Genomic DNA, 72089 nt, shown 5'->3' on the forward strand with positions numbered 1-72089 from the left:
AACAGTCATTGAATCTCGATCAACGCAAGCAGCAATGTCGCGATACCATAATTCACAATCGCGATAGTGTACAATCCGACCTTTATCAAAGTCGGAAACGTGATGGTACGCATTTCTCCTCCATACACGAGGCATCACAACAACGTTTCACCAGGCAACGCCGGTCAACTGCTGGCTGTGTATGAGAAATCTGTTGGAAACTTTCCTCATGTCAGCACTTTGTAGGGTTCGCCACCGGCGCCAACCTTGTGTGAATGCTCCGAAAAGCTAATAATTTGCATAACACAGCATCGTCTTCCTGTCGGTTAAATTTCGCGTCTGTAGCACGTCATCTTCGTGGTGTAGCAATTTTAATGGCCAGTAGTGTAGTTTCCGGTTAGCCGGTGTGCGACAGTCATTTGGTTGGTGTGCATCAGCCAGGAAGTCTCCATGCGGCGCAGTGGACCGGGCCCGCTGGCGGTCTCTAAGCAGTGTCGGAGTTCATGGGAGCTGTTCCGATTGCTACGAGGTTCGTGGCTCACTGATCCAGGACATCAAAGTTAAGTGGTGATTTACCTACCGAAGCCAGTCTGCTCACATTGTTCCGTTGGTTTTCATTGTTGGCTGTTGGGCGTATTCCCGTGAGCAACAGCGAGTATTCGAATTGGCGAAAGTTTGGCCACCACCCGGTGGAGTTTAGCTGTATTTTGGTTATTTGAAGTTAAAGCGCACCCGCGGAATTTTCTAACTTGTGGCCGTTAACGTTCCGGTTACCTGCCCTGGCCGCTGACGTAATACTCAGGCAGTGTCCTTTCCTCACTGTGTTGTCGCTGTCCAACACTTGTGTGTAGTTTTGACAGCTTATGCATAGTTGGTTGTGGGCGGCTACACCTTTTACGTTTTGGCGTTGGAGCTACTTGTGTACTGGTCGGGTGGAAAGTAAGTCGCCTTGTCGGTGGATCCGTTGACTGTCTCTTGGTTCGGTTGCCGGCGGATCGGATATAGTGGGGCAGACTACCTGTCTCCCCTAAGCGAACATTATTATTTCAAGTGCAGACGGACCCCCGGAAACTTCTGAGCGCCGTTGGCTGTATTGCCTTTCCTTATTGGTGTTTGATTGTGTATTTTAATGGCTCACAGCCGATGGTTTGAATTTGTATGCTTTTAGTTGGGTTTTAAATGATACGCCTTCAGCCGTTGTAAAATTGAAAGTTCCTTACTTGTCAAGTCTTGCATTCTTTGGGCCTTCAGCCTCATTTAAAATATCTTTAGATAAAGCTTTGGGCCTTCTGCCTTTTGAAAATTTATTGTAGTTGTGTTTTCCAATCATGAACCTTCAGCCGTCTTAAAATTTAAATTCCTTACTTGTTAAATCTTAAGTTGTTTGGGCCTTCAGCTTCATTTAAAAAAATTATTTAAGGATAAAGCCTTGGACTTTTCCCCGTAAAAATTTACTGTAGTTGTGTTTTGAATCATGGGCTTTCAGCCGTTTTAAAAGTAAAATTCCTTATTGTTACGTCATAGATTGTTTGGGCCTTCTGCCTTTGAAAATTTTTTGTAGTTGTGTTTTTAAATAATGGCCTTCAGCCGTGTTAAAATTAAAATTCCTTACTTGTCAAGTCTTAGATTGTTTGGGCCTTCAGCCTCATTTGAAATATTATTTAAGGATAAAACCTAGCGCTTTCTGCCTTTTGAAAATTTATTGTAGTTGTGTTTTAAATCATGGGCCTTCAGCCGTTTTAAAAATTGAAAAGGGTGTGCCCTTAATCCATAAGATTGTGTGACATATTCAGTAGAAAGTTAACCTCAGAATTTGCACTGTAATGCTTGGGCAACTAAATGAAGTTATAGATGTTCGATTGTAACTGACAGCCGCTCATTTTTGGCCCCTTTCCACGATTCCAACTACCTGTTCTGTCCTGCGGATTTAACTGGGCGTTTCACTAAGGAATATGAGTAGACCCAAAATTGAACATTTTTCTACCTCTGCTCCTACGTAACCAGAGGTGGGACATGGGGGCTGGTCATAACGAAGCCGAACTAATGTACTATAAACACCCTCCACCCAGACCCATCAGACCTATGTCGAAATGTGCGTCTTGGCTTTACAGTGCGTTTTCTAAAATTAGGGCAATATAACATTGAAATAATTCCTGTTGCTAGTTTGGCTATACAGGGTTATACTATTTTGTATTTAATTGTTTTAACTAAAAATGTTTTTGAAAAATAGTAATTTCTAATGACAATGTAACAAGGAATAGTTCCTACATCAGGCACACTGTGAATACTACGTCTACTTCTCCTGTAATAGATAGCGTCAGTTCGGTCCACCTAAACACACGTTGCTCGTAATAGCGACCCATCAGAATAGTTTATGCTGGCACCGTATGTGCTTTTGCTGTCTGTGGATTTGTACGACTTTCAAGCTCTATTATTTCCGTCTGTCGAAGTTAAGACTTACCGTGCTATCTGTGTTTCTATCTTGATGACGAACGGTGAGACTTGGCTCAGGTGAACCACTCTGCTGCGCGACGGCTGTGAGCACACACTTCTCACAGAATATATTGCGCTCTAAGATAGTACACATCTATTCTCAAGCCATTTTAATTCTGTAATGTCATAATTTGATGTACAGATCAGCTGAAGATCCATCTCTATTGAAGTGAAACCGCTAGTGACTTTAAAAAATAATAATAATATTTATATCAAATAGGCAGTGCGGATGACTTCAGTCACCACGCTAGTGGAGCATTTCTGTTTCCACGGTCGCCAAGAAACTGCTGGTACACACTCAGTGTCCTGCACGCCAACTTGAACCGACCAGCTGCCTATGAGACTACATCATAGGTTTCTTATCACAATGCTGCATTTGCAACTTTTAAATGTGTTTTTCATTATCATATACAGCATTAGCGACTACACAATTCATCACTCAAGAAGAGAAGCGTTTATTAGGATTAGAAACTAAATTATAAGGAAATGGTACAAGCAACATAACTTTTTATATTTGTTATAGACAACTGCTCATCATTAATAACTAAATAACAATATTGTACATGCTAGCTTACCAAACAGTCTCTTTATGCCCCATAAATTTGACCAGTTTTATTATTTACTTGTTCCTAGATTTATGAGAAAGTCTCGTAAATACCGCCGCCCACCAGAAGTTAAGACTTCTGAGGAGCAACAGTTCTTCCTCACTTGGAGGAAGAGCAGCCGGCGAACATCGGGTAGTCGCACACTTTGTTCTCCGCGTCGAACTCGAGACCGGCGGGGCAGCGCCTAAGCGCCGCTACCCCCTTACCTATGCACTGCAGGAAGCTGGCGCAGTTTCCAGGCACGCGGAACGGCTCTCCCGCCTCGGTGCACTCCGAAATCAGTATCAGCACCTTAAAACGGAAAATCACCATTTGGAATCCGGTATCCGTCAACCAACGAGAATAAAATAATTATTTTTACCAGTGCGAAGTTCTTATTTTCTAGGACGGAAATGGCAATCATGCGTTAGATTAACTGAGTGATAGTATGAAATTCTCCTAGATCTTACACACGAGGTGCGACAATAAAGTAATGAGACTGATTTTCTTTGCAAGATGTGGCAACCCTGCAGGCTTGCGTAGGCACAGTATCTTTGACCTTATCTTTAAGCTGCTTCTAGTCCAAGTGGCACATCGATGCAACTGCTCAGTCGTGAGTTGTCTTGTAATAAGTTAACACGTGTTTGTGTCTCTCGTTACGGAAATGGAACTGCATAATATTGCGCAACGGTATGCCATTTTTTTAGGTTAAATTGGGTGAAAAAGCGACGACAACTTACAGTAAGCTTCAGAAGGCTTTTGGAGAGGAGGTTTTGTCAAGAGCTCTAGTTTTTCGTTGGCATAAAATGTTTAGTGAAGGTAGAACGAATGTTGAAGATGAAGTCCGCAGTAGACGACCATCCTTAGGGATGGATGTCAACTTAGCCAGGGTGCGTGAACTCGTCCAACCTGATCGAAGATCATCCTTAAAAATGATTGCAGAAGAACTAAACATCAATCGAGTAACGGTTCGTCTAATAATAACTGAAGATATTGGTATGAGAAAGATTTGTGCAAAAATGGTCCCCAAAAATCTCACACCACAACAGCGAGAACAAGGAAAAATGTGGCAGCCGACCTGTTAGAGCAAACGGAAATCAATCCAGAATTGTTGAGCCGTGTTATCACTGGTGATGAAAGTTGGTTTTTTCGGTACGATCCATAGACAAAACGCCAAAGTTCGCGATGGTGCTCAAAGGGCTCACCCAGACCAAAATATGCCTCATGTCAATGTCAAAAGTGAAATGCATGCTTGTGTGCTTCTTTGATTCCAAGGGAATTGTTCATAAAGCGTGGGTGCATCCTGGACAAACAGTTAACCATTATTACTACAAAGAAAATTTAGAAAGACTTCGTAAAAGAGTTCTTCGTGCCCGTGCCAACATTGCTGATAATTGGCTTCTGCATTACAATAATGCTCCATCCCATTCTGCTCTGTCAGTACAGCAATTCTTAACCTCAAAACAAATTATAGTACTACCACAGCCACATTATTCACCAGATATCGTCCCGTGCGACTTTTTTCTATTACCAAGAGTCAAAAGGCGGTCAAGGAACACCGTTTTCAAACAACACAAGATGTCCAAAAAGCTGTGAATAGGCTATGGAGGATATTACAGAAGTAGAGTTCCAGAAATGTTACCATCTATGGCAGATGCGCTGGAAAAAGTGTGTGCAATCAGAAGGAAACTACTTTGAAGGAAATAACACTAAACTTGACTAAAACGGTAAGCAACATTTTTTTCACATCAATCTCATTACTTTACTGTCGCACCTCGTATGAAGCGAAAAAGACCATGAAATAAGTCCATGACTTCGAAAGAAAAAGAACGTCCTTCGTACATTTCAGAATATGCGCTGACGGTTACGTTGCTTTGGCCCAGACACTTTAAATGATAATGGAAATGGCTTTATGCCATGGAATTTGAGAAATTTAGAACACAGTCCGCAACGGTCACCACCTGTTGTCCCTTCCAACCTTCATGGCATCTTAAGATATTTGTGGCAAGGATGCGTTTTGAGCTCCAAAAAGCTGTTATGGTAACCATAGATTACTATCTTCATGGTCTAGCTGTATCGCTCTTCTGGGCCGTAGTCTACTTGCGGCGTAGGCGTTACACTCATGATGTACCAGTACATAAATGTACTTTCTTATCCTGGGAGGCACGATCCAGCGTATAACCGAACATTGTCATTCATTAACTTAGATGAATTCACAAGTACTGTTTGTAATATGGGAGCGTATCGGAGACTGCACTTGGACTGAACTTCGTGAATCGATTGTCCTATCTCGGAGGCAGGTTTGGTTTCAAGCGAAAGCAATATTTTAGCTGCACAAAAAGGTTACTTCCGAATTAGGGCTAACAGAAACTGTGTGAAAGAATTCGACAATTCAGTAAGAGTACACACAATTTCTATTGCGGTATAGCTTTCTAAGAACACAACCGACACTGGTGCATCGATAAATGTAGGGTGTCCCAGCAGATATGTCAATTATCAGGGATATGACAGGAGGAATTACTCGAAGTAGAAATGTCTAATAATCCTCAGGAGGTACGAGCACTTCTTCATCTTCAATTTTGTTAAACAAATCTTTTCTATTGCTAGATCTCTGCTTTCCATACTTTGAAACGTGGTATTATGGACCACACAAGGAATAAAGCTCTAGGAAACATGAGCTCAAAAGTGAGTACTTCAAAAGCTATGAACACCTGTTCATCTTCGCTAATGTGGAGCACATCTCACAGTTCTTTAGGTATAGATTTTAGAGGCCCATGTTTGCTAGACAAATTTTTCTTGTTTTGGTGCATACTACCTCTTCGCAAAATATGGAAAGCAAAGAGCTTGCCATAGAAGAGTTTTGTTTCACGACATTGAATATGAAGTACTGCTCATACTTCTCCAGTTGTGCATTTTACAGCCCATCTTTAGTGGACGTTTTTGGTTCGAATGATCCTTCCTGCTGGATCACTGAATATTCAGCATTGCTTATGGGACACCCTGTGTAAATATCAACTTACCGCAACATACAAAGCTTTTCCCAGCCGCCTCGATCTTGGTGGTGTGTGAGCCCCCTATTTAATAGGATTTCCGTTGGAAAAATCTCATTTCTAATCTATTCTGTGTCTGTTGAAAGATGTGGGTTGTTTGAAGCACTGCTGACTCATTGCTGGACACGAAAAGTTACAATTACTGATCCGGTCTCACGAAACATACATATATTTAAAATATAGCAACAGTGTAAGACACCAAGGATTTCTATGGGAGCAGATTTCGTTTCTGGAAGAAATCCCAAATGTCCTTACTCAGTCCGCTTTCAGAAAAGGTGAGACACCTAGTAATATTTTTAATACTCGGAGGGACCTGGAGGAATAACATTCTTCGCTCTAAAACATTTGAAACAATGGATGCAACGAGATAAGGCTGATAACTCAACTGCTGTGGAAAAAATTTCTTACCACATCGTCACGTTTAAGGGGCGCTGCATGGCTAACAACCAACAGCGAAGTGAGCACGCAGCTCAAAGTCAGGAGAACACCTGCAAAGAAAACGTAATTTGCAATATAATTTCTCACATGTAAACGTAATATTAAAATGTTAATTCCAAATACGCCTCTTTCTAAGTAGATATCTCAGTCGGATAGTCAATCTTTTTATGCTCATGGCAGTCAAATAAGTGAATTACTGAATTATCAACCTGTTTACGAGTGGCCTTGGTACTTTGAGAATGACTTAGATATTAAACCCACAATAGCTTGACAAATGTGCATAAATGACAAACGCTTACCTTAATGAAATCTATAAATTACTTTAAAGATATTCATTATTTTATTGATAATTGTAATCGCAGTATACTGCAAACAGAATGGAACTGAACGGAATGTTCTCTCATATTTAGAATAACAGCCGAGACCACTCAAAAAATGGAGTGATCTGCGTTGGCGTCTCTTTCATCTTTAGTCGTTATTTGGTTCACAGACGAACCCTTTTGTCATATCTAACACAGTGTGATAGAAGCCAAGGTATTGCTCATTAATAAAACCCTAAACATCGCTGAAATCTGGCAATCGGCGGCAGATGTACAAACTTAAATGGGTTGGGGAAGTACATGAACTTTATCGTCAATCAGATATCTTGACTGACTGTTTTGTATTAATTGCGTTGGGCTCTGCCTTACAATTTTGCGTTTGCAATGCAATCCCGTTGGTTACTTCACACAGTCAGTTTATGGTACAGGTTGGATTAGAAGCTACAATCTGAAATTGTCGTCCAACAACTGAAATCGGTGTGTTTGCTACTTCCTTATGTTGGGATCAAAACAAATAGATTAATAGCAAACTAGTGTTGATTTCAAGTCTCCTTAACATACTCTTTACCCGGTGTTACAATATTCCTTTGCCAAAATTTTAAAACCGGCTTGAAGTGTCAATTTTGTGAAACACAAAGATCGTATAGGGAAAATGCTACCGCCACCGTCAATATTCACTAAACTTATCGTTATTCTTTATAATGGATAAGTTTAGAACACGCTACGCTGGCAAGAGTTCTATTGCTTATTATTGTATTACAGCCTCGCTCAGGAGTCTGAGTGTGAGAATCAGTGGCAAGAGAACACAAGGCATATTCCACAGTCTCATGAAAATTTCTAAGAAGCGTTGGAACCCTGCACCAGTAAAGTCTTGGTTATAAAATTTCGAATAACCAAACATGCGTTAAATACTTCACTGGTGTGACGGTTAGTTACAGTTTATTAAGACAGCGGCTTGCAGCTGGCCTGCTCCGAGAACTTACCCCTCATGGTGATTGTTTTCTGCATTCCATATGGTTGACTCTCTCTTTCGATTTTGGCGAGCTTAAATATCCATTTTCTGCATCACGCGTTCTGACCGATTTGAACAGAAGCACAGATACCGAAAGATAAGACTTGCGGTTTTATACCGACCGATACAGTTATCTTTACTGTTAGAACACGTCAAAAGCTACTTAATGCTTCATAACACTTGAATGTGTCTTAACTTGTACCTGAGAGAGCGAAACAGCCCTATCGCGAAAGTGTTGCGCAAATGGCCGTGGCATTGAGTGTATTCGTGATGTATTCTTGGCGACACTGACGCACTCGTTCATTCCTGTACAGTGCTCTGTTCATAGTTGAGCAGTTACACGAAGCGTAAAGAAGTAAAAGTTCCTGCGAAAAGACCTACCGTATTTCAAAAGCCAGTTACATGCAAAAAATGCTCTCGAGAAAATGCTTTTATTTGTGAACTACAAACTCTCTGCCATTTTACATTAGTTGGTTGTAAAGTGAAGTCCTCCATTGCTGACCCATTGACGAAGATTTCCCGGAATAAAAAAAAAATCACAAGGTGCTAAATCGGGTGACTTTATTGGCCAGGTGATGTCTCCTCACTACGAGAGAAGACATCCGGAAACAACTCTCTCAAAGTTTCTAACGGACGCCGAGAGGCATGAGCTGTGGCTCGGTATTGTTGGGTCCAGACCTCTCTGTTTTTATGGTCCTCAACACACTGGTTTAATTTTCGTCTCTATTATGTGACAGAGGCAGGTGGAATTAGCCCTTACTGTTACTCCATCGTCTTCGAAAAAACGTAGACCCCACACACCTAACTCGGCAACGGTACGCCAAACGGTCACACAATGGCTGTCAAGTGATCGTTCTTGAAGTTCCTGAGGGTTTTCTTCAGCCAGCAGATCAAATTTTCCAATGTTGTCCCAATGTCGGCCAGTGAATTCCCTTTCCGGTGCACAGCCTGACGATCTAAACTTTGATACCCAACTGAGCATCATAGTACAGGTTAAAAATACCGCTTCAGATGTAAGGCTCTTTTTATTTAAAACACGACCGGTCATGGTCTCTTATATGCCCATTAGCAAGTGGTATAGCTTTGTGCTGTGACCCCGAGCCTCGCTGTGGAAGAGTACAGGATGCGGTGTGTCACCAGCGAGTGCAGACCACACAGTCATTTCGAACAGTTTTATATACATTAACAGAATCACGTTGACTAAGTTTCAACCGAATGTGAATCACTCGCTGAATAGTAATCACAGAACCACCATCAAGATTTCTCCTCCACAACAAACTCACGATGCTCACCTAGCCAAGCCATTGCAGCTAATGGAAACTGCACGTACACCGCTATCGATTGATACCTCTTCCACATTTGTAATTACACTATAACTCACACAACGGTCTCCGAATACAGAAGGTCTTATTTGCCGGACCCTGCATAACATGAGTATAATAATACAGAATTTCATTTGGGACTGAAAATTGCATTAACTTCAAGGACGTAGGAAGATCAATCCTATGAAGCTCACATATTAAAAAAAATTAATGTCTGAATAACGACAAGATCAGTAGAGAAGCATATCCTGATGTGGGTGGACATGTTTGCAAGATAATATGAGTTGCAACATTGTTCATGAGGGGCTGTAATAGACCTTTACTTACTACCTCGAAAAAATTACGCTGCAAACTTGGAACTTGGTGACGGCATCAGACCTTCTCTCCATACTCACCCTGCAGTGCGCCACATTCTTACCAACGATGAATGAATTTGACGAAATCTACGTTGTCGGAGGTTTGCTTTTGTTTGTTAAAGAAACGTTCCATTTATAAAATAACCTAAACCGTCTTTCTAGAAATGCCTACTACGCAATGATTTCTTCATCCGATGGAAGAGGAAGAATACATTGGAGCTATGTCAGGAGAAAACTGGAGGTGAGTCAAAATTTGACAGCCCAGAGAAGCAACTTGTGTGACTGTGTCCTGTGCGACATTAACAGAGGTGGTATCCCGGAGCGAAATCACCCCCTGTGACAGCTTTGCCCACCAGCTCACCAGGGCAGCCTTTGGCGTTTTCTTCAGGAGGTTTCGGCAGTGTGTTCCTGTGAAAATATTCTGCAGCACCACAACATGGCAGCTTCACCTTGTCCGATGTTGGATATGTCTTCACCGCTTTCGCTGGTGGTGAATCATGGTTTCACAGGTTTCTTCCAGCCTTTGTCAATGGGTCAAAGTGATACAAAAATGCAATCGTCGATGGTTACTAGTGGCCCAAATAAATAATCTTTGGCGTGTCACAGCTGCTACATTTTGGCAGTTGCATCGCTTCGGCAGGCCTTGTGAATGGATTTGAGAAGTCGCGGAACCCAGCAGGTAGAGACCTTAGTCATGTTCAGAATGTCATACAAGAAGTATATATTCCTGACACTGCCAGAATGGTGGCGGTCAGTAACATATTGAACTCTGGAAAGACCCCAGACATCCAAGATCGCTAGTAAAGTATTTATCTAGATGACCGATTTCGATAAGAATATGACAACACAGTCTTACAGAATACAGACATCTAGATAAATACTTTACTAGCGATCCTGACTGTTTAGAGTTTATCCGGAGTTCATTGTATAAGATGCTGAAAACTTATTCATGGTTGAGTCGCAGCTTTCCCGCCACTGTCTCGATTGTGACACACCGGTCTTGGAGCAGCAGGGCCTCCACTTTTATTGCTATAACCGATTCGCCACAAAGATTTTCTGCAATCTTGATTTAGAATTGTTTTACCGTTCCGACAACTTCTGCGACATATAATCACTGTGTCACATGATGAATTGTTGCAGAGTTTATCCCTTACAAAGTCAGACACAAAATAATCGCAAGACACTCCATGTTGTCAATGTTCGGCCTCATTTCGTTTTGGTTCCTCTAGCGGTAGGCTAAGGTACTTTGATACAAGGATTTCTGTTTGTATGTGGATTGCAGGTGTGTGGGGAACATTTTTGTGACTCGGAACACTGTTCAGACTTCCGCAGTCAGTCCTGTAATTAAAGTTTAATATGTCCTCTTACTCCGTTTTTTTTAAAGATGGCATACAAATGTGTTTGCAAACTTTTTCTGAATTACTCCTGAAAAGGATGGATTTTACAAATATGAAAACAATGTTCGAAGGTACAACATGGTCATATAGGCCAACCTAAGAACGTATGTTCTGTCGAAATTTAGAAGTGTTGCAATTCAAAAAGATTGTCAATACTGGATTTAACTCTGTTCCCACACTACTACAAACAAACAATCAGTAATTGTCATCAGATTAAGTAGAAGTACTGACTACGTTCAATAAGTAATGCAACACATTTTTCTCGTCCGATTTTGGTTGAAAAATCGTGGAATTTGTTGTGGAACATTGTGAAATGTTCACGTTTCAGCCCCTATACTTTCATGAAGACCTGACGGGTGGCGGAGCCATTCGTAGATTTCAAAATGGCATCTGCATTGGAAGTGCGTTCCAAGCAGAGATGTGTCATTGATTTTCTTTTGGCAAGCAATCAGAGCCTCGCAGACATTCATAGGCCCTTGCAGAATGACTACAGAGACGCGGCAGATGACAAAAGCATGTCGAATCTGTCATCATCATGACAAAGTCGCGCAAACCTGTCCGATCTCCTGTGTACCGACGGGCCGGACACAGCTGTGACTCCTGCAATGATGGAACGTGCGGACACTCTCATTCGAGCTAACCGACTGATCATGTTAAACACCTCGCTGCACAACTGGGCGTCTCGGCTGACACACTCGTCCACCTGTCGGGGTATTCAAAGTCGTGTGCCGTATTCCCTCTGCCTAACAGAAGACTCTATAGAGCAACAAACGATCATCTGTGCCGATTTGTGTTAGCGTTACGAGGCTGATCGTGACAACTTTTTGTAGAACTTTGTCAGATGATGAAAGACGAGTGCATCACTTCGAATCGGAAGTGGAGGAGTGGCGCCACACCACCTTCCCTCCGAAGAAAAAGTTCAAAGCTGTACCCTCAGCCGCTAAAATCACGCCGACTGTCTTCTGGGACTCTGAAGGGGCCACTCTCTCAAGGCGCAAAGAACAACTTTGAAGTGTATTGTGCTACTCTCTCGAAACAGATGAAACGAAGTCGACGTGTTCGTCACCATGAAAATGTAAACGAACTTTTCCTTTTCCGCGACAACGCAAGTCCTCACACAAATCTGCACGCCCGAGACCAGTTCACAAAACTTCATTGGATTGCCCTCATCCACTCTACAACCTGAATCTCACACCTTCCTACTTCCATCTTTTTGGCCCAATGATGAATGCTCTCCTCGGGAAGCTGAACGTGGATAATGGGAAGGTTATTGATTCAGGAAGACGTTGGCTCCAACATCGACAAGTGGGTAGTGAATTGTAGACTGTGGAAAGACATGAAAGGAAGGGAACCGAAGCGTTTGAGATGTGTCGCTGTAGATGGATAATGAAAATTGCGTCAACTGTTAAGATAAGGACTGAAGATGTTCTAAACAGACTCAGTCAACAACGGAACATACTAATTACACCGACAAGAAGAAGGGACAGGATGATGGGACATATAGTAAAACGTCAGGGACTAACTTCAGTAGTACTAGAGGGAGCTGTCCAGGGTAGAAACTGTAGGAGAAGGCAGGGATTGCAGTATACTTAACACACAATTGAGGGCGTAGTGTCCAAATGCTAACCTGAGATGAAGAGGTGGTCGCAAGAGAACGAACTCATGGTGGTCCGCATGAAACCACTACAGTACTGATGACTAATAAAACAGATATATTGGGTGCCCACCTCACCAAGGGGTGGATAGGGGATAGCCTCGCAGATATGGGTGGTACTGGGGAAATGAAATACCCAGAGTGAACCAAATACTAACATAGGCCGAAACACACCAGTATCTGTTCTAGTGTCCAGGACTAATGGTCAGCGTCTAGTCACCAAGTTGGTGTGGCTGCTACAAATTCGTCTTGATCTCAACAGTCAAGTCTTTAACAATTGTGATCTCCAACTGAGATCACCAGAACTACCTTTAACTTGAAAAAATCGTGATGGAACTACAGGAAAAATATCCGCTACCCCAGGCCCGAGTAAATATACTGGAATTTCCTGGTCATCGGATTCTGGGCGACCAGGAACATCATGAAATAGACAAGAGTCAGAGTTTCTCGAAACCTCTTCGCGAACACTATACTGGCACATTCAACACAAATACGCTTCTCAAGACAGGCAAATTCAGTTAGATTACGGATATTCTACAAAAATTTTACAGACAAATCCTCGCAATACAAGAGACGCATTTCACAGACGAAAACCTCTTCGGCACAGAAAACTGATATACAAAGGAAATCCTGCTCTGAGAAGTGCAACATCCACAATGTTTGGCACAGGATTTGCGTTTCACAAATCAATCATAGACCACATCCTACATTTAAACTCAGGATTTGAAAAGATCTCTACAGTACATTCAAATGAGGAAAGAATAGAAGTCGAGGACTTCTCGAGCGACATGGAAGAATTAACAAATAAAATTTTAGAAAGACATGTTAAGATTGTATCAGGGAAGAAGTACAAACAAATCACAGGCCCATACACAACACACACAGGCATCAAGAGGTATGGCAGAGGAAATACGCACCGAAACCGCCAGGATACTGCGCCGAGTTAAACCACCAGCTTGCAACCTGAAGAAAGAAGAGGTACAAGCTATTAAGAATCTTAAGGCCGACAAGAGTATACTGCTACTGCCTGCCGATAAGGGGAATGCGACCGTCGTAATGAAGACCGAAGATTATGAGCAAAATATCCGAGACCTATTAGATCTGATGTACCGAAAACTACGCTCAGATCAGTCGCAACGTATCACACGCAATACGAATCGGTTAATCAAGGCGTCTTCTCTGCCGGCGGACATACAGAGAAACCTGCGCAACACGGAAGCCCTACGACCTCGGCTGTTTGGATTACCTAAGATCCATAAGAACAACGTTCCACTAAGACCGATTGTTAGCGCTCCTGGCTCACCGACGTATAAACTGGCAAAACACTTGGCCTCTCGGCTCCACCCACACGTGGGGAAGACCGACAAACACATAAAGGACTCAGAACATTTAATTGAGAAGCTGAAGAAACTAAAACTTGCACCAAACGACATCGTAGTCAGCTTTGATATTGTTTCTTTGTTTACGAAAGTGCCACTCAGTGACGCTCTGGAGCACATCGGTTCCATTTTACCGAAAGACATCACAAAGCTCTTCCATGCATGTCTCACCACGAGCTATTTCACGTGGAATGGCAATTTCTACGAACAGCTGGAAGGTGTTGCCATGGGTAGTCCCCTTAGTCCAGTGGTGGCCAACTTCTTCATGGAGCATTTCGAAGCACAGGCACTGGACTCGGCGACTTGTAAACCTATGATGTGGTACAGGTACGTCGACGATACTTTCGTTGTGTGGAGTCATGGCGAAGAACAGCTCGGTGACTTCCTAAGACACTTGAACAACCTCCACACCAACACAAGATTTACCATGGAATTAGAAAAGGACAATAAACTACCATTTCTAGATGTGCTGGTCACAAGGGACGGCGAAAACCTGGGACATAGCGTCTACCGGAAACAGACACACCCGGACCGATACCTGCACAAACTATCAAACCATCACCCGAGCCAGAAAAGGAGCATGATTCACACGCTCGTACCGCGAGCAGGGCGAATATGTGAGCCGCAGCACCTCAAACGCGAAATGCAACTTCTAGAAAGTGTTCTGAGGAGAAATGGGTACTCTACAAATTATATGAGAAGTGTAACAGAGCCAAGCACTCGACGATGTAAGAAATAAGGAATAGAAATATCGGGTACGGCCTATATGCCATACATTCCCAGAGTGATGGACAGAATCGGCCGTATATTGCACAAGCATGGCGTAAAGACAAGTTTCAAACCGACAAGGAAGATCAAAGAATGTCTTAGACCGGCAAAGGATAAAAGGGACTCACTTGCAATGTCGGGAATATACCGCTTAAAATGCAAATGCGGAAGAGATGTCTAGCAAACTCAAGTGGCAGACTCTGCAAGAGAGGCACTCTGCATCGCGGTGTAGCTTGCTGTCCAGGTTTGGAGAGGGTGCGTTTCTGGATGAGGTATCGAATATATTGCTTCCCCTACTTATACCTCCCGAGGAGATCACGAATGTAAAATTAGAGAGATTCGAGCTCGCACGGAGGCTTTCCGGCAGTCATTCTTCCCGTGAACCATACGCGACTGGAACAGGAAAGGGAGGTAATGACAGTGGCACGTAAAGTGCCTCCCGCCACACACCATTGGATGGCTTGCGGTGTATAAATGTAGATGTAGATGTAGAAACGTTTATGTCGGAATGACCTGACGATCAGTCACCACCAGGATTAATGAACATAAGTGACATTGCAGGTTGGGGCAAGTGGAGAAATCGGCCGTCGCAGAGCACGCGCTGAGACCTACCATGTAATAAAAATCACCGACACGGAAGTTCTAGGTGTAGAGAAGCACTATAGCACTCGCTTGTTTAGAGAAGCTGTAGAAGTATACAAACATGGGAACAGCTTCAACAAGAAAGAGGAAAGCCTTAAGGTAAACGGATCCTGGCTTTCCGTACTGCAGCGAAAGACCGTCGCAGGTAGCAATAGGAGAACCGCGCAGGAAATGACCGCGGAGAAGCCCTCGGACGTTGGCGCGCCAGGTACATATAGTCTGCGGCCGCGAGCTCGGCTCCAGTTCACCACCGGCAATGGAGGGTGAAGCTTTGACAATGCCAGCCACTCGTGCTTGCGAAATGTCAGTAAAATCATCAGACTAACGTCGGCCGAAGAACCCGAGGCAGAAGTAAATAGGTACGTAAGGGATTCTTCGAGTCGGACCATCACTTGCTACGAGTAAAAATTAGAGCAGTCCCAAGAAATAGAAAGACAACACAGAACAGAATTACAAGCCCGGAAGCAGAATACTTGAAGATAAACAAAGAGAAAATTATTGAAGAAATTAACAAAAGCTCAACAGAAAATTGGACAGACCTCGCGATGCCAATTCAGAATGCCTTGCGTTTTGGTCAGCCTCATAGGTAACTAAGCGTAGATGGTGGAACAGAATTTGTTATCCGGCCATTGAACGTAGAATCCAGGTCTAGAAGATATTTAGCGGTAACAGGACAACAGAGAGATGGAAGTATTTCTACAAAGTCCAGAAACAATCCTCGACAGATATTAGAAGAGTGAAGAGGACATACGACAAAAGTAGGCTGGATTAAATTGAGGAATCTCCTTCAAAAGAAAAAACCGATCTCTGGAAACAAATGATAAACATCTCAATTGCTAGAAGCCAAAAGAAAAACTGCACTTTATGAAAGCAGTACCAAACCCAGATTCGAAACCGCCTGCATTAACAAATGTAGAAGAAATCATAAACCAACTTTGTAACAGAACCCCGGGGGAAGACTGCATTGTCTCCGAAATCTGGAAGCTCAAAAGCCAAAACATCACAAAGAAAATCCATAAAATTCTACAGAAATATGCAATAAGAAAAATTCGCAGGAATGGAAATGGGCGTTGATCCATCCGCTGCACAGAAATGACGACAAGACGGACCCTGATAACTATTAACATGTGGATCTACCGCAGTAAAAGGAATAGTGAGGCAGTGGCGTCGTTAGTTAAAGGGAGATGTTTAAATGTTATGAGAAGTAGACAAGTGCCAGGCCCACTGTCCGGACAAACGATCTCGATGTTCTTGTGAACACAAATGTGAAACAAATTCAACGCTAACCAATAAATCAATTACCCTCTGGAATCTCGTTGTTAAGATTCGTGACAAACTTTATGCTATCGGGAACTGATTGCGAGATGGATGTCAAAGGTGCTAACACATACCTACACTACTGGCCATTAAAATTGCTACACCACGAAGATGATGTGTTACAGACGCGAAATTTAACATGTAGGAAGAAGATGCTGTGATATGCAAATGATTAGCTTATCAGAGCATTCACACAATGTTGGCGCCGGTGGCGACACCTACAACGTGCTGACACGAGGAAAGTTTACAACCGATTTCTCATACACAAACAGCAGTTGACTGGCCGGCGTTGTCAGGTGAAACGTTGTTGTGATGCCTCGTGTAAGGAGGAGAAATGCGTACCATCACGTTTCCGACTTTGATACAGGTCGGATTGTATCCAATCGCGATTGCGAATTATCGTATCGCGGCATTGCCGCTCGCGTTGGTCGAGATCCAATGACTGTTAGCAGAATATGGAATCGGTGGGTGCAGGAGGGTAATACGGAACGCCGTGCTGGATCCCAACGGCCTCGTATCACTAGCAGTCGAGATGACAGGCATCTTGTCCGCATGGCTGTAACGGATCGTGCAGACACGTCTCGATCCCTGAGTCAGCAGATGGGGGCGTTTGCAAGACAACAACCATCTGCACGATCAGTTCGACGACGTTTGAAGCAGCATGGACAATCAGCTCGGAGACCATGGCATTGGTTACCCTTGACGCTACATCACAGACAGGAGCGCCTGCGATGGTGTACCCAACGACGAAGCTGGGTGCACGAATGGAAAAACGTCATTTTTTCGGATGAATCCAGGTTCTTTTTACAGCATCATGATGGTCGCATCCGTGTTTGGCGACATCGCGGTGAACGCAAATTAGAAGCGTGTATTCGTCATCGCCATACTGGCGTATCACCCAGCGTGATGGTATGGGGTGCCATTGGTTACACGTCTCGGTCACCTCTTGTTCGCATTGACGGCACTTTGAACAGTGGACGTTACATTTAAAAAGTGTTACAACCCGTGGCTCTACCCTTCATTCGATCCCTGCGAAACCATTCATTTCAGCAGGATAATGCACGACCTCATGTTGCAGGTCCTGTACGGGCCTTTCTGTATACAGAAAATGTTCGACTGCTGCCCTAACCAGCTCATTCTCCAGATCTCTCACCAATTGAAAACGTCTGGTCAATGGTGGCCGAGCAACTGGCTCGTCACAATACGCATGTCACTATTCTTGATGAACTGTGGTATCGTGTTGAAGCTGCACGCCATCCGAGCTATTTTTGACTAAATGCCCAGGCGTATCAAGGCCATTATTACGGCCAGAGGTGGTTGTTCTGGGTACTGATTTCTCAGGATCTATGCACCCAAATTGCGTGAAAATGTAATCACATGTCAGTTCTAGTATAATACAGGGCTATTACAAATGATTGAAGCGATTTCATAGATTCACTGTATCTCCACTCATTGACATATGGTCACGACACACTACAGATACGCAGAAAAACTCATAAAGTTTTGTTCGGCTGAAGCCGCATTTCAGGTTTCTGCCGCCAGAGCGCTCGAGAGCGCAGTGAGGCAAAATGACGACAGGAGCCGAGAAAGCGTATATCGCGCTTAAAATGCACTCACATCAGTCAGTCATAACAGTGCAACGACACTTCAGGACGAAGTTCAACAAAGATCCACCAACTGCTAACTCCATTAGGCGATGGTATACGCAGTTTAAAGCTTCTGGATGCCTCTGTAAGGGGAAATCAACGGATCGGCTTGCAGTGAGCGAAGAAACGGTTGAACGCGTGCGGGCAAGTTTCACACGTAGCCCGTGGAAGTCGGCGAATAAAGCAAGCAGGGAGCTAAACGTACCACAGCCGACGGTTTGGAAAATCTTACGGAAAAGGCTAACCAGAAGCCTTACCGTTCACAATTGCTACAAGCCCTGACACCCAATGACAAAGTCAAACGCTTTGAACTTTCGGAGCGGTTGCAACAGCTCACGGAAGAGGATGCGTTCAGTGCGAAACTGGTTTTCAGTGATGAAGCGACATTTTTTCTTAATGGTGAAGTGAACAGACACAATGTGCGAATCTGGGCGGTAGAGAATCCTAAAGCATTTGTGCAGCAAATTCGCAATTCACCAAAAGTTAACGTGTTTTGTGCAGTCTCGCGGTTTATAGTTTAAGGCCCACTTTTCTTCTGCTAAAAAAACGTTATAGGACACGTGTATCTGGACATGCTGGAAAATTGGCTCATGCCACAACTGGAGACCGACAGCGCCGACTTCATCTTTCAACAGGATGGTGCTCCACCGCCCTTCCATCATGATGTTCGGCATTTCTTAAACAGGAGATTGGAAAACCGATGGATCGGTCGTGGTGGAGATCATGATCAGCAATTCATGTCATGGCTCCACGCTCTCCCAACTTAACCCCATGCAATTTCTTTCTGTAGGGTTATGTGAAAGATTCAGTATTTAAACCTCCTCTACCAAGAAACGTGCCAGAACTGCGAGCTCGCATCAACGATGCTTTCGAACTCATTGATGGGGACATGCTGCGCCGAGTGTGGGAGGAACTTGATTATCGGCTTGATGTCTGCCGAATCACTAAAGGGGCACATATAGAACATTTGTGAATGCCTAAAAAAACTTTTTGAGTTTTTGTACGTGTGTGCAAAGCATTGTGAAAATATCTCAAATAATAAAGTTATTGTAGAGGTGTGAAATCGCTTCAATCATTTGTAATAACCCTGTATATTTGTCCAATGAGTACCCGTTTATCATCTGCATTTCTTCTTGGTGTAGCAATTTTAATGGCCAGTGGTGTACAATTATCACATAATGAAATATTTATTGAGCTTTCCTCAGTCGCTTTTACCATGAGGAAGATATTTATCCTTAGCACAGTTGATGTTAAAACGAGGATAACCTACTGCAATGAGCCAATATGTGTTAAGATATCGAACTGGTGTTTTTATTTCATCAAGTTTTAGGGTTACGTTTCATTCAAATCAGTACTTTGTCTACCGGAAAACATATACAAACATTTTTGGTGCAATATTTACTCTACACTATAGAGCCGCTAAATCGGCAACTGGAGGTTCAAGTATAGTAGGTACCCCCTCCCCCCCCCCCTCCATCTTCCCAAACTCGTGTTCTGCACACAGTCGTCACAAATCGGAAGCCTTAGGAACGAAGGGCCGAGAGCGTCGAGCCTAACCAGGCCAACTACGCCACCAAACCATACTTTTTGACAACTGCATGCACAATGCGTTTCAGTGCGGTCACTTGAAAATAACATGATTACCGAAGTAGGTACATAGCAAAGTGCAACGAAGTTTTCATAGCCAGAGGCGTAGAATGACCGAATTCATTATTGCTGCTAAATAACAGAAAAAGAAAATTTTCATAAAAATACTATGTGGAATTGCATCCTCACGATGTTAATGTGTTCTCGTCTGATTAATCAGATATATTATACATCTCTTGAAAATTCAATAGCTTGCAAATGAGAGTAAGTGAACGAATGGAATTGATTTACTGTTATTAAAACATAGTGAGTGCTTATGAGTAACTGATCAGCGTTGATATTTACGCACGTATCATGGCTGATTTATTATTTAAACACATGGGACTAACGTAGAATATACAAACGCAACGGACTGGTAATCAATGTTCAAATGCGATAGTCTGAAGATCAATAAACAAACGCAAGAGACTATTAACGACTATATATTTGACAGTAATTAAAATGAAACTATATGATCCCACAGACTTCTTCAAGTCTCAAACATCTATTATGTATATATACAAGGTGAATATTAATACAACCTACGAACTGCAGGGACAGATTCCTGACTGAAAATAGAGGAAAAATGTTCTTATGAGCATATGAGCATGTGTCGAGAAATGGACCGTACGTTCACGATAACATATCGTCTCGGAACACAGTACAGAGCTGCATCGCATCATGTCCAAACAGATGTCCATGGAATGCAATGCACGCGATCTCATGTCGAATCACGGAGTGCCACGCTCTTTCGCACATTCCGGCCTCTCTCTGAAAAGCGTCACAGACGTCGTGAACACGGTTCAAGCGTGGGCACATCAGGAACTGGTTCATTATACGCGTTTCAGACACCCTCAGTGGTAAAAATCGCGGGGGTTTAAGTCCGGTGATCAATCAGGCCATGTTAGAGGGCCTCCGCGTCCTATCCAACGCCTGGGCAAGAAGTGTCGGCCAACTCTAATGCGGAAGTGAGTTGGTGCTCCGTCATGCAGAAACCACGCAACATGTCGTATTGCCAAAGGCACAGTCTCAAGAATCCCAGGCAGAGTATTCGGCAGGAAAAGTACTTTGCTCTGACGAGGCGCTGTGGAATAACAACCGGTTCAAGTAGTATGTGGTCGCCAAGATTCCCTGCCCACACATTGATGCTGAGCCAATGCCAATGGGAAGCCACGTCCATTCCTCGATGATTCTCTTTAGCCCAAAGATGACTATTCTGCAGATGATAACAGTTCGGTAAAGGTTGCTTCGGTGATAAAGAAGGCAGGTGACAGAAATCCCACAATTGTGATGATCCGTTGCAAGAACCATCGATAAAATCCTTCCCTTAGAGGGAAATCCACTGCTGATAATCCTTGCATTCGCTGCAAGTGATAGGGATAGTATCGGTTGTCATGCAGGATACGGGTAATCGTACTTTCGCTTACACCACACTGGGGTGCCATTTGCTGGACATTGTACTTGGGTTCGTCTCAATATCCCGCCGAATCCGGTCCTCCAGATCTGATGTAAGCACAGCCCGCCTCCTCCCTACGCGTTCGTCTGTCTGAAAAGGACCCTTTATCACACGAACATCCGAAAAGGGCTTGAAACGTTGTGTGATGTGGTTGGTGTCTGTGAGGTACTTGTTTTGGTATAGCCGCCCTGCCTCTAAGCCGTTTGCACCTGCTTCGCAGTACACAAACACCATCTATGTTTGTTCCCGACTTGAATACCGGACCATTCTGATTCTTACAGTACGATCCGTTAATCACACAGCCCGCAACACGAGAGAAACGGACGGGACGTGGGCAGGGTAGCAGTCGTTCGTCAGCGCCATCTACCGTGGCAACGAAGCATCTCCGGACCCATACCTATAGAACCTTTTTTCCTCCATTTTTCAGTCAGTAATCCGTTCCTGCAGTTTGTCGGTTATATTAATGTTTACCCTTTAGACATCATAGATGTTTGGCATTTGAAAAGGAATCCATATAGTTTCATTTGATTGAAATACCTATGCCTGAGTTTTGTTGGATGTTGAGGAGCCTCTGAAATGCTGTTCGAGTGTAGGGGGGAGAGCAAGTGGGCTGAAGAGTAAATGGTAATTAGGATTGAGGAGGGAAGCATGCTAGGGTATTCCGTGCAGGAGTGATATGTGAAACTGACCTAGGGGCTAGCGCACCTGCCTAAGATGCAGGACAACTGGGTTCGAATCCCACCCGTGGTACAAATTTTCATTCGTCGCTTCAGTCTGCATATATGCATCTCATTATAATGAACATTTAAAAACAATAGAATTAATTTATAGATATTTAAGCAAAATGCACACACAGATAACATTTCTAACAACATTATACCACCATACTATCTGATCTATTTGATCTATGTTAATACGTTTTCATTAGTTCACTTTCTTGTCCATTTGTTTGGAACAAATTTTGCAGTTGATTTTAAACTAACTTCCCAATGAGCTAGAGACCTGAAACTTTCAACAAAGAGCTAGACAATGCAATATTAACTCGCTTTCCTGTTTGGAGTGTGGTGGAAAGTACTTTGTTTATCGTTATCATTTCCCGATGAGCTAGAGTCTTCTGACTTTCAACATAGCTCAGAATTATATTATTATACAGCATTAACTCTCTTTCTTGTCTGTTGTGTGGTGGAGGTTACTTTGTTTAGAGGTTACTGTGTTTAGCACCAACATTTCCCAATGAGCTAGAGACTTGAAACTTTCAACATAGGTCCGAACTGTGTGACAGTGCAATATCAACACGCTTTCGTATCTGGTGTGTGACGGAGAGTACTTTGCGTGCCACTGATATTTTCCCCTTTTCCTATTCCATTTGCAGCTGTTTCGTAATAAGTACGGTTGCTGCTATGTCCCCTTGTGAGCTCTATTCTCTCTAATTTTTACCTTCAAGGTCTTTTTGTGAGATAGCTGCGGGAGGAAGCAATGAAGTGGTTGACTCAAGTCTCGGGAAATTTGGGCTCGTGAAACCCAAAATCAACCAATAGATATTTATCCCGAGGAGTTCGGAATTGGCCAAGCAAGTTATGTGGCCACGAACACTGAGAGATCTAGAGTTCCCCAATCGTCTTGGGCTGAAGTATCTCTCGAGCATATCTGTTTGATTAAATATGCTACAGTTCCCCTCATCCCATCATTAAGGAGGAGCAGTGACTTTCGTCTTATAAATATAGCGCAGAGGGTGGTTCAGCAATAACAGTATCGAACATTCTACAGCATTTAACAAAATAAGGACTTAGATCTCTTGCAAAGTGTGCAACGAACCATAGGCTGCCAATTACTCCCAGTCAACCTCGGACGATATTACTGGACTTAAAGCGGGAACGTAGATGAAAAGAAAGCTGGAAGAGAAGTGACATGAAGAGGCCACTAGTGGTACAATCTACAACCTGCTCCTCTCAAAAGGTTCTGGTTTAAGGCCGATACATAACATGAATAATGGGGATCCTGTGGTATTACGTATTGGTACCACCCTGCAGGCTTATAAAGTTGGCCACGGATTAGCAAGTTCCTGTCTGACGCCGACAGAGGTCACGCGGGATCCGGCGAACCCAATTGGAGTACGCTTCCTAGGCCATGCCTCCAGCGGTTCTGGACTACTAGTGCCCTCTGTCGCCAAAATATAGGATCGTGACAAAAAATAAAAACACACCTACAGCCGTCCTTAAGATTTTATTTTATTTTGTCGCTACCAGTTTCAACGCTTAATTGCGTCATCTTCAGGCTGTTTTGATGCGGTACAGGTAGATATGATCCTCATTCATAACCCATCAGTTTCCAGCATTACTTTATACGCAGATAATGTGTCAGCACTGATGCGTTATGCATTGGGATCATATCTACCTGTACCGCATCGAAACAGCCCGAAGACGACGCAATTAAGCGTTGAAACTTGTAGCGACAAAATAAAATAAAATAATAAGGACCGCTTTAGGTGTTTTTATTTTTTGTCACGATAGTAAACGGCTGTCATCTCAGAGACCTCTTGCTAAATGGATGGACATAGGATGGCTGGCTGCGTCGACTCAACCAATTTACGCTCGGAACCACATCACAACACGAAGCTGTGCAGATACGGCCTAGTCATGGCCCCGTTACCACCGTTGTTGCTTTTGTACTAAGTGGACTCTATTCTTTGTTGTATCGTTTCTATTTATTCCTCGTTTCCTTGGAGAAATGCAACGTAAGAAAATCTTATGTTTGCCTTGTTAATTTGTTCACTAATCATTTCTGGTCTTTTCCAGCTTTTCTAAGATAACAGTTGCCGCATTACTCTGTGGGCCACCTCTCCTTACATTTCTGTACGAAGTTGTACACAATAGATGTACTTTCATTAAGGAAATTTTTCCATACTCAACTGGATTGGCGTCGGAGACTGCCTTACCTATCATGCGATTCTACATGATAATTTCATTAAAATTACATTGCCAATCTTAACGTAAGATCTTAAAAAGTAACTTCGTACAAGGGTTGCAGCAATATAGAATACTAATTTTGCACTAATATTACCAATAGCTTCGCATTAGAAAGTGCATTTCCCTGAGGAATAATCATAGACCGAGGATAGCAATGTCGTCAGTGAATCTTATCACTGATTTCCTTTCACCTTCAATTTTAAATCAACTGTTGAATCTTTCTCTTACTTCCGTCATAGCTTCTGCGATGTACAGCCCTTAACTCGCGAGGTGACTTTTATGTAATGTATGCTATGAGGAGTTGCCTGTGTGACACCCACGTTCAAACTGAGATTCAAGCGATAAATCATTTGAAAATTTTGATTTGAGTTACACAACATTTACAATTATTTCAGTACTACTTAAATAGTCCTTGTTGATTTTATTACAGCATTTCACTTCTTATTCCACAAAATCGTGTGCTTTCGAGCGGCTTTATAAACAGTACACATAAAAAAATTACTACAGAATTGAAAACTACATTCTGGAAATTACAGTACCTCCGCACCAGCTAAATATTCACATAAAACTAAATTCCATAGTTTAAGCTTCGCCACGAAATGCACTCGTTAGGACAAAAAGAAAATCTGCAAAATAGACATTCACATCAGGGATCTACACTTTCCCTTAGCATTACCCAGAACATATTTGATGCTAACTAATACTCTAATTATTTTATTGGAAAAACAGGAATGTGTCCAATATTATTGTCCTGAAGTTCTTCGGTATGATCGGTAAAATTGACACATTCCTGCGAACACTATTTGTGCTATACTAAGGGAACAGGTGCGTAGTTCACGAAGGGCGGTCTAGGACATTACAAAACGGTAACAAACAAAAAAAGCGATAATGCAACCGACAATAAAACGTTGTAGAGTTGGCAATTAAGGAAGACTCGCATTCGGAAAGACGACGGTTCAATCACGCGTCTGGACATCCTGATTAAGGTTTTGCGTGATTTCCCTAAATCACTCCAGGCAAATGCCGGGATGGTTCCTCTGAAAGGCCACGGCCGACTTAAAAGCCGCGCGGAGTGGCCGCGCGGTTTTAGGCGCCTTGCACGGACTGGGTGGCCCCTCCCGCCAGAGGTTAGAGTCCTCCCTCGTGCATGGGTGTGTGTCTTGTTCTTAGCATCAGCTAGTTTAAGTTAGTTTAAGTAGTGTATAGTGTAGTGTATGGGTAACCGGAGTATAGAAGCAGTCCGCCAGAATTTATCTTGGAGTGCAAGTGTGAAAAGTCTCGCGAAGCCTGAGTGAGTACGCCTATTGAGTTAAGGAACAGACTGAATGGTAAAGGCAAGAGACTACGTTCTGGTCTTACATTCCTTTTAATCCGAGCCGTTCTTAGTCTTGGAGTCATAATATTCCCTCTTGAGTGTTCGACTTACTGCATGTTACCCGTCTTTCCCTATTGCTCATTCCTATTTTTCTCAGAATTTCGAACATCTTGCACCACTTTACATTGTAGACCATTTTTCCCAGGTCGACAGTTCCTATGAACGCGTCTTGATTTTTCGTCAGTCCTGCTTCGATTATCAACTGCAAGGTCAGAACCTCCTCTCTCGTGCCCTCACCTTCCCTAAAGTCCGCCCCAGTAGCTGAGTGGTCAGCGTGACGGATTGCCGTCCTCTGGGCCCGGGTTCGATTCCCGGCTGGGTCGGAGATTTTCTCCGCTCAGGGACTGGGTGTTGTGTTGTGTTCATCATCATTTCATCCCCATCCGGCGTGCAGGTCGCCCAATGTGGCGCCGAATGTAATAAGACCTGCGATATGGCGGCCGGACCTGCCCCGCGAGGGGCCTCCCGGCCAATGACGCCAAACGCTCATCATCATCATCACCTTCCCTAAAGCCAAACTGATCGTCATCCAACACATGACCTAAAGGAATAGTGGAACGTAAAAGAATAAGATATTTTTTATGTTACTATGATATGATGTTAGCAGCTACTGTGTGGTATGTATGACCCTACCGACTGTATGTTAATCATCAGTAACCATTTCAGTAATGGTACTCGCAGCATAATATGAACACGGAATATCAATCAGAAGTCAGCAGCACGTCACATATTCAGTAAGTATTACGCTGAAAATTATTTGGTCGACCATTGCACTTCATTGTATTTTAGAGGTGACGAAATTCCTGTTTAGTCATCGTTGCCACTGTGACGAAATGGCTATCACTCAGCGGCTGGAGTCAATCGCAACGGGTTGCTGTGACACAGGCATACACACGTGGATTCTGCTGCATTCCAAGTGTTCAAATGGTTCAAATAGCTCTAAGCACTATGAGACTTAACATCTGAGGTCATCATTCCCCTAGACTTAGAACTATTTAAACCTAACTAACCTAAGGACATCACATACATCCATGCCCTAGGCAGGATTCAAACCTGCGACCGTAGCAGCCGCGTGGTTCCGGACTGAAGCGCCTAGAACCGCTGGACCACAGCGGGCAGCACCAAGTGTTCAAATACTGCAAATCAGCTCAGCAATATCGATTTCTGTTACGACGAATGTTTGTGGCCAGCTGCATCTTCTTGTTGCAGAAAGAAACAGGAAAGTTAATCTTCCTGATAGTGCTGCTATCAGGAAAGGAATGGAAGTAACAGTTTGATACCACAACATATTTAAATTGCTTCACTTAATTTTTATTTCCATCATTAATTGACATCTAATGTATAGGAGTGCATAATCAGTAGATTTTATTTGCCTTAATACGTACAGCTTTTGAGAAGTATTTTATTTTAACTACAGATCGATAACTTTTAGTTTGAATAAAGAGCCCATCAGGTTTAAATAAAAATCAAAGTATCGATGTAGACTGTTAGTTGTTAACTTTACCTTTGATTCCAGGCACTTTGTCTAAAATTATCTCATTTTTAATGGTATTGACACAGAAATGTTTAAATTAAGTAGTCATGTGGTGACGGTACATTCATTTTCGTCATTGCATCTCTTTGTATTTGTTCCGACGATCACGTTTCACGCTGACGAGCAGCCGGCATTCGCAGCGTAGTCGCACACCCTCAGCTTTGCGTTGTAGTGAAGACCAGCAGGACACGGTATCAGCCAGGCAACTCCGTTCTCGTCGCACTTGTAGAAGCTGCCGCAGTCGCTAGGGTTGACAAGCTGGATAGCTTCCTTGGGATTCGCGATAGCTGGACACTTGGGGGCATCGGCTGCAGGACTCTCTGCTTGATCGGCTTCACCGGCTTCTTCTTCAGCGTTCTCTTCTTCTGCTGGTTCAGCAGCGTCCTCGGCCGGTTCTTCGGCAGGCTCTTCAACGGGGCCTGGCCGAGAGCAACCAGCATTCTCTGGGTAATCGCAAACTCTGAGCCTCGCGTTGTACTCAAGACCAGCAGGGCAGGCATTCAGCCAGGCCACTCCAGCCGCGTCACACTTGTAGAAGCTGCCGCAGTCCTTCGGATTGGGCAACTGAACAGCTTCTTCGGGATTCTCCACGGCTGGACACTCGGGGGCATCGGCCGGAGGATTCGCTGGTTGTTCAATTTCACCGGCTTCGTCTTCAGCGTTGTCTTCTTCTGCTTCCTCAGCCGGTTCTTCGGCAGGCTCTTCAACGGGACCCGGCCGAGAGCAACCAGCATTCTCTGGGTAATCGCAAACTCTGAGCCTCGCGTTGTACTCAAGACCAGCAGGGCAGGCATTCAGCCAGGCCACTCCAGCCGCGTCACACTTGTAGAAGCTGCCGCAGTCCTTCGGATTGGGCAGCTGAACAGCTTCTTCGGGATTCTCCACGGTTGGACACTCGGGGGCGTCGGCTGGAGGGGTAACTGGTTCCTCTACTGCGGGACTGTCGTCTTCCGCGGTAGTCTGCTCATCCTGTGCAGGTGGTGGTGGTCGTGGACGCCAGCCGCCGGTGGAGCAGCGAGCCCTCTCCGGGTAGTCGCACACACGCCGCCATGCATTGAACTCCAGACCCGCCGGGCACTGCCGGGTCACTATCCTGCCTGATGGTTCACACTGCAGGAAGCTACCACAGTCTTGTGGATTTGGGATCGGGCCGGTTGCGTGCGCGCATGAGACTAGTCCAGGTTTCACCTGAAACATATCATAGAATCTTCATTGCGCCACATTCACTTATTTCACTTCAAGTAGCAGTGGCAAATTGGCAGCGAGTTTATTAGTATTTAATCAATCATCAAACACCATTCTGTAATGAACCGTTATCAAGAAACCGAGTTGTTATTCTTTGATATTGTCAGTGGCGGTGTGATCTGTTGATTTAAAATATTTGTGGATAAAAACCCTATGTCAAGATTGCAAATTTTCTTCATTGAGTATCACTTTCTGCTCACTACCGAGCCATCTTCAGAACAATTTAAAATGTTTCAAATTTAAAATGTTGTTCAGTATGTGACACTCATTACATTTCGTCGTATTTTTTTATTTAACCAAGGCGTCTTAGTCCTAAGAAAGACGATATGTAATGAGCGTCACACACTGAACAAGATTTTAGATTGATCTGAAGAGGGCTCGGTAATAAACCGAAACCGGTAATCAGAAAAGAAAATTTTCAATCTCCACTTATAATTTTTATCCACACGTTTTATATCAGTGTGTGGTGACATTTCATGCAAATTCATGCATGTGAGAAGGAACCACCAGTAGTGTGGGACGCACCACGGTGAATGAGTTATGGTCTGCTGCCGTGAGGCCAACTGAGTGAATCTGGAGACGTGTTGTACACCAAAGGAGCAACATATCAATACATAACACAAGCATTTCTTTTAAAAAAAGTTATTGAACTGAGACAAGTTTGGCGCGGCCCGCCACGAATTCCTCTAAGTGCCCCCCTCTTCGTCAAAGAGTAGCATTTGCAACTTACGTCTTCAATTATTTTCTGGATGTATTCGTACCTCTGTCTTCCTCTGCAGTTTTTACCCTACACAGCCTCCTCCACTACCGTGGAAATTTTCCCCTGATGTCTTAACAAATGTCCTATCATCCTGTCCCTCCTCTTTGTCAGTGTTTTCTTTATAATACCTTCTCTTCGATTCTGCGCAGAACTTTCTTATTCCTTACCTTATCAATCCACATAATTTTCAACATTCATCTGTAGCACCACATGTCAACCGAAATTCAGCCAGAAGTTAAATTCAGGATGTCATCACAAACAGTCGGGAATACGAGTATTACTGGAAGCTGGCTTTAGAGTTCGAGTTGCTATGGGATGTTTACCGATGATAACAGAGATTTGCCATTTGTAAAGCCTGAATGGTCGCAGGATCTGGCAAGATTGGTAAGCCCTCTTGTGACATACCTCATGACGCGGGCAACAAAACGCATATGCTAGCAGGATAATGCATGATCCCACACTTTATTCCATACCAGAAACTCCTTCAGATTTGCATGGATACTTTACTGGCTTGTCCCAACCCCCACCCCTGATTTATCAATCAAAGAATATGTCTGGGAGGACGTGTAATGGCTACTAGCTTGTAGACCGAAACTTTCGTGAACAGACACAGTACGTGCTACAACGAATTAAGTGATGTGTTTGTGTTCGTATTCGGTAGGGTAGAAACTCATACTGATGTTGATGACTGGCATCAGTTCTGTAAGAAAAGATAGGTTAATCGATTAGTACCCGTTATGTGATGTACATGATCTACATCTACGTATATAATCCGCTAACCACCAAGCGGTGTGTGGCGGAGGGTACAATTCGCGCCCAAGTCATATTCCCCCCCCCCCCCCCCCTCTCTCTTTCTCTGTTCCACTGGCGGATCCCGCGAGGGAAAAGCGACTGTCTGAACGCCTCAGTACCATTTCCCTTATCTTTGAATGATGATCATTACGCGATTTGAAAGTTGGTGGTAATAATATATGCTCTACATCCTCGGTAAAGATTGGATTTCGGAATTTAGAGAAATGCCCATTTCTGTTTAGCGCGTCGTCTATCTGCAAGTGTGTCCCACTTCAAACTTTCTAAGAGATTTGTAACGCTCTCGCGATGACTAAATGTACCAGTCACTAATCTTGCCGCTCTACTTTGGACCTTGCCAATCTCTTGAATCAGATCCAACTGGCAACGGTCACATGCAGACGAACAATACTCTAAGACTGGATGAACTAACGTATTGTAAGCTATTTACTTTGTTGAAGGACTGCATCGCTTCAGGATTCTACCAATAAACCGCAATCTAGAGTTCGCCTTACCCGTTGATTGTGTAATCTGATCATTCCATTTGAGATCATTTCGAATAGTCACACCCAGATACTTGACGGATGTTACCGCTTCCAAAGGTTGATCATTTATTTTGTACTCATACATTAATGGGGATTTTCGCCTTGTTATACGCAGTAGGTTACACTTACTAACACTGAGAGATAACTGCCACCCATTACACCACGAAATTATTTTCTGCAAGTCCTGATTGATTTGTTCACAACTTTCATGTGATACTACTTTCCTGTAGACTACAGCATCATCGGAAAACAGTCTAAGGCCGCTGTCAATACCATCAGCCAGATCATTTATGTAAATCGTAAAAAGCAGATGACCTATAACGCTGCCCTGGGGCACACCTGACGTTAATCTTGTTTCTGTTGAAGTTACCCAGTTCAGGACGACATACTGCTCCCTGTGTGTTAGAAAACATTCTATCCAACCGCATAGACCGTAAGCGCGTACTTTTTGTAGCAAGCAACAGTGCGCAACTGAGTCGACCACCTTTCGAAAGTCGAGAAATATGGCGTCAACCTGGGAGCCGGTATCTAGAGCCTGTTGTATATCCTGCACAAAGAGGGCCATCTGTGTCTCGCATGACCGCTGTTTCCTAAAACCGTGCTGGTTTCTGCAGACAAGCTTCTCAGAGTCTAGAAAGGTCATTATGTCTACACAAAATGTGTTCCATGATTCTACAACAAATCGAAGTCATTTCATAAATATTGGACAGTGCTTCATGATGTAACACTTTTTACTTCCGTCAAGGATGCCCAAAGTGTGAAATATCGCTCACCAAAATCCAAGTCGACAAACTGCTGAGTTACGCTGGAACTTTTTACCACATTTGTTTTAGTAACAAGAAAGGGAATGGAACACAAGAACTTGTACAAATGACTTTTGTGCACTGAACACTTACCGCTTCTCTCGTGTGCAGAGTCGCTGCATCTGCGAAAGACGCCAACGCCGCCACCAGAGCCGTCACAATTATCACGAGACCTGCAAAAAGGAAACGGAACCAAACGATTAGATGGTGCCAGTTCGGGTGATTTGAGTTCTGTTTCTTTACGCGATATACCGCACGTAAACGTTCGGTGTGACACGTACATGACTCATGGGCTACTGTAAAATCGAAATCGATCAAAGAAATAGTGAAAACGATTTGTGACTTGTATCGCCAGGACCAGAATAGTGCATCTGGTCAAATGCCTTCGGGCGTCTCGTCTTGTTCATTTCACATATGAACCTATCACCTAATAGGTTCCGTTATTGTTGTTAAGTCATCCATCTTCCAGAGGCATAATTTGCTTTATTTTGTCGAATGTATCTGGCATCGAACCAACGTTCCAGTTGCCGGGTCAGTGCAAAGGAAAGAAGTTTGGGGATTAACCGCCTCGACTTTGAGGCCTTTACAGATGTCGTAGACGGCCGTTCTAGGGTCTACAGTCTGGAACCGCGCAACCGCTACGGTTGCAGGTTCGAATCCTGCCTCGGGCATGGATATGTGAGATGTCTTTAGATTAGTTAGGTTTAAGTAGTTCTAAGTTCTAGGGGACTCATGACCTCAGAAGTTAAGTCCCATAGTGCTCGAAGCCATTGGAACAGATGTCGTACATGCTCACCATTTTCTGGTCAAGTGTCCGGTAACTGCGGATGTACAACTGTTTATGGATGGGCTGCACCACTATTATACATTATGGATTGAGACTTCTGCAATACCTCAACCCTTCGCCGAATACGACAACATTTGAAACTTCTGGCAGATTAAAACTGTGTCTCTGTGACAGAGACTCGAACTCAGAACGTATGCATTTCGCGGGCAAGTGGTAGAGCACTTGCTCGCGAAAGGCATAGGTCCCGAATTGAGTCTCGGTCCGGCACACAGTTTTAAACTGCCAGGAAGTTTCATATCTGTGCACACTCCGCTGCAGAGTGAAAATTTCATTCTGGTAGCATCCTCTAGACTGTGGCTAAGCCATGTCTCCACAGTATCCTTTCTTCCGGGAGTGCTAGTTCCGCAAGGTCTACAGGAGAGCTTCTGTGAAGTTTGGAAGGTAGAAAACGAGTTAGAGGCGGAACTGAAGCTGTGGGGATGGGTCACGAGTCGTGCTTGGGTAGCTCAGATGTTAGAGCACTTGCCCGAGTTCGAGTCTCGGTCCGACACAATGTTTTAATCTGCCAGGAAGTTTCATATCAGCCCATTTTCCGCTGCAGAATGAAAATTTCATTCTAGGTGGTAACGTTTGTCTGAATGTTGCGGTATCTTAATGGTTCCACCAGAGAAATTTCCATCACCCCGATATTTGCCTTAAGTTACCCGAAGAAAACGTACCTGTCGCCGGCACATGTCGTCTTCCTGAATGGGACTTCAGTTCCCTAGGGTCTGTGCCCCTTCGATCGTTCATATAGGCGCTTCGAGCAGTCCAATCCACAGCCTCCATCAAATCGGAATGAAGGAGAATTATTACGTCGATATAAATCATGCAACCATGTTGCGCCGGCCGAAGTGGCCGTGCGGTTAAAGGCGCTGCAATCTGGAACCGCAAGACCGCTACGGTCGCAGGTTCGAATCCTGCCTCGGGCATGGATGTTTGTGATGTCCTTAGGTTAGTTAGGTTTAACTAGTTCTAAGCTCTAGGGGGCTAATGACCTCAGCAGTTGAGTCCCATAGTGCTCAGAGCCATTTGAACAACCATGTTGCCGGTGAGAAAACTATACAGAAGAAATATAAATATCAGCTAGACCTTAGGGAAGGTAAGAGGAATGCTGAAAATTAGTTGGTCAGATACTACTGAAACGGTATTGATTCGAAATGACGAGAAAAGAAATGTATTGCACACGTTCAGTAAACAAAGGGATCGGAAGTCAGGACACATCCTGGGGTGTCAAGGAATTGCCAGTTTGGTAATGGAGCAACGTATGGGGGTTAAACGCATACAGGTAGCTCAAGGTTTGACAGCAATAAGTAGCTTCCCAATGAATCTAGGTGGCAAATGTGAAGTGGCTTGCGTAAGACAGAATAACGTGGAGAGCTGTATCGAACCAGTCTTTGTGCTCAACCCCAAACAACAACTGTTGCAGAGGTCACCGAGCGTCTATTCTGCTATTATGCCTGTGAATGGAAACAAAACATAAGAAAAATAAGACACTGCTATAAGTTTTCTCTATGTAGAGAAAGCATTGAACTGTTCGAAATGGCCCAAAGTATTGGGAAATCTCAGAAAATAATTACATGAAATATGAGGGAAGAATAAGAATAGAAGACTGAAAGAGAAATATTAGGATGAAAATGGGGTAAGGGAGCTAACCAACATTTCTTCCCTACTGTTTAATCTCTTTATGGAAGAAGCAACGAGGGAAATGAATGCAGAGTACAGAAGACCTATTAAAATTCGTGGTAGATGGATATAAACGACCAGATTTGCTGATAACATTCCTGTCCCTTGTGAAAATGACGAAAGCCTGTAGAATCTGTTGAATATAATGACCACAAATTACGGAATTTTAATTCAGAGTAATTCAAAGAAAGAAAAAATATTGTGCAACATAAATGAGATTACAGAAAAATTAGCCTCAGAATCAGGCAGTCTCTCAGTAGACGAATTGGAGGTATTTTATTACCCTGCAAGTGTACAGGAAGCAGATGAGCGCAGGCAGAGACGCTTGTGTCAAAACCTGTGCCTCACTTTGCGTAAGAAATTTCTCAGAATGTGCGTCGGCTGCACACCAGCATATGGTAGTGATTAGAGGACTTTGGCTTTGTGGAAGCTGGGAAAGAAGAGAACGGCAACTTTATAGAGGCGTGATGTTACTGAGAAATCGTGAATTGTAAGTGGAGTGATCAGAAATCAGGTTTGCCGCTGAAGTGATTAAAGGACTATATGGGAAAAGAGCAGCACTATAGCAGTAGTGTTTAGGCGCAAGTTAGGTCATCAAACGACTGAACGCCACTGTCACCCCGACACAGGTAAATACTAATCGGCAGGCATTTGTCGGATGCTGTTTATTTAAATATACAACTTGTTTAGAGTGGTTAACATGTTACCTTCAAATGCTGGTGACATGCATTTCTCGGTTGTCTGTCCAAGAACTCTCGCTAATAACCGCTACACTGCGTGAAAATATTGACTAAATGTTAGTTTCGTGGATTATAGTGAAATACCATCAAAAGGATGATTAAAAAGGTTAACCGTTGTATTTCCGTCTTCCGTATGCACAGTTACATTAAACGACGACATGAACTTGCCTTTCGAAGCTGTCTTTTCGTTAAAATTTACTAATATTTACTTTGAACTTTCACTCCTTGCCGTATGTAGTAGCACAAGCTGTTGCAGAACAACATGAAAAATTGTGGCCGGTCGTTGTGGTCGAGCGGTTCTAGGCGCTTCAGTCCAGAACCGCGCTGCTGCTACGGTCGCAGGTTCGAATCCTGCCTCGGGAATGGATGTTTGTGCTATCCTTAGGTTAGTTAGGTTTAAGTAGTTCTAAGTCTAGGGGACTGATAACCTCAGATGTTAAGTCCCATATTGCTCAGAGCCATTTGATTTTTGAAAAACTGCGAATTCTGTTCAGTAGACAATGGTGGTTACCCAGAAGAAACTAGTTAAGTGTTGTAAATAAACAAAAAAAAGCGACAATTATATATGATAGATTTTGGGGAGCGGAAAGGGACTAGTGGCTGGCAGTGCTGAACAATGTATTGTTTGAAGAGTGAAGTATAAGAAAAATCTAACTACTAGTACAAATATGCTGACCGTAGTTCGTTATTACTAACTCTTAAGAATTGTATTCGCCGAATAATAACTGTAGAAGTCTGTGGTACACTTTACACCGTATACTACCAAGTGCCCTCGGTGAAAACAAATAAGTGTTGAAGCAGTGCACGTTCAGGAACTTTAGTCTCCATGACACTGCTCCTCGTCAAAGTAACTATGGATTTCTAGGTTACTTGTAGTCTGAGGCCAGAAACATGTTTCACGAGAGGAGCACTTCTCTTCGTAGCGCTCCCTAAACAAAGAGAGTAAACGAAACGAAACTCATTAATGACTCCGTCCTGATGCCACACTAATACATAGGATGTTGCCTTCATAACGAACAACAGTATCAAAATTCGTCACTTTTACGTCACTCTTATTACATTTTGTTCTTTCAGTAAATCTCTGATAGAGAATAGCAAGCACAAACACAGCTTAAACAACGCAGAAAGACTGAGAAACCCCGAAAGCTGTGGCAGCGGTACTCACCTCCCATGTTGTCCGCTGTCGTTCGATGAAGGTGGCTCAGTGTCGCTTCGCGTACGCTTAAATACATGTCTGCTGTACACGTGCTCTCCGCCGGATTCCGAGGTTTGTGTTCTGGGAACGACGGGCTTCGTCGTTACAGATTATACTGTGTTTAATACTATTTAATCCCTTTATCTAAGCAGCTGACGGCGGTGACTGATCTCGCTTTTGTACCGCCCACTGTACGCCGCACCAATAACAAATTTCACATTGCAACCGATAACATAGTTTCACTTGCATTGTTTCTGGATGCGTAAGAACGCTCAAATCATGGCGTAGGAGGCGTCTGACTGTTTTATTACGAGGGCTCAGCCCGATGAGTCCAAAGTTCTAAACCTTTTTGATTGTCAGAACAACAATTCACATAATGCACTTTCCTTTATGCAGCGCATAATGCACTTTCCTTTATGCAGCGTCGATACTTATATATTTACTGTAGTGCACTTCCTCTACCTATTTTTACATATCTTTATACATAGTCGAACGAGCTGCTGTGGTGGTTAAGAAACAGGATTCGTATTCGAGAAGAAAGTCCACACACGTTTTGATTTTACGTGATTTAACTGCATCACTTTAAGCCACAGCCCATTTATTCGCTCATCCTGACCAACTTTACTACCGTTACATCTCTAATTAAATCAGCGAGACACAAAACCCTGTTCTTACCTTCTCTGCATACGCAGGCATCTGAACCAAATCGCGGATCACGTCACAGAGAACGGCTCTGATCAATTCTTCCGTGACATATCCTTCAACTTATATTATTCGTATCTATTAGTTCCTCACATAAACTTTGGCCATAACGTTACTTCAATCTTTTCATCCCCAGCAGTGTATTACGATTCATGAATAGGTATTTTCCCTCCTGCACTCTGTCCATGTAGACCGTACTGTCAGACGCGAAATCGGAACAGAGTTTCATGAGAGCCAACTAGATCTTCACCGTGATGTTCATACAGTGGCACAACATATGAAAGCACCTTAACAACGAGAGGTAAAAATAAACCTATGTTCCAGCGCAGTTCAATAGAGCGCATTATGTCTTCAATCGCCAACTTGACAATGGGTGTTGCGTGCGTTATCCAGTCTGCCGAGATGCCTCGAAGGATCTCTGCAACCTTAGATCGTGCGCACATTACTAGGGCTAGGATTTTTGTGATGATGCATATATTTTTCGTAAAGACCGACATGGTCCTTAAATATGTATACATGTTTGTTTTGCAAAAACTATATGAGTTACTATAATTTGTTAAGTCATATTCTAAGGTTTTCATATGTTTTCTGCCATTGAAAATAATTCGACTTTACTGCACTAGGACAAAGATGAATGAGCGCGATGACGATTGGTAAATAAAGTCCTTGACTCCATGTTTATCTGTGGATCGCTTGTTCGCCAGTCAGTTGTGCAGCACTGGGGCATCCTTATTTGATGCACAGCATCGAGCAGCTGAGTCTTTAGAGAAGGGTATGTAATATTTGTGAATCTGAGAGAACTAGTGTCGAATACTTTACTATGGAAATGAAAACTTGTTTGTAAATATACGTTATTGATTCTATTGATGGAGAAGATGTTTTGGAGCAATTTTGTTCAAGGTAATCAATGCATGCGCAAGAATGTAACGTTTGTTCATCAGAACTATTAATTGAATGTGATCTTCGTACCTCAAATAACTAATATCATTCATGAGTAGTGTTAATTTGATCTATTGGTTTTCAATATGTCGCAAGTAACGCATGTAACTTTGATGAAATAAAAAAAAAGAAAATATTTATTTATTTATTATGTAAAAATGAAAACGAATGAAAATGGATTTGAAAATGGGGAAGAAATGTTGCTTTAAATATTTTTGTTATTTGCTCTTTCAGTACGAACTTTGTTGCAGAACCCCTTATTTACGTGTGGTAATAAAAATTCATTTAGACAGAATTAAGCACATTTAAAATTACGTGAACCTTAGCAACCCTCTCTTGCTGATAAATACTAACTGATTAACAACATTTAGTTGAAAATTGTATAAATCAAATTTTTTACGTATTTCGGCCTTGGCACACATTTTCTAAATGCGGTGGGTTTTTTAAATATTTACTGAATTCTTTCCCGGCGTTAGCTATGGAACACAAGACTGTCTCTGTTAGCATAAAATGGTTAAATATTGCCAAGGCGACTTGAACGTTTAATTATCATTGACAAAACACATTTCACTATACGTTTAAGTTATATGCTTTAGAAATTGAAAGAATCAACAGATTAACAACTTTAACGTTAGTTATCCGCCTATGAATGCACAAATGTAAAACCAGTAATAAATTCCGTCAGCCTCAGGATCGCTGTAAAAGAAAAATATTTCGTAATTCACTGCTAATTTTATCTGCTCCCGATTTACGGGTTTGGTTAATTTTTTAGCGGAACAATTTTTTAAATGTGCCGCCGCTGCAAATCGTTCGGTCGCGGCACAGCCCAGCAACACCAACGATAATCGCTAAAAATGCTGAAAATTCTTTAAAGAAATATTATAGATGACATGGTCAAGCTAATTTACATTAGTAATACACAATTTTGAAAAATTATAACGTATTTAGACCACCACAATAATTAAACTTACATTACTTTGTATTTTCTCCTCTAATGGCGGCTAAAGATAGATACAGACAAAAGAAGTCTACCCATTCATAAAATGTACGTCACAGGTTCCTCTCTCTCTCAGCTCTCGAGAAAGACGACAAAGAATGCACATTATGTATTCCTATTTATACTATTGCTCATTGTGAATGTCTCTTTGTAATCTTACAACATTATTTTCCTCTGTGGCTGTATTTTACATTTTTTTTATCGCAGATATTAACATATTTCGTAATTACATTATGAGTATTGAAATATTACAATCATAAATACATCGAGAATATTATTACAGAAAATATTACAATAATAACGAATGTCCTTTATACAAAATTAAATAATATTTTTTTGTTAAACAATTACAGTACATACAAATTGCTTCATAGTGGCGTACATAGTACAATTAAATGCCATTTAATTTTATTAATAGTGTGTGTGCTGCCAGGGAACGTTACATACTGGAATGTCTGTAATTTTTGTATTTAGAGAATTTCGTAATTTTTAGTGTGTTCTTATGTGGTACAGTCTTTTTTTCACAGTAATCAGAGTTTCAACTTTCATGATCGATTTCCTTTATAGTGAAACCCTCTTCCATGCTTTCTTAGTAAAGTTTCGAATGTTTTGTCGTGTGAGAATTGCACCTTACGCCACACGAAACCACACATTGTTTCTGACAAGCAAAAGATAAGTTTTGTAGTGAGTAGTTTATTTTTCTGTTTAGCTGCATCTGCAAATTTTTGTTTGCTTTCGACAACGTCAGTACACCAGATACCAAACAACGAGCTCAGCATGAGGTAAGTCACTTATATTTCAGAGCAGACCTCACTTTGCATTCTTGTGAGGAAACCGTTCGTAGTCAGAATTATCAGATGTTGTGTTAAGCAAGAAGATTAATTTGCAGTGAACAGTGTAGATAATCTGAGACAATTATTTTTCTTCTGAGAAGACCGGTATTATATTTTTCTGGACATTTCAAGTCAGACATTGCACGTCAAGTCACGTAACTTTCATAATGTACTTCAGCATTGAGTTACAGTTAACTAGTTTTCACTGAGTATGCAATTAGTTGCTTTTCGCATTTAATTAGTTAGCTTTCACTATGTCAGATTCAGTATTTCACTAAGTTTAAAGTTTTGTTTCACAACACTGTTATCATGCGCAACAAAGGGACGACCAATAGTCATATTGCTCAGCAGTTGAACACGATATCCAAGGAGTACGTTACACGAAGAGTGTTTTCGAACAACTATATTCAGTATTTTCATTTACAGATAATTTTTTATAGAAAGCTTACACGTTCGCCTAGGATAGCCCTCTGGTTTTTCTATGAGTACATAGTTAGACTGCAACACAAGTTCTCCTAAGCAAGCCAGGGCTGCGCATATATGCACAAACGTTTTGCATTTTCTCTTTCAGCTATTGTAATTGCATTGTGATTTTTGTCTATGACTTTGTGTGTTCTTTTCATAAATATTGAATTTGAAGATCTTTGTCACGTAAGCACACAATAGTGCAAACTGTATGAAATATTTGAGTATTAATTAGATGTTATCCCGTGTTAATTATGTGTTTTCACAGATATTGCTACTGCATAAAAGAATTTTCGCTTTCGGATATTTAACTAAGAATTCATTTAGCTAAAATAGAAATTTTGTTTGGTAATTCTGTTTTTCAAATTGAAACACTACGGCTAGCAACGAAGTATTCTCTCATGCTATCTGATGGCAAATCATGTCACAAAGTAATGACTCTATAATTAATGAAAAAGAAGCATAACACTCGTTACACAAAAATAAATTATTTAAGATTTCTGAGAATGCAAATAACTTTCCAACAAACATGAGTTTTCTATCAGTTAACGAAACAGAACAGATTTCCAACAGCGAACAAGTAATATCGGAAGACGAATCGGCAGGTGATAAATCGTCTCAGCCATATGAAATTTTGCGTTTTACCTCCATTTCATTCAATGAAACCATACGCTAGCCTACATCTGTTATTAACAATACGCACTCAGTAAACATGGATGTGGAAATCTACGATCCATCTTGGTTAGAGTCGGTACTAAAGATGTAGAAAACACAAGAATAAAACACAAAATCACATGAACCAAAAAGTAAATCACGAGAAGAAACTGGTAAAGATATCAAGGAATTTAAGGAAAAACAGCAAAACCTTTCTGTAGGAATCCAACAAGAGACTAGAAACGACTTACAACCTGTTATTACGAGGTTTGAGGCCGAGATACGCAGCCTTGATACTGAGTAAAATAATTTTAAAACCATACAACAGAACGGCAAAGAAGAGCTACTTCGAAAAAATAATTCCCATTGTACCCAGCACAGCACAGTAGCCTCGCAACTCACAGAACGCCACGACCACCTTGATATTACAATTGAAACAATTATTGAAGTGGTACTAGCATTAAAACTGAACACTGACGAACAAAAAAGAAAAAAACTTAGTATGTTAAGAAAGAATGTCGGTCTTAACATTTCTTCTGCAGCCTTCAGTCGCAGTTTAAAACCCCATCTTACCTGAGTACTTGAAGTGACACATTACGTCACATGTTGATGACATCCTCATAGCTGAAAAATCTTCGTCACAACATAACCATATACTCAATATTTTGTTACAGATTTTTGAGGAATCAGGAAAAATCATCTCGTCTGGAGGCATATGACCTGATTCCGAGAAACTTGAATCAGAGCCATTCCATTTCCTACCACCAAAAATAAGTTTGTAGCTTCCTTGGTTTAATAAACTTTGGTCATCTTTCCTCGAGAATGAAAATTCTCGCCACCCCAAAACTTTGTTCTCTTACTGATAAAAACACAATATGAGATTGGGGTGAACGTGGGAGAGTAGAGTTCCTAAATTTAAAAGATGTACTTCTGAATGCTTCAGTCTCAGCACATGGAGACGTGTCATGCGATTTTTGTTTAGCTACTGATTCGTTAAAGATTTGATTAGATACTTATCTATTCCAGAAATCTGAGGGACCTGCTACAACTTTTACTAGCTTTGTTCTAACGAAATGAGAAAGTGTTAGTCAGTAACTGAACTAGAAGCTATCATTTAGGTATTTTCCAAATTTCGTTTTCTCTTGTTTGCTAATCAGATTTAAGCCTGCAGAGACCATCTTGCCCAAAAATTTTTTAGGTCTTCAAAACTGAATCACGACAGATTAAAACTGTATCTTCAAATGTTCCGTTTTACTCTATTTCATATTCCTGGCTCAGAAAATGTTGTCGCTGACACTTTATCTCGTGTATCTACTGGCATAGAAGAAAGTAATATGGAAACGAAACTTGAGAAAAACTTCAGAATACTGTATACATGGAAAGTTGCCTCTGATAACTTTATTCCTTGCTCTTTAAAAGATATTCCACAGAAAGAGGATAAGGATCCCGTCTGGAGATACCTATAAAATAAGTGACACGATAAAACAACCACAGAAAAAGGCAGTATAACGTTGTGTGCAAGAACATTCTCTGTAAGTGGTGTACTATCAACGACTCACTCTGGATCTCATGTATTCCCGATGTTCAGAAACAAACTCATTTTGTACATGCATCTCTGTTAGAGCATATAAATGTTACAACGAACTCCACACAACCCGTTATTTCAATGACGTAAAAAAGAGAATCAGAAAAGTTTTATCTGTATGCAAATTGTTTCTAAGAGCAACGCCACCGCTGTTACACACTGCGCTCGACTACTTTCCATAGTTCGTACAAAGTTAAAAGAGTTAGCAGCTATAATGCTTCTAGGTCCACTGGTATTAACTGAGAATGGATTTTCAAATTTTTTGTTGCCGAAGAACTAACTTCTGAATGTATCTCACTTACCCCATATGGAAAGCTGCTGGAAAAACGGTATCACATGCATTTGTAAAATATTTCCTACCTGAAGTAGGACACTTTGATAAGGTAATTTCGGATAAAGATTCCCAGTTTCAGTCAGACATCTGGGCAAAAACTTTAAGAAATCACAAAATTAAACCCTTATTCATCTCTCTCTATTGGCCACAAGCTAATACTTCTGAACGCCTGATGCGCGAATTCAATAAACTTTGCAAGTTATACTGTCGCCGACAACACTGGGATTTCGATAGGAACATACACATGTTTCAAAGCATTTTAAACGAATTTCCACATGATTCTACTTCATTGTCTCGCTTACTTGTACTTAAGAACGAACAGCTACCAGACTGAATCAGAGAGCTTGCACGATTTCGTAACTCACGCAAGCTGCGTCACAAAGAGGTATACGTAACGTCAAGAATTGGGTAGAAGGAAGGTAGAAGTCACAACACGCTAAGGTAAATGTCACACAGCTATACATTGATCAGAAAATTCTAGTGAAATCCTATCCTTTATCACATATGCTATTGAAAACTACCTTGAATTGCTAGTGTTATGGCATACATTTCTGATATGTTACGTTCTTTATGATGTTTTGTGATTATATGACGTATGAGAGCATTATCCTGTTGAAATATCTACCGTTTTCTTTCGTAACTAACTACACACATTTATGTCCTCAAATCAGATTATGATACATATGATGATATATGTATACATTAAAACGAATTTGGCTGTTATGCATATTCCAGATTTATAGAACATATTTGCACCTGGGAATGCACCGTTGAATTAAAACATTTTTTACTACTATATGATAACACTAGGCAGAGACACTTTTCACATACGCAACAGAAGGCTAACCAATAGCCAGTATAGCCAGTATTGCTCAGCAGTTGAATATGATATCTAGAGAATATGTTATCACAAGGAAAAAGTTTTTGAAGAAAAGAATATTCAGCATTTTCATTTATAGATGCCTCTTTATAGAAATCTTACAGTATTTATGCCTATTTTGAGCATTGTTCTCTGATAGAGCATGCAGGGTATCCCACTCAAACCTCCCTGAGTTCAAAGACCCAGGAAAAAAAACTACAGTAGATACAACAATGAAAAATGCATTACATTGTAGAGAATCTCAAATAATTTGTTCATTTATCATCAATACACCTCTACATGAAAACTATTTGTAGCACAAAGAATATCGAGTATATATTCAATTTCTTACCATGTTCTTCGTAACATTTCCTCTGTTATTGTTGCAATCGCATTAGTGATACGATGTCGCAACATATGGATATCGTCCACTTTGGTCGCATACAAGCGGTCCTTCACGAATCCCCACATGAGGAAATCAAGCTGTGTAATGTCGGGTGAACGTGGTGGCCTGGCAATGGGTCCTCCACGTCCGACCCAACGACTGGAAAATTTCCTCTCCAGGAAATTGCAAACAGCCATTGACCAATGCGGTGGACCTCCATCTTGTCGAAATATGATGTTGGGTTGCAAGTCTTGTATCTGAGGGTACACAAACTGCTACAACATGTCCAGATACACTGATCTTATTCACTGTTTGTTCCACAAAGACCAATGGTCCAACAATCCTGTCGTGTATTAGCCCGCACCAGACGTTTAGTTTAGTGCTATTACGAACATGTTCCATGGCAACGTGCGGATTTTGAGAACCCCAAACCCGAACGTTACGCCTATTAACCATACATCTGAGAATAAACATCTTTCGAGAAAGCTGGCATCCATATCAATATGCTGCAGTATATCCACAGCAAGTTGTTGGCGGCGTGGTTTGTCGTTCGGGGGCCAGATGTTGCAGAATTTGCACTTGGTAAGCACACATACGAAGACGCTGGTGAACTACACGATTCAATGTTGATCGAGGTAGATCACGTTGCCTAGATGCTTGACGATTTCACTTACGTGGGCTTCTGAGAAACGTTTGTCTGATGTCCTCCACTGTCTCTTCTGAAACTCCGTAACGTGCACCACCAGAATGTTTCAGAACACTTCCTGTTGCCAGAAACTTGCTGTACCATTCCTTAAGTGTTTCACATCAGGTGGATCACATTCATACACACGACGATAATTTCTTTGCACAGTAATCAGCGATTTTGTTTCCGCAAACCACACTACTGCTTGTGCGCGTTGCTGTGGAGTCGCCATTTTCACTTCAAGCGACCATGCTGCACTCTGGCGACGATACTTGGCACTTCTGACATGGGAATATAAATTCTTTGAGATGCTCTACAATGTGGTGCATTTTTCACTGTCGTATCTACTGTGGTGTTTCTCTCCTGGGTCCTTTAAATCAGGGAGGTTTGAGTGGGACACCCTGTATTGTAGTAAGTGGTCATATTAGTTGCGTTTTCTCAATTCAAGAAGTAAAGAACTATATGAATGCATTGTGTCTTCTTACGGACATATGTAATCCGCAGCTGTAATGCATATTATGTAAATTGTTGGTGGACAGGGAAAAAGGAAGTGAAGGAACTCTTTATGTCAGCTGCATTGGGAGTTTGTGCGGAAACAAGGGCGCCAAGTAAAAATGTATGCTGCAACAGGATTTGAACCAGGGATCTCCTGCTTACTAGACCACTGCGCCACCCAGACACAGTGTTTATTGCACTTAAGCGAATAATCTCGGTATGCCCATCGTCCGACCCACTTACCCACCTAGCGCCACGTATCCGCAGTCCCCATCCATATCATCCATGCGCGCTACTTTGAGATTCCCGCAGGAAGTCGAACATGACTGTGCATTAACACCGAAGAAATGGATTCATAGACCGCTGATGCGACTCAACTATCTGAAAGCGTAGTGTCTGTTATTTCAGACAGAAAAACACAAACGTCAAGAGCAACGGATTGGAAAGGGAAAAATACTACAGCAAATGCTCGTAGATTCTCATTCGTCACTCTAACAAGAACTTCGTACAGCTCTCCTATGTGCTGATATTCCCTTAAGTAAATCAAACCAATCAAAATTTCGTGACTTGTCAGAAAAATACCCAGGCAAGCCTCTTGCTGATTCTTCCACACTAAGAAAAAACTATGTCAGCCGATGCTAAGAAAAAACAATGCAACAATTAGAAAACGGATTGCATATAAAAAGTATGGATATCAATGAACGAAACGACAGACTCTGTCGGACGATACTACAGATGTCATTGCGAGAACTTTGGGAGAAGATGGTCCAGGCGAAAAGTTTCAAATAAACCGGGAACATTTAGAAAAATTAAATTTTTCCACCATTAGTGAACCATTCGAAATATCTGTGGCCTGAAGGCATTGAGAATGATAGTGTGTTACTTGTCGTAAAAGCTGCGCCTTGTATGATGAAAGCTCCCGATTCACTAAAAGTGTTATAAAGTAAAATGCTGCACGTGACTTCATTAGCTAACTTCGTACAGCAGAGATTCGCGGTAGACTCAGTGATGTGAAATTTATTGGGTATGTCAAAATGCCCCTTTATGTGTTGCAATATTTGCTAGTTCCAGACACTTCCTTACCATCATCTCTTATTTTGACCAGATTGGGGACCTGGATTGACGGCTGCAAGCATTACTGCCAGATATTAAACGTCGATCATCAATTCGTTCGACAGCAGTGAAGCCATTCCAAATGGACTAGCTGAAGCATCATGCAAACTTTCGCGCATAAAATCAGATTTTGGCACAACTCCTTTGGAAAATCACAAGTGTCATAGGTGAAGCAGATAGAAGAAGTGTTTGTGGTAATGTGGGAAAAGAAATGTCAAATAAATGGGAAAGGTGTTAGAAAAATCGAAAGATATATTACACTGTGCTCCATCAAAGCGATTTCCTTGAGTGAAAAGTTCTCCTTTCATCATTTAGATTTAGATTCAAATGATATTGACCGTTTTTAATATGTTCTTCTTGTGTCAGCTGAAGTGGAAAGATTACTCCCAAATGCAAGTTTCTACGTGGTCGTGCGGTAGCGTTCTCGCTTCCCGCGCGCGGGTTCCCGGGTTCGATTCCCGGCGGGGTCAGGGATTTTCTCTGCTCGTGATAACTGGGTGTTGTGTGATGTCGTTAGGATTAAGTAGTTCTAAGTTCTAGGGGACTGATGACCATAGATGTTAAGTCCCATAGTGCTCAGAGCCATTTGAACCATTTTTTTTTTTTTTTTTCCAAGTTTCTATTGGCTGACAATAGGAAAAGCGTTGTTATTTAAAAAATTGTACAACATGTTCACTGTACGTTATAACTCAAAGCTCATAAATTGAAGTAAGTAATGAGGATATGCAAAAAAAATATCAAAGGTTAACTGTGCTCTAATATGGTTAACTGTGCTCTAATATTGTTAATAAAAACTGTATTAGAACTTCAAATTCCAGAGTTTTGATCGCTTCTCATGTGCATTTTATTCTTAACTTCAGAATTCATTATCATTAATCAGCCTTATAACGTGACAGCGAATCGTGGGTACAGAACGAAAAACCAGAAAACAGATACAAAGAGAAGGAATGAGATTTCTTAGAGTAGAGAACTAATGTAAAAAAAGAAAATGTATGAAATGAAGACATTCGAAAGGATTTGAAAATATGGATTGTCAAGGAAGAACTGGAGGAAAACAGAAATGGAACGAACATCAGCAAAGAGTGTATCCTGAGAGACTACTGCTTCAGATAAACAGATAGGAACTGTAACAGGCGACAATTCGTTTAATACGGAAAGTACAGAAGAAGAAGAATATCATCGTAAACTGACTTATTTTTTTCACAACAGAAGTTTAACTTCATTTCAATGTTGCAGTTCAACTTTTTTTTCTTTCTTGAGTACATTTATAATTTTTGTTGTTGTACCACCATATCTTTCGTGCGTAATATTGTTATTTTTATATCACAAAATTCCTAACCGTAATTATTACCCTACGGCAAGAAGGGTTGTCAGCTACTGTCATTTTGAGAAGAATTAATAACATGTTCACTATCATGACGAGCGCTACAAAGATTCAATTCTAAACGGAGCTTCTACTAGGTCTTGAGGCGTGGAGTAATATAGGACAGCCCACCTTTCCAGCTGCCGAGGCTGGGCCAGGTTAGGAAACCTCTGGGCCATCTCAATAGCCCAGCAGGCGACAGCTAGCTGCTTGACCACCCAGCAAATTGGCACCAGAACTGTTTCTTTTTTTTTCAGCCACAAGCACGCTAGTGTGATGTGTCAGCCAGCTACCAAAACTCCTGAGCACCGCCGCTCCAGGGGCATTCTGCAACATTTTCGTGGAAGCATCACAAGTCGCCGTCCTGCCCGCGACCGCGTCTTGTCTATAGGTACACCTTGCCGTGCTGTGATAAAGTCTAACGTTTCGTTACATCGGGTGCTGTCCAGTAATTACGCTCGGATTCGATGGCCCTTTTGGTCGTTTGGCGATCGCCATTATTTCGAGATACTACGGGAGAGCAGCAGCGCCAACCATACGGGAAGGTTCACAGAACTCTGGCAACCCGTTTTTTTTTTTTTTTTTTTTTTTTTTTGCCTAAACCTAGTTCTAATGATGCAGTATTCACTCTCCAAACTGTTCTCATGTTAAACTTGTGCAGTTAAAGGTCAGCGCTGTTTCTGTAAGTCGTTCTAGGAGCGTTTTTATGTCAGTGTGAGATAGAAGTACCTTGTTCTGTACTGATTTCAGAATACATCCCTCTGTTTATTTTCTAAATCTTTCAGTAATCTGTCTCTAGATTACTACCACCTTTCACTTGTGTCCATTCAAATCCGTGCCTCCCTGCAAGTAAGGTCGTAGTCTATGTCTTCCCCACGCTCTGATACTGGATAGAATATTAACACGAGATTAGCCCGCATCTCGTGGTCGTGCGGTAGCGTTCTCGCTTCCCACGCCCGGGTTCCCGGGTTCGATTCCCGGCGGGGTCAGGGATTTTCTCTGCCTCGTGATGGCTGGGTGTTGTGTGCTGTCCTTAGGTTAGTTAGGTTTAAGTAGTTCTAAGTTCTAGGGGACTTATGACCACAGCAGTTGAGTCCCATAGTGCTCAGAGCCATTTGAACCATTAACACGAGATCCCGACGGTCCATCACTGTTTGTCTTGCCCGCTATCTGCGCCAAACTCTTTACATTCAGGCAGCCGGGATACGAGAACTGTGGGATCTGAACGAAAACGTTATTTCCCAAAAAAAAATGTTCGGGAAGGCAAGAAAGATCGTTTGGCAATGCTAGTAAATTAATACAGACTGATTGTGGCGGTTGCGCGTCTTTGTGTTAATCGCTCGCCAGATGTCGGAGTAGCGAAGTGCATTAGAGTGAAATTTAATTCTGGTAACTCAGAATCCTCAGCACACTACTAATCTACATTTTTTTGGTACCTACTGTTTTCCTCCACCGTTTATCGTCGAGTAGACTCTACTACTAGTTCTCCTAGTGAGTACTGGGTAGCAACTCATAAATCCAAACAGTTATGTACCAATTAGAATTTCATGAATCACCAAAGAATGTTTACAACATGTAATACTTATCATACTGGGTAACTTTGTTAACAAATAACAAGCACAATATCAGCACATACCTTAAACTGGTTATCATATCCTGACACAGTTTCGTCTTTTTCCTTCTTTTAATAATTTATATCTGATTTAACAGCCTAGAGTATTTATATTTTGGATAAATTAACGTATATTTCATTATCTCCAGACCTTCATAAATGGGAATGATTATTTATATCTGAGATAACGATAAATTTCATAATTACTGCACTTCTCATGTGTCTGTGGTAGAAATAAAATAACTATGGAGAAGCAAATTTGGAATTCCCAAACTTGCTTCTAATTTGCATTAACGAAATGAATATTAACACTTGTGCAATATTTGCATAAATAAATATAGCTTTGGATAATTTTTATACTTCTTCAAAAGTCCGTATGGTAATTACAACAAGAATAATAACTTTAGTTTTTTTTATATACAGGCTTTTGCTACAAAGCTGTTCATCAAATTTGAAATTTTGTATAGAAGTTGTCAAATCTTCGTTTGGTTTCGTAATGAGAAAATTGCAGCTAAATTTGCTTCAGTTTATATTTGACCTCTAAGATTCAACCATTTGAAAGTAACTTTTATTCAGCCCGCCTGGTTAGCCATGTGTTAGACCGCACGGTTTTCTGGACTGGGAAGGACCGCCTGGTCCCCAGCACGAATCCGCCCAGCGGACTTGTGTCGAGGTCCGGTGAGCTGGCCAATCTGTGGATGGTTTTTAGGATGTTTTCCATCTGCCTCGGCGAATACGGGCTGGTTCCCCTTAGTCCGCCTCAGCTATATTATATCGGCGATTGCTGTGCAAACATGTTCTACCACGCAAACGTAGTGGTTACACTCATCTGGTGTGGGACGTTCCCTGGGAGGGAGGGGGAGAGGGCGGGGGTTCCACCGGGGTCCAAACCGCACAATAACCGTGAAGGAGTGGTTTGGTGTGGGGTGGCGGAGGGATGAAGTGGACTGCGGTAGTCGTCGTGGGGTTGCGGGCCATTGCGGCTGCAGCGGGGACGGCGCCTCTCATTGATTTCTAGGCCCCCAGCTAACATATAATACAATACAATAGAACTTTTAAGGACATTCAGTGATGTTTATAAAAGTTCAGTTTGAAACAACATGCACGTCAGATGTAGTCAAATCATGAAAACAAAACAAAAAAAGGTAAATGTATTAGTAGTACTAGCTGTTACCCATGGCTGAGCTCGTATAGAAGTAGTTTTGTTATAATGAGCGGCGGTAATTAAGCTACTGTCCATGTGACAACATCAGCTGCCATCACGTGTCTGCCTGTGTGGGTAAGCACAGCTCATGATGTGCTCCCCACTCCCCCCCGGCCAGGCTATCCCAACGCATCATGCGTCAGCATGTATAGCATCGCTACCTGGCACTGTGTACAAGGGGGGGGGGGGGGGCATGGGCAGGAGTGCGCAACTATACACTGTGCTACTGAAGCAGTGTGGAAGTATGGATTAAACACACTGAACATTGTATAAGCCTTCTATTCATTGCTTTGGATCGTATTACGTATCATCCAATAAAAGCATTTTCATGAATGTGATGAAGTTCAAAATTCAAAAAATTAATATTTTCACAAATTCATGTAATAGTCTTTAAATTAATACGTATCTTGTACTGCACACTATCTTAATTAGCCTACAGTCATCCTCAGGGTCAAGCTATCCACTTACAAAATTTTAACTAAATTAGTTGAGCGTGTTAGTAACAACAAATTTAAACCTTATGCATCACGTGGCTGTTTCTAACGCATCTCACTGTTTATTACGTCATATATCCTAAACTACGTGTCGTCTAATAAAATTTTGTGGATACAATCAGCGGGATATGTGAAAACTGTCAGCAAAATATGTCTCGAATACAGTCAGTAGTAATGAGGTAATGTAAATGTAAATGTCGTGTGACTGAGGCCTCCCGTCGGGTAGGCCGCTCGCCTGGTACAAGTCATTCGATTTGACGCCACTTCGGCGACTTGCGCGTCGATGGGGATGAAATGAGGATGATTAGGACAACACAACACCCAGTCCCTGAGGTGAGAAAATCTCTGACCGAGCCGGGAATCGAACCCGGGCCCTTAGGGATTGACATTCTGTCGCGCTGACCACTCACCTACCGGGGGCGGACAATGAAGTAATAAATCACGTCTTGCCTGATAAGAAAATAAACAGCGGAATGTAGTAAGAGAGAAACTTTTTATCTTTCATTCTGTGGAGGGAGACAGCGAGAAACAGTTTCGTAAAGGTATGAAATTATATGCTAAATTCATTGCAAGTCACTAAGTGATCTCCTTCTCAAATACTGGATGAATCAGAACTGACTATTCGCGCGTCGTAACATACACTTCTCTTTCACACCCACACCCACCACTTTCATACATAATTAGTTCTTACCGCGACAGCGATTCTTTGCAGACAGGACTATCATGTTACTTGCGGAAACCCTATGAAAATACGTGTAGTAGTTTTGGAGATTAGTGTGTTCAAAGACTAACAAACAGACATGACTGTTTGCAGAATTACTATTAGTATAGGTGTTATATTGTTCTTGATAATAACTCGGTATGACGAAAACTTAATTAACTTACTGAGTCATCATAAATGTTGCTTTGACTTTTAGATTCATGCCAAAAAGAATTGAAATGTTCAGAAATTATTGATAAGATATTTGCAATCATAATTTTATTGTTGATCTTTGCGTGTACTAATTACAATAATTACTTACACAGTGAGGCCGGCCGAAGTGGCTGTGCGGTTAAAGGCGCTGCAGTCTGCAACCGCAAGACCGCTACGGTCGCAGGTTCGAATCCTGCCTCGGGCATGGATGTTTGTGATGTCCTTAGGTTAGTTAGATTTAGCTAGTTCTAAGTTCTAGGGGACTAATGACCTCAGAACTTGAGTCCCATAGTGCTCAGAGCCACTTGAACCACTTACACAGTGTGAAGAAAAATTGCCGCACTAGGAGGTCGCCATGGAATCCCTCATCGAGATTCAAGACAAAAGTGTATCTAGCAAAATCAGATCGGGTGTATTTTGAAAGCACGTGTACGAAAACGAGGAGCTGGGAACACTGTCTCGCCATGGAGAGCATTGGAATGTACAGAGGAGGATGAACAACGCCGCACTCCTGTACTTGCCCTCGTGCCTACATGAGTATACCACTGGAGGCTCTAATTCACATTCACCATGGAGCTATGGTTCGAGTTCTCATCAGGTTCCTCTTTTATCTTTTTAGATGTCCGTTCCCTAGTTCTCGCCCTTTGTAAACAGGACATCTTTTGTCATATGACAGTAGCGCATCACGTGACAGTGGGATCCATTCAACTGTATGCATGTGTCTACTAATCGCGCAATGTAAAACCGTAACTGGTCCTGTCAGCTTCATGTACGGTAGCTTCCCGATGGAGCACACAAATGATGGGTACGTTGATACACTTTTTGTGCAGATTGCATCCTACAACCCTAACTGCTGCTGCTTTTACTTATGCGTATGTCAGCAGTTCCAGATATATCAAACAATGGTCGTTGAAGTGTAGCATAATGAAGAACCTGTACCCATGTCATTACACGCTACTTAATACCAGCGGCCAGAAAACTGCATTCGACAAATTCAGCTTTTGTACCAAGTGGAAGGTCACGAACATTTCGTAAATAATATGATATGGACTGAAAAATTTAGCTTGATTCGTGGAGTTCTTTTCATCTCCACAACAACCATTACTGCTCGGAACACAATCTACATGTTATCCGTGAGCGTGGCTCTCAGGCAAGCTTTGGTTTAAGCGCGTGCGTTGTAATCGTGTGAAGAGTGCGTTCGGGCCCTTACCTATTGCCTAACAAGCTCAATGTGCCCTGTATCGTACTTTTTTTCAATAGTTTGCCTGAAGTAGTATAATACTTTCCATTTGGTACTCGGCGGCAGCTATGAATTCAGCATGATGTTGCACTTTCACACTTTGGAACGTCTGCTCGTTAACTAGTTAAATGAAGCGTTTCGAGGGAAATGGATTTGTAGTGGAGATTCAATGTTCTGGACTCCACGTTTCCCAGACTTTAATCCACCAGATTTCTATTTGTGGGGACACTTATCGTATCGAGTTTATATTACTCCATCCATGAATTTACACGACCTAAAAGCTCGTATTCATGCCGTTTTAACAACGCTGGATGCAGGTGTGTTGCGTAGTGTCCTGCAAAGCATGCACTAGCGAGTGGCGAAGTGTCTGCAAATGAAACGTGGTCGCTTTGAACATCTTCTCTAGAGTGAAGGTTGCTCGTACGTGTTCGTACCGGATCTGTGAAGGTAGCCTGGATGTAAAACCTACAGAAGCGAATTATTGTGCATAGAAAATTATTGTGCGTTTTGTGGCTCATTGCATCCAATATTATTTTCTGTTACCTTGTTCTGTGTTATGGACAAAACAAAGTGGTTGTTTACGTATGTAAGAAGTTCACATTACGTGCTAATGTTTAAATAAAGGTAACAGTAACAGAAAGAAATACACAAGATATTGCATTGTGGAGTTGTACACTGAATACAATTTGATGCTTTAACCTAAGAATTGTTTGGCGCGAACGCTACTGAAGCACTGGCGGGTCAGCATATCCGTTCTCCACGGCATTGCTGTGCCTCACTGAGCTAATAGGACAGAGTCGATTTCATGTTATCCATTCTTGGCCACGCTGCTCATAGTTCGACCATTGTCAGAGTCTCGTTTTTAAAATCACATGGGACTAGTTTTGCAGATAACCTTTTTTCCCGGATTCGTATAAGGATTCAAATGCCGACCTCCAAATGCGGAATTTTTTCTTCACCCTGTATAAAAATAAACTTCAATTACTAAATGAAAAAATACAGTTACTCAAAGATAGCAACAACAGGGGAAAGAAGAAGAGAAAAAAAACCAGAATTATGCTAAAATTAAAATCCATTGAGATCGCAGTACTATTTGAGGCTACTAATCCCTCATACAGCGTTGATCACAGAGATTGTGGGAAGGAGGAGGTGACTTTCTGCGTTTATCATTCGCGAATCTAAACGTCTTTACCATGACTCTGCGACCCAACCGTTCAATGATTAACGCTTGTTTACGAATGTATGTACAGAAATGGAAACAGTCATTTTTATAATTGACGGAAAGAGAGATTATTGTAAAACACGATTCATGATTAAAGCAGCTAGAACACGGAGAATCATTTGTTGTTGTTGTGGTCCTCAGTCCTGAGACTGGTTTGATGCAGCTCTCCATGCTACCCTATCCTGTGCAAGTTTCTTCATCTCCCAGTACCTACTGCAACCTACATCCTTCTGAATCTGCTTGGTGTATTCACTCTTGGTCTCCCTCTACGATTTTTACCCTCCACGCTGCCCTCCAGTACTAAATTAGTGATCCCTTCATGCCTCAGAATATGTCCTACCAACCGATCCCTTCTTCTAGTCAAGTTGTGCCACAAACGTCTCTTCTCCCCAATCCTATTCAGTACCTCCTCGTTAGTTATGTGATCTACCCATCTAATCTTCAGCATTCTTCTGTAGCACCACATTTCGAAAGCTTCTATTCTCTTCATGTCCAAGCTAGTTATCGTCCATGTTTCACTTCCATACATGGCTACGCTCCATACAAATACTTTCTGAAACGACTTCCTGACACTTAAATCTATACTCGATGTTAACAAATTTCTCTTCTTCAGAAAGGCTTTCCTTGTCTTTGCCAGTCTACATTTTATATCCTCTCTACTTCGACCACCGTCAATTATTTTGCTCCCCAAACAGCAAAATTCCTTTGCTACTTTAAGTGTCTCATTTCCTAATCTAATTCCCTCAGCATCACCCGACTTAATTCGACTACATTCCATTATCCTCGTTTTGCTTTTGTTGATGTTCATCTTATACCCTCCTTTCATGACACTGTCCATTCCGTTCAATAGCTCTTCCAAGTCCTTTGCTGTCTGTGACAGAATTACAATCTCATCGGCGAACCTCAAAGTTTTTGTTTGTTCTCCATGGATTTTAATACCTACTCCGAATTTTTCTTTTGTTTCCTTCACTGCTTGCTCAATATACAAATTGAATAACATCGGGGATAGGCTACAACCCTGTCTCACTCCCTTCCAACCACTGCTTCCCTTTGTGCCCCTCGACTCTCATAACTGCCATCTGACTTCTGTACAAATTGTAAATAGCCTTTCGCACCCTGTATTTTACCCATGCCACCTTCAGAATTTGAAAGAGACTATTCCAGTCAACATTGTCAAAAGCTTCTCTAAGTCTGCAAATGCTAGAAACGTAGGTTTTCCTTTCCTTAATCTTAATAAGTCGTAGGTTCAAATGGCTCAAATGGCTCTGAGCACTATGGGACTTAACATCTGTGGTCATCAGTCCTCTAGAACTAAGAACTACTTAAACCTAACTAACCTAATGACATCACACACATCCATGCCCGAGGCAGGATTCGAACCTGCGACCGTAGCAGTCGCGCGGTTCCGGACTGCGCGCCTAGAACCGCTAGACCTCCGCGGCCGGCGTAGGGTCAGTATTGCCTCACGTGTTCCAACATTTCTACGAAATCCAAACTGATCTTCCCCAAGGTCAGCTTCTACCAGTTTTTTCATTCGTCTGTAGAGAATACGCGTTAGTATTTTGCGTCCGTGACTTACTAAACTGATTGTTCGGTAATTTTCACATCTGTCAGCAACTGCTTTCTTTGGGATCGGAATTATTGTATTCTTCTTGATGTCTGAGGGTATTTCGCATGTCTCATACATCTTGCTCACCAGATGGTAGAGTTTTTTGAGGACTGGCTCTCCCAAGGCCGTCAGTGGTTCTAATGGAATGTTGTCTACTCCTGGCGCCTTGTTTCGACTCAGGTCTTTCAGTGCTCTGTCAAACTCTTCATGCAGTATCGTATCTCCCATTTCATCTTCATCTACATACTCTTCCATTTCCATAATATTGTCCTCAAGTACATTGCCCTTGTATAGGCCCTCTATAGGGGTACTCGCTCCACCTTTTTGCTTTATCTTCTTTGCTTAGAACTGGGTTTCCATCTGAGCTCTTGATATTCATGCAAGTGGTTCTCTGTTCTCCAAAGGTCTCTTTAATTTTCCTGTAGGCAGTATCTATCTTACCCCTAGTGAGATAACCCTCTAAACCCTTACATTTGTCCTCTAGTCATCCCTGCTGAGCCACTTTGCACTTCCTGTCGATCTTGTTTTTGAGACGTTTGTATTCCTTTTTGCTTGCTTCATTTACTGAATTTTTATATTTTCTCCTTTCATCAATTAAATTCAGTATTTCTCCTGTTACCAAAGGATTTCTACTAGCACTCGTCTTTTTGCCTACTAGGTCCGCCATCTCTCTCCCCACATCCACTACTGCTGGCAGGTCACCTCCAACTGCGCAACGCTATGCGCTGTTCACATCCAGCTGCCCAACACTACAATGGCAGACAACAATGCAAGCTAGCCACAGACTGCACACAGCACAGCCAGTGATTTTCATACAGAGCGCTACGTGGCGTTACCAATAAGAAAACCTAAACAGCCTACTTACATAGCCCCCATGCTCCCTACAAAAATTTTACTAATTGTTTTGGGGAGTGGCCAATAATGATTTGATAAAATTTTTCATAATTACAATAACAAAGATATCAAATGCACACACTTATTGATACAATGTTGGTCAAAAGCTAAAATTTTCGTACAGTCCATAAAGACAGTCCTGATCGTTCATCACAGTAAAACAGCAGTGTTTTTCTCAATGTCCGAGCATTAAAAGAAAATGCACACGGAAGTAGTGGATTTCCATGCAGTCTTGAAGAAGTGGTGTTGTCCTTCCAACGGAAAGACAGTGCTGGCTCTTGACATGCAGACAGGTAATGGGCCACAACAGAGCAAACCCACAGCAGAGTCAGTCGAAGTTTTGAAGAATATTGGTAAGTAGGTCATCACAGAGCAAACCCACTGTAGTCCTGGTAGAATTTTATGGTATTGGTGGGCCATCAGAGGTGCAGACCCACTGCAGTCCTTGTAGAAATTATGGTATTGGTGGGCTATCAAAGATTCAGACCCACTGTAGTCCTTGTAGAGACGGCCAGCAGCCATCTGTTGCGACTGCGCAGGTGCACAATCACCATCGAAGAGTCTTGTGTATAATATAGCAAGTCCATAACCACCACTTGTGAACTTACAAAGTTTCTGGAATTGTCCTTAGAACCAGCAATGCTGTTATCCAGTCCCTTGCTGAATTATTAACACACGTGCAAACACTATCAGTCCCTACTTCTCACATATTGTCCATATACTATGACCAACAGAAACATGTGAAGTGAAATGTAACTTACAAATTAATAATATGACGAACTGGTGTCAATTACAATTTTATAACATAAGAATACAATTACAAAGGTACAAAATACATCATTAAAGAACAGAACAATACAGATTACATTTGTAGTACAGGCTTTACAAAAGATTCGAAATAACGTATACATCAGTGTTACAGGAATTATGACATGAGTACATACATAAAACATCAGAATAACTTTTGAAACATCAACTTCACACATGAGCATTAAAACAAAACAGAATAAATAATGTCTCACATCTTTACAAAGTAAATAACACATTATCAGAAAAATTATACAACGTAACTCTCATCAGATAAACACATAAAGACAGGAAGAACACAAATACCCAAGGGTACACAAACACATATTGGGATAACACAAGGAAAGGATAAGGTTTGTTTTACTGCAGTATTTTGCAAACAAAACTTTCTGTACTTCTCGGAGATCTCCTTTCATTCTTCATTATTTCCATAAAGTACCCATCTATACCTGCTTTCTATACTTTTTTCGTATAACTTCTCAATGCATTTCTTCCAATGCATCGCAACACATTCTCTTATATAGTCTACCCCCTCTTAAGCTAACTTAAATCTACTGAGCTCAGATGCTAAACTAAAGGACGAAGCAATGCAGCAGCGCAAAACAATTATTACAAACAGCAATAAAAAAATGGAAATTGTCAAAGCAAGCTGCAATAAAAAAATTACCAAGCAATGCAACATTACAACTAATATGAGCCAATGTGCAGCAACAAGAAAAATAAATCAGTAGTAAAACTAGCTTAACAGTGTAATACAAAGTGAAATTTAGTAGCACAAAGCCTGGCAAACAGCAGCAGCAAATGTAATAACTTATATCTAAACATGACAAAGCTCAAGCAGAAAAAATATTACAGTAAAAATGGCCAAGATTAATACCTATGTCACATCTTAACACTAGGGTGATGCATCACCTTAACTTACACTACTAAATAAGTTACCCAGTCATTGACAAATACTGTATTATGTATGCAATTCCTGTGAGCCGGCCGGGGTGGTCTCGAAGTTCTAGGCATGCAGTCCGGAACTGCGCGACTGCTACAGTCGCAGGTTCAAATCCTGCCTCGGCCATGGATGTGTGTGATGTCCTTAGGTTAGTTAGGTTTAAGTAGTTCTAAGTTCTAGGGGACTGATGACCACAGCTGTTAAATCCCATAGTGCTCAGAGCCATTTGAACCATTTTTGAACTAATTCCTGTGAAGTGGAAATGTCTTTTTGTGCTCCCTCATTTTTTTGGAGTACATCCATCATAAAGTTATTTTTTACTGGATCTGTAGGCATAGAATATTTATATTAGTACATCTATAAAATTTTATTTTAACCAATGCTGCAGTTCAGCTAGGAACTAGATATTAAACAAAAGAGGCAAAGGCGTGAAACATCATTCACTAGCCATATGGCATTTCATAATGCAGTAAACAATCTTTCAACTAGCAAGACAATGGACATGAAATGTTTCTCATCATTTCATTTCAATAAATATCACAAATTAAGAACTCTACAGTGTAATCACGTTTTCAAGTTTGAGGGTGTCGTATTTACAATGCTTTCTACAAAGGAATGTCAATAGCGAGGATAATTGCCTCCCTTTTTTTTTCTCCACCTGTGCCTCTGAAAGGCACAGACTAATGGCTTTTTTCCATGCGATTGTCGTGCAGCTGGGTGCCCATGACACATTACGTGAAGGTGGTCACTTATCTTTCTTACTGAAATATTTACGAGACCAGTTTGCACTACAGTGGCAGTGTCATATAAAAAAATTCACAGGTTGAGAATTTGCGTTACAAATGTGTAGAAACAAAATCCTATAAATATAACAGTGTCCAAAAAATATTCGTCGGCATTGTGATACATTCACGCATTTAGACACATTTCATAACTCTTAAAGTACGATTCTTGGTTTCCAACATCCTTTTTCACAAGTCAGAGTCCCTAACCACTACTCATTATTCCTTACCTTATTACACATATACATATTCGTCGACACTTCTTCAATATTTCATCATAATAAATACATAGCATAACCAAATTCCTCATATAGCATCAGCTTATTGATCATAAACATACCGCAACTATTCATAAGTGTGAAGTTACCCAACTGTGTAATTGCGTAAACATGTGTCACTGATGTAGTAAAAAAAATGTTTATCTCTCAGATAGCTGTGTAATTTGTGTGTTAGAGAAAAATGGTACCGATGTGTAAAGTTGTATAAGCAAATACCATATTAGCTAGGGCTCCTTGTGCTTGCCAAACACATGGTACACAAAGTAAGCGTGTACCCCCCTGAGGATTAATGTAATTATACCCTCAGGTGTTACAGATTACAGCAATGGAATGAAATGTATCACGGAAAACCTTTGTATCATTGTACTTCAAATATCTTTAAAAATAACTGTTGTAAGTACAAAATTAATCACTCAAATACGTGTACTGTTGCGCTAAACTGTGCGTCTTGTTGTAAGATAATCTCTGTGGAAGTGTCGTAGTTATCGTCCTCCGAAAGCTAAGTTCTGCAGAAGTCAATGTACTTACCTCGTGATAAACAAAAGTGAAATGCTTTGTGTATAGATATCTTAGTTATTATGCTTATTGCCGTGATGAAGAAACTACTGTGCTGTAACGTATTGTTGTGCTACGGAAAAGGCTGTCTCATTGTAGCTATACCACAAAAGTTACTACTAAAACATGTTTTACTTCCCAGAATACTTCAGAAAAACTGTGCAGATATAAAACAGAAACACCGCAAAAGCAACAATGTAAATTGTGTCACATATTAATAGCGTTGTGATATAATCGTGTATCTGTCAAAGAAACCAAATGCTAGGTCATCTTTAATCTCACCGAATATACTTCAAATAAAATCTTTTCAAGTAAACCAAAATGTTGCATTAATATCTCATTAGCAGTATAAGTTCTAAGTAAGTAAGCCTGATAGTCGTTACATAATCGTGCAACTTGTTGCAAGAATGTATAACACTGTGTTGTCTGATCACTATAACAATGCATTCGTAATTACTGTCTAAATAAGTTGCCCAGGTTCTTGACTGGATATTTAACTTCAAACATTGTTGCATGGTAAAAGTTTCTAAGTCTGACAATGCATACTAGAAATGTGAAGTGAAAAGTTTTATGGCAAAGACAAAGTTAAAAATTAGATTATCTTTCAATAAGCGGTTTTACATGTGAAATGTGGTGTAAACCTTTACTCTTCCTAGTACGCAAAGTTTCAACTTCAACGCAATTATCATGTGGTATACGTCGGATTCTGTAAGGTCCATTGTAAACTAGAAAGAATTTGTGACTCAAGTGTTTCTTCTTATGTGACAATGAATGAGCTTTAATGAGAACTTTCTGACCAATATATAATTTCTTTGCATTTGCTTTACCGTGTAGTTTTCTCCTTTAGTCTGCTTCAGATTTTATATTTTTAAGAGCCAAGTCAATTATGTCTTTGTGTCGAAGTTTACGTGTATTCGGGAAAGGTACAAGCTCTCTGATTCTGTTGGGTGGTTCTTCATTCTTCAGTACAAGAGTAGGTGGTAAAGCAGTGGTCATGAGGCATTTCATTCAGCACATTTTGAAGTAAGTGTAAATATTTGTCCCAATGCTGATGCTTTCTGTGACAATAAAGTCTGCAAAGCTTATTGATTTCTTTCATAATCCGTTCAGACGGGTTACAATGTGGTGAGTACAATGAAATAAAAACAGGTTTGATTTTATGATTCCGAAGAATGCGTGACCAAACAGCAGATCTGAATTGCGGTCCGTTGTCTGAAATGACTTTACTAACGTGTCCAACTTCACGTAAGAAATTTTTAACAAAGGCGTTGGATACAGACCGTCCAGTTGCTTTATGTAACGGTGTGAAAGAAACAAATTTTGAAGTAAGTACAACAGCGACTAGAACATACGAAAATCCATTAGATGCTCTGACAAGCGGTCCCAAGAGATCAACAGCAGCAAATTCTTTTAATTTAGAAGGAATGATAGGAAACAGTGAAGCACGATGTGAGATAGTAGATGGTTTCGCCTTTTGACAAAGTTTACAAATAGACAAGACTCTTCGAATTCTCTTTTCCATATTGTTAAAATAACAAGTCGTTCGAAGAATACGATAACATTTTCGTGGACCAAAATGTGCGTAGCTGAAATGAATGTACCAAATGAGCTTATTAACAAAATCGTCTGGAATGCAAAGTACCCATAGCTTGTCATCAACAGTGCAGCGTTTGAAGAGTATGTTGTTTCTAACCAGGTAATAATGCCGAATCCGAGTGTGTGTCTTTTCATGCCATTTACTTTTGATGTCTTTCCAAATCAGATCTTTATCTTGTTCATGAGCAATGTCCTTTAAAGATGTGGTGATGAAGTTTTCAAAGGCGACTTTCTGAATATAAAGAATACTGAAATTTTTCTCGAGGTTGCCTTCTGTGTTACTTTTCTCAAGCCCAGCCGGTGCGCGTGACAGTGCGTCCGCAACAATGTTCTCCTTGCCGGGACTGTGTAGACTATTGTGAAGTGGAATTCTTGCAGAAACAATGCCCAACGCTTTAACCTGTCATGATTTAATTTTGAAGACATGAGAAATTGTAATGCACGATGATCACTGTATACTTTTACGTGCTTACCAGAAAGAAAGAAACGGAATTTGTCAAATGCCCAAACGATAGCTAAAGCTTCTAATTCAGTAACGGAATAATTTTTCTCAGATTTTGTTAGCACTCGGCTAGCAAAAGCAATGGTTTTCTGAACAGCAGTGTCATTTTCTATGGCTTCTTGAAATAAATGGGCACCAAGACCGACTTTAGAAGAATCCGTGCTAAGGCAGAAATCTTGTGACAGATCTGGATGAGCTAGTATTGGCGCGTTAAGTAGCGATTCTTTCAAAGAATTGAATTCCCACTGTGCTTGTTCGTCCCAGTTCCAAATAGTATTTTTTCCAGTGAGAGAACAAAGTTTTGGTGTAACTAGAATTTGCATATTCAGAAAACGACGGTAAAAATTTACAAGACCTAGAAAACTGCGAACTTGTTTTTTTTTGTGGATGGAACTGGAATGGCTCTGATTGCTTCTAACTTTTCAGGATCCGGCTGAATGCCTTCAGAAGAAATAATATGTCCCAAAAACCTCACTTTTGACCTACCGAATTCAGACTTTTCCAAGTTAACTGTAATTCCAGATTCTGCAAAAATACGTAACAAACTGTTGAGGATGCGATTATGTTGTTCCCATGAAGCTTCTGCTATTAGAATATCGTCCACTTATAAGGTGATGTGACGTTTTAAGAACTCAGGTAATATGGAATTTAGCCCGCGAATGAATGCTGCCGAAGAAATGTTCAAACCAAAAGGAAACGCCGAAACAAAGGAAAGCTGTGTATTTTCTACATTCTGGATGAAGTTCGATCTGATAAAAGCTGGATGTGAGATCAATGGGAGACAACACTTTTACACCATTAAAATTTTGAAGAAGTTCTTGGTTTGCGGCCTGTCTGTTTCAGGAATAATGATAGAATTGATTTGTCTCGAATCTAAGACAAGCCTGATCGATCCATTTTTCATCTCAACAACATGTAATGGATTCTTGTATGAGCTTACTGCAGGCTCAATAATGCCCTCGTCAAGCATAGATTGTATTTCTGTTCTAACACGGTCCCTATAATGTGCTGGAATTACGTATGGTCTAACACAAAATTTAGTATGCTCACGAACACGAAATTGGTATTGAAATCCCTTGATTGTTCCTGTTTTGTGAGTAAAAACTGTGGAATGTGCTTGTAAAATCTCAAAAAGGTCCTGCCTATCACTGACACTACAATTGTCAATTGTTTGAATTTTATTCTGAATAAACTCATTAGTTTCAAATATGCCGTACATATCATCCCTGTCAGTACTTGCAGAGTGATTGTTAGTGTCTAGTTCCGTAGAAAATTCCGAACTGTTGTCTAACAGAAGGTAAAGCCGATTAATTTCCTCGTCATGGTTGGAGAGCCAATCTTCAAATTTCAAAGCTATTGACTTACCTTCTTTCTCTAAACTTATTTCAGCATCGTGAAAGTTTAAGATTGCTTTGTATTCATTCAAAAAGTCTACTCCCAGTATAATTTCCGTCGACAATAATGGAACAATAAGAAAGTTCATAGAGAAGCTGTGGCTTTGACAAAAGAATTCTGTTGGTTTGTTGGCGTACATCTACACTTTTTCCAAAGATTGCACCTTGTAATTTAATCTTACGTAACGGAAGTGTGGGGCAATCGTTCGATTTGTTACATTTGCAAAAGGCTGTTTCACTAATTACTGAAATGGGACTGCCAGAGTCAAGTAATGCCGTAAATTGTACGTCATTTACTGTAATGTGAATCAAAGGATATGCAATGTTGTTCTGTTTTACGTCGTGTTCCTGGAGTAAGATGTCCCTAATGTCTTCCATTTTTACGTAATTACTAGCTACGGCAGCTGCGTCGTCAGTTTCATACGTACGTTTCGTGGCTGCCAGCGGTATGAGTCATTGCCTATTGTCTCTTTGTTGGCGCGCGTCGTTATTGGGATTTGGAGACCTAACTTCCACAAATTCACCTTGTCGAGAGGGCCCTGCTCTGTTTGAATCCCGCCAGTTCTGATGTAATTCAGGTCTGTCGTTATGATCATATCGTCTGTCGTCATGTCGGTAAATTCCATAGTTTCTTTCTTGTCGGTCACGTGGTGGATAATGTCTCTCTGAATCGTAACTGCGCGCTGGACCGTTGCGTCTACAGTTATTCTGTCTCCCTTGATAATAATTATTTTGGTTCCCAAATTGTCTGTTTCTCTGATTGTCTCTGTGATAGTCACTACCATGGAGAGGTGATCTTTCCCTGTAATTATTACTACTCTGCCAACGGTTGTCATACGGGTGGTGTCTGTTTGGTCATGGTATGTGTTGTGAGAATAGCCTTGTCGTGTCCAGTTATTATTTCTTTCATCGCAGAATTGTGACGGATGTGACCTGTAATTGTTGTGCTTCTGTTTTCGCGTCCCGCGATTGTCAGTGTCAATTTCTAATTCTTGTAAGAGTCCCTGAAAAGCTTCAATGTCGTCTTTGCAACGTCCTGCCAAAATAATATGTCGTAAATGTTCAGGTAATTTGATTAAGCAAATGCGGATGAGTTCTGAGGGGCTCTATGGGTTTGACAGGTACTGATTCGTGTGCAACATATCTTCAAAATATTTCACAAGACTGGAAAATTCAGATTGTTCGAAATGTTTCATCATTATGATGCTATGTTTTACTAGGTCTTGTGTAGATTGAGACCAATATGCTGAGAGGAAGGCATGGTAAAATTCTCCTTCACTGTGACAATCGTAAATGACCGATCGCATTCTCACAGCTGGTTCATTCTCTAAATAGCCACACATAAATTCTAATCTGTGCTCTAATGACCAGTTGGGAGGAAAACAATGAGAGAATTGATAGAGCCACGCTTGTAGATGAATGTCGTTGCCGGAATTCTTAAATGTTTTGAATTTACGTGTAGTAATAAACAGCTTATAGTCAAAATCATCAAGTCGGCGAGTCTCATATCGGTCATTGTTACGTCGTTTCGGCGGTTCCATTTCAAAATTCGGTGCACCTTTCCAATTTCTTTCATAATTTCCGAAATGTCCTGTGTTATTATTTTGTGGTTGTTCCGTATTTCTATGTCCCTCTTCCCGTGTTGAAGCGCGAGTGTCCTCTGAAATATGTAATTCTTGTATTACTTGTGCCAACTGATCTTGTACTTCCCGGATTTCTCTTTTGTACTGTGTATTGATTTGATTTTGATTTTGTTTGAATTTTCTAATTTGTTCATACTCTTCAGTGTCCGTGAAGGCTACAGGTCTTGTGTCATTCAGATCATCATCTATCTTTGTAGATAAGTTAGTGAACTGATCCGAAAGTTCGGCTACTTTCTCCGATAGTGAAATTATTTCCTCTGTGTGTTTTTCTGAACCAAGTTTCAGAGTGTCCATTTGTGTTGAAATCGTATCTACTGTGTCCTTTACGTTTTCCTGAGTTTTTGCAAATTGCGTAACCGAATCGGTAGATGCAACTGAGTCAATTTTGGCTTGCAAGGTCTCATGATTTTCATGAACAATAATTTGCAGTTCTTTTATGGCTGCTTCGTGATTCTGTAATGCATTTTCATGACGCGAAAAAATAGGTTGGAAATGCTCACAAATTTGTGTCTTTACGTCATTACAGACTTTTAGGCATTTCGATCAATGTTATGTAACTCAGTAATTAAATCTTCACGTGTTTGTTCAAGTGTGGTGTCTAACTTCCGAAGATTTTGTTCCATTGTATCTAACTTTTGAAGATTTTGTTCCATTGTGTCTAACTGTTGCTGTGTTTGTCTCTGGTGTTGTTCCATTGTGTCTAACTTTTGAAGCTTTTGCTGTGTTTGTCTCTGATTTTCTTCCATTTGTTGCATTAATTGCAATAGTAATTTATTAGTGTCTGGAATGTGTTTCTCTATGCTTTTTGGCAGTGCATTTTCACCGGCAACATTCACGTTTTGACAAGCAGAAAATGTGTCTTGACTCATTTGAGAAAACGGTGAGGACCCAAAACCTGAGTCTACAGTATTTGCAATATTGTGTTCTGTCATTTCGGATTCCTGAGGCGAGCTGTTCCCGACCGATCGATCGATAATGCTTCCCTGTTCACTAATTGTTTCACTGCCTACACCATTGTTTGCAGCCCACTCCATTTCCCTATACACAATTACCAAATTACTACTTTGAACATTAGTTAATTCCTTATTCTGCGGCGCTAACACACTGCTTTCGTCTTCACTGTCATTTCTCAGTTTACTTTGAAGCCTAGTATTACGTTTTTCACAAATTATTGTCACAATATTTCACACGACAACACAGAAAAGCACAATTTGAAGAGCAAAATAACAAAACACATTAACATAGCATTGAAAATAATATCTAGTTAATTGCAAGTGCAGCTGCGAAATACTTGGTGCAAACCTACATGCATGCCACAACTGTGTATGACAATAAAAACTACAACTACAAAGGAAATTCTCTCTATAATTACGCGCTAGCAATAAACAAAAGCTACACTAATTACACAAACTACAAGAAAAAATCAGAAGAATCCAGTGAGGTATCCTCGGCTAAGGGTCGACATATGAAACGTCCCCTTAGAAAAGTTATACATGACTGTGCTTAAACTGACACACAATACTTTTAGCGCAACGCAGTCTGACTTTCAACAATCCCTACAAAAGAATGCCCTGACTAACATTAACCTATACGTTTCACAAATCACTTACCTCACCAAAAATCTATGTTACTCGAACTACTGCAATACAGCGAGCGCCACTACTGCCAGCTAAATAAAAGATTCAAACTACGGAAGGCACTAACTACTTATAGGCATAGCCAGCAAATGAAAGATTTTAATGGAGAACAAACAGTGTATTTACCTTAATAGTGTTGAAAAATCATAATATACATAGCAGTTCATGACATCGGGTCTCACAAATTTCAAAACTCCTCCATCTCTCTCCCCACAGCCACTACTGCTGGCGGGTCACCTCCAACTGCGCAACGCTACGCGCTGTTCACATCCAGCTACCCAACACTACAATGGCAGACAACAATGCAAATTAGCCACAGACTGCACACAGCACAGCCAGTGATTTTCATACAGAGCGCTACGTGGCGTTACCAATAAGAAAACTTAAACAGCCTACTTACAAACCTTCTTTTATGACTCTTGAACCAAGTGTTAGCTATGATTAAGTTGTGCTCTGTGCAAAATTCTATCAGTTGGCTTCCTCTTTCATTTCTTATCCCCAATCCATATTCACCTACTACGTTTCCTTCTCTCCCTTTTCCTACTACTGAATTCCAGTCACCCATGACTATTAAATTTTCGTCTCCCTTCACTATCTGAATTATTTTTTTTATTTCATCATACATTTCTTCAATTACTTCGTCATCTGCAGAGCTAGTTGGCATATAAACTTGTACTACTGTGGTAGGCATGGGCTTCGTATCTATCTTGGCCACAATAATGCGTTCACTATGCTGTTTGTAGTAGCTTACCCGCACTCCTATTTTTTTTTATTCATTATTAAACCGACTCCTGCATTACCCCTATTTGATTTTGTATTTATAACCCTGTATTCACCTGACCAGACGTCTCGTTCCTGCTGCCACCGAACTTCGCTAATTCTCACTATATCTAACTTTAACCTATCCATTTCCCTTTCTAAATTTTGTAACTTACCTGCCCGATTAAGGGATCTGACATTCCACACTCCGATCCGTAGAATGCCAGTTTTCTTTCTCCTCATAACGACGTCCTCTTGAGTAGTCCCCGCCCGGAGATCCGAATGGGGGACTATTTTACCTCTGGAATATTTTACCCAAGAGGACGCCATCATCATTTAATCATACAGCAAAGCTGCATGCCCTCGGGAAAAATTACGGCCGTAGTTTCCCCTTGCTTTCAGCCGTTCGCAGTACCAGCACAGCAAGGCTGTTTTGGTTAGTGTTACAAGGCCAGATCAGTCAATCATCCAGACTGTTGCCCCTGCAACTACTGAAGAGGCTGCTGCCCCTCTTCAGGAACCACACGTTTGTCTGGCCTCTCAACAGATACCCCTCCGTTGTGGTTGCACCTGCGGTACGGCTATCTGTATCGCTGTGGCACGCAAGCCTCCCCATCAAAGGCAAGGTCCATGGTACTTGGGAGGGGGGGGGGGGGAGAATCATTTATAAACCGGTAAATGTAGTACAAGAGGTTTACAGAGAATTGCTCCCCTCAAATCTGTCTAAAATTACGCTTTGAAAGAATTATATAAAAGTGTATGCAAGTCTCGTACAAAGATCATAAAAACAACTTATGTAAATCTGAAGCAAAAGTAATGCCATCATCGTAGCGAGAACTGGTGAACACATGACAGTGCTCCACGATGCATAGTCTTACTAGAAGCCAAATGTAGGTACCTTCGTCTGAACTGCCAATCGATTTAACGCCAAAAAGAATCAATAGCTCTTTCACTCTTCCCTATTTCCTTTCATTACCATCAAATGTTAAGACTGGCCAACAAAGAGATTGAACTAGAAATCCTTACAATACACAGATCTTAATTTATTGACAGTACTACTGTAAAGTATTCCATACGACAAAAATGTTCTGATAGTGTAAAAAACATATCAGAAGCAGATAAAATCATAAACGAGTCAAATTGATAAGTTCACACGCGTTTTGCTAGAATTCTGAATCACATGAAACGTCGTGTCACAACCGGAAACATATGTTTGTGAGAAATGGACATACATGTTATTTTGACATCGAGATAACATTTTATTGGCTTCACGTCTAGCACCTGTCTCACTGACATTTTATCTGTGGCGACGCGATTAAGGATCCTCCTGCAGCTGATAGCACGCAACACGATTCATAAGAATCACAGCGGCAGCATATTTTTCAGAATCTCGTGAGAAGACTGACGTCACTGACACGTCATATATCACAGCGTCAAGACCTGCCACTATTCCGGTACAAACAAGGTACGTCATTTGAATAGAACTTCCACATAAACATATTCCATGTATCAATATAAGTGCAGCACTATACACTAAGTTTCTCTGGTATCTTGTGGAATAGTAGTATGGGCGCCTCAGTTGCACTGAAACTTTAGGCAGTTTTACCTCATAAACCCTCTTCATCAACGCGTTTCCGTCGTAGTGTGAAAAAGGAGACGTGTGTTGCTTTGATTCTTAAACGGCCATCTTTAAAATGCTGAGTGCAACGAATAATCACAGTAGTACGAAAGATGTGTGTATGTATTTTTTAAAGATTTCTATAATTCCATAATGTTCTGTCGACTATTAAACAAATTCAAATGTGTGTTAAATCTTATGGGACTTAACTGCTAAGTTCATCAGTCCCTAAGCTTACACACTACTTAACCTTAATTATCCTAAGGGTAAAAACACATACACTCATGCCCGAGGGAGGACTCGAACCTCCTCCGGGACCAGCCGCACAGTCCATGACTGCAGGGTATTAAACAAATTATACTTTGTGAACGTCCCCATAAAATATGGCTGCAGTTTTCTCCTGTTTTGAGTAATGAATTTAACACTGTCCTGCTCCACGCTTGTAACTGTGACCACGTCTCTTTTATGATGCGCAAGTACAATGAGGTGACATATGTCATGGGATATCTCCTAGTATCACGTCGGACCTTTTTTTCCCGGCTTAGTGCATCATCTCGATGAATTCGTCAAACCAGTCGTGCACAATTGTGGACCTGTGACATGGCGGACTGCAATCCTTAAGAATTCCTTCGTTGTTTGGGAATATGCAGTCCATGAAAAAACATATGCAGTCAATGATCAGATCAGTTGGAGCAGAAGAGCACTTCACTCCATGTCAACAAAGCCCATACCATTACTGATCCACCCCCAGCTTGCACAGAGTCTAGTTGGATACTCGAGTCAAGGCTTCGTGTGGTCTGCACCACAGACAAACCCTATCATCAGATCTTCCCAAGTGAAATCGGGACTGATCTGACAGGGCTACGGTTTCCTAGTCGTCTGCAGTCCAACAGATATGGTCACGAACCCAGGAGAGGCGCTGCAGGCGATGTCGTGCTTTTGGCAAATGCATTTGGGTCGGTCGTCTGCTGTCATAGCCCATTAACACCAAATTTCTCCTCATTGTCCCAACGGATATGTTCGTCGTACGTCACACATTGATTTCTGTAGTTATTTCAGCAGCGTTACTTCGACGCGTCCAGATAAGGTTGGTTGGTTGATTTGGGGGAGTCAACCAGACAGAGAGGTCATCGGTACCAACCAATTATGGAAGGATGGAGAAGGAAGTTGGTCGTGCCCTTTCAAAGGAGCTAGCCAAGCATTTGCCTGAAGCGATTTAGGGAAATCACGGAAAACCTAAATCAGGATAACCAGACGCGGATCTCAACCGTAGTCCTCCCGAATGCGAGTCCAGTGTGCTAGCCACGAGCCACCTCGCTCGGTAGCGTTGTTTGTCTGACAACTCCACGCGAACGCCGCTGTCCTCGGTCGTTAAGTGAAGGTAGCCGTCACTTGTCCTTGGTGAGAGGTAATGCCTGAAATTTGGTGTTCTCAGCATATACTTGACACTGTGGATCTCGGAGTACTGAATCCACTAACGGTTCCCGAAATGCACAGTCCTATGCGTCTAACTCCAAATTCCATCGCGTGTTCAAAGTCTGTTGATTCCTGCAGTGCGGTCATAATCACATTGGACGCCTTTTTACATGAAAAACCTGAGTAAAAGTAACAGTTCCGCCAATGCGCTGCTCTTTTATATTTCGTGTGCGCGCTACTACCGCCATCTGTATATGTGCATATCGCCATCCCATGTCTTTTATCGCCACAGTGCAGATCTCAAGCCTACCTTGTGAAATTGGCACACCATTGTATCTCCTTCTGCAAATTACACGACAGACACGGGTACAAGAGAGACGAAGTTCACTAGGTATTGTCGTGTGTGATGTCCTTAGGTTAGTTAGGTTTAAGTAGTTCTAAGTTCTAGGCAACTGATGACCTCAGAAGTTAAGTCGCATAGTGCTCAGAGCCATTTGAACCATTTTTTTTTTTTTTTTAGCACTGTTCCACAATATATTAGTGTCATAGTGTCACTCTACACACTACCTGGAACGTATTAGGCACTTGTAACAGGGATCAGAGGCTTACGATCAGTTACGAGGCAATGTCTCGGTTTTCTAAACGCACGATGGTTCAGTGTCTGGCAGTATTCCTCAGTGGGATCAGCTGATTTCCCCGCAGACAATAATACTGTTGCGGTATCCAAGTGATCGGTGAAGTCTTAGGTTAACTTTGGCCTCACACTCCAGTGCTTGTAGGTCAACAGGAATACCACTATGCAAAGCGACCGTACGTGGTTTACGACACTAAAGCCTCGAAGCACAGACAGTGGTGGGTACAGGAGGAGAAAAAGACAGAATTTCACATCCGCTGTGATCGACGAGAGGACCTAACCTCAGTCATCGACGAGGAAAAAACGAAATGCATAGATACAACGCGACCTCCCCCCCCCCCCCCCCAAATGCTTCTCTAGAGCACAATAATATCATGTAAAAGATGGCCCTGCTCAAGATCTACAGTAGAACAGGGAATATAGGCTGAGAAATGACAGTTGAAGCACAATCCGATATGCCCAGTGGTTTTGAAAGCTGTTTTGATTCATGTTCATCTATTCTCTTATGCAGGTAATAGTTCTGCGACACCATATACTGCGTTCCTTCGGTAATTGTTCTGTGTCATAAATGGAGCTACATGTGACCTTTCGGCTGATAATGTTCTTAAATACCTTCTTTCCTGTTGTCAGGAAACACATGAGGACAGACGCTACGTTCTCTAGCTTTTTATGGCTGCAAGGTTATTGGAACTAAAGTTTCCTACAAGAAGAAATGACTAATAAGTGCTGTATTTCAACGTGCTTACTTCTTAGCACATAAATCGATCACATTGTGACATTTTCATGGACATTTAAAATAACAGCGACGCCTTTAGTGTTGTGACATAGCCTCAGACAAGGTGTGGACATCTCTTTCTCTCTCTCTCTCGTTATTTTCCTATTCCTTCTTCTTCTTACTTTCTGGCTCCCGAGAATTATGTCATACATGACACAGTCTGTAATTACAATGTTTTCGAATCGACACTAGCGATTTGTTTTCTAATTTACCACTATTCCAGTGATGTGGAGACAGACCTGGAAAGAGG

The 72089-nt window shown here is 41.5% G+C and overlaps 1 protein-coding gene across 1 annotated transcript; it reads right to left on the reverse strand.

Moving 5' to 3' along the window:
* Positions 1 to 3176: 3176 nt before the first annotated feature.
* On the reverse strand, positions 3177 to 35880 carry LOC126484805 (probable chitinase 10). The gene is made up of 6 exons (XM_050108402.1): positions 35874 to 35880; positions 31550 to 31629; positions 28028 to 28502; positions 27436 to 27733; positions 6558 to 6594; positions 3177 to 3368 (listed from the first exon to the last, which is right to left on the reverse strand). Exons 1-6 carry the CDS (start codon positions 35878 to 35880, stop codon positions 3177 to 3179), a joined length of 1089 nt encoding a protein of 362 aa, XP_049964359.1.
* Between the last annotated feature and the right edge of the window lie 36209 nt (positions 35881 to 72089).

The sequence above is a fragment of the Schistocerca serialis genome, chromosome 6 (genome assembly GCF_023864345.2).
Source record: "Schistocerca serialis cubense isolate TAMUIC-IGC-003099 chromosome 6, iqSchSeri2.2, whole genome shotgun sequence".
In the NCBI taxonomy this organism is placed as follows: Eukaryota; Metazoa; Arthropoda; class Insecta; order Orthoptera; family Acrididae; genus Schistocerca; species Schistocerca serialis.

What these genes read in the sequence shown, in the direction of transcription:
- LOC126484805 (XM_050108402.1), bottom strand. An exon ending in CTCTGCACACGAGAGAAGCG is followed by an intron (nt 28,503 to 31,549) that starts GTAAGTGTTCAG and finishes GATATGTTTCAG; the next exon opens with GTGAAACCTGGACTAGTCTC. An exon ending in GCTGCGAATGCCGGCTGCTC is followed by an intron (nt 6,595 to 27,435) that starts GTCAGCGTGAAA and finishes TTTTCTTTGCAG; the next exon opens with GTGTTCTCCTGACTTTGAGC.